Consider the following 70,267-nt stretch of genomic DNA (forward strand, 5'->3'; position numbering starts at 1 on the left):
CAATTGCAAATGACAACGCTAGCTTCTTCGTCTCTTTTGTAGAGAGGCCATGATTCAAAAGGCAGCATTCTTTTAAATACGAAACAAGCTGGCCTTCTTGTTTGGAAGTGAATATTTTAAGGTGATGATCTTGTCTCTTGATAGATGTGGCTGCCATGACACTCGCATAAGTATGCTGGGCATGGAGACTCCTGCTACCTTCGACACTGGCTACCTGGGGGGTCGACACTGGCTACCCCGACACTGGCTACCCGACACTGGCTACCCATAAGGCCGACACTGGGTACCCCGACACTGGCTACCCGACACCGGCTACCTATAGAGGGTGACACCGGCTACCTATAGTTGGCGACACTAACTACCTCTTTTTTGCTACCCTGTTACATTTAACGTAAGCAAGAATCCCATGGCCTTTTGTTTCTTGCCTGCAATTACATTCCTATATCCAACATGATGACCATGCGCCATTGGGGTCCGGAAACTTCTCAGTTGCTCCCCCCGCCATAACAATCCAGTAACCACTCTTATGATCCAACCGCCGTGTATGATCAACCCACAAACGGCCACTGTGGGATTTTGTATGATCCTTCGACCGCTGGGTTCGCGGAACCCCTCAGTTGATCTACCCGCCACTGTGTTCGGGTGCGAATTCATGTTGTTATCCTGATGTAGTATAATTTTATTTAACTGCTTTCAATTTCTTTGCTCAAAGGTTTTTTACTTTGAATACCTTTTTTGAAATTCAATTTAATTTCGCTTGCCTTTACGTTTGATTACATTCGCGTATATTTGCCAAACATTCGAAAAGCAATCATTTTTTTATACAAGCCGAGGGCTTAGAATCGACGGAGGGTGGGGGGTCTTTTCATTGGACTATTTAGTTAATGCAAGTAAACGAATGTTTCTTACATTGAGTTGGACAGGTGGCCATTATAGGTAATTTTGAAGGGGTAAAAAAAGAAAAGAAAGGTAGCCAGTGTCGCCAACTATAGGTAGCAGGTGTCACCCTCTATAGGTAGCCGGTGTCGGGTAGCCAGTGTCGGGGTAGCCAGTGTCGGTCTTATGGGTAGCCAGTGTCGGGTAGCCAGTGTCGGGGTAGCCAGTGTCGACCCCCCAGGTAGCTAGTGTCGAAGGTAGCAGGTGTCGATTTCCCGTATGCTGTGATTTGTAAAAAGCCACAGTAGATTTCTTGACATTGTAAAGTTCAGAAGCTTTTCTAATTGCACAACGTCCACTAAGAACATCAGTGACAGCACATCGGAGTGATTCTTCAGATGGTTTTGGATTAATAGATTTTCTCAAATAATTTCTTGGCATTTTGCTAAAAAACAGAGAAAGAACTTTAGTAAGTTATCGTTAAATAAATATTGTTAATCAGACATAGCCAGTTTTGGTTTGTATAGCAATATGATTAACACAACTTATCGCATAAGATTGGTAGGCTACATTCTAGACATCAACATATGTTATACAAATCAAAACCTGGGGAAAAATAAAAACATACTTATGATCGTTATTCTAAACGTTGCTGACCATAAATAATGGAGTTATCGGAATAGGTGTTAGTCTCACACACGAAAAACTCAGCTGTGGCAGAATTGAAATACTTTCCAGAACAATCGTCAAATAACCAATATGTTAATTCTCCTAATTTAGAGAAAGATATAATTTAGAAACTATCAATAACTTTATTGGAATTAATATTATTACCTGTGACAAAATCAATTGTGTAAAAAGGAATTTCACCAAGGAACAAATTTTGATCAATGACATGTGAAGCCATTTGCCCGTTTGACTAAACTGCAAAAACTTTAGGAAGGAAGGAACAATCGATTATATATCGATACACAATACACCAATAATTCCCTCATCTAAGTATGGCTCCTCCCAAATTTGTCCAACTTTCCCCCTTCATTTAAATCGATAAAATGTCATAGCTATTAAATTGAAATTTAAAATTATTTGTACAAAGTCGAATAGTGTATTGGATGAAGTAATTCATTTACTTGTCAAAATTATTATAAATTAATCGTATCGATATCTATTTAGCTTTGTCCAGCTTTCAACCCTGCTTGTACAGTTTTACCCCCGCTTTTCTACTTTTTTTTTTTATTGGTGTGTTTTTTTTAATTCAGCTGTTCATAAAGTTACAGTCGTAGAGCTTTGAAAAAAATTGAAAATGACTACAGTATAATGAACTTCAAGAAAATATATATTTTTTTATTTCATGTTCATAACTTTTACCGTTAATGGGAAAAAATTAAAAAATGTCCAACATAACCCCGGTCTCCCCTAAAGGAAAAGGTTTACATAGCCCGTCCAATCCAATTCGAAACTTGATCGGGGAAATGTCCAGCCAGCGTCAAGACGATTGGGCCCACGCCGTCAGCAAATCCCTACCTAGGACACCTGTAAGCCATACTCGCCTTTATCCCGAATTAAACGCTGACGTGGAAGACGTCGAACTTCGCACCGAAGAGGCACCTGAGCAGTCGGGTCCGGGTCTAACGGTGCGGAAAAAATCGCAACATCCGAGTAAAGGGCCAGCCGCCGACCCGAGTCAGTGAACGTAATTTAAACAAAGCTTTCCAGCCCCTTGTGCCAGAAACGATTAAACCTGTCGAGTCCACTCTGATTAACGACATCTATCTCAAACTCGAAAGCGATCCCGAGTCAGCAGATGAGAACGACGATTTCAGCAGCGTGAAGTCTCATAACGATTTAGAAGTCGAGCAAGACCTTGAACGCACCAGAGAACGTGTCGAGGAAGATTTAAGAGGGAAAGAGAAAGTAGAAACGCCGGCCGACGACCAGTCACTTCCACCCCTCAAATATTCTTCGACGCCTATTAGCAGATATCAGAATTTTTATACAGACCAATCACAACAAACGACAGAGAAACTAGCTCCTACTAATCAAGTAGGAACACAGACGATCTCCCCTTCAACCCGATTGGTGGAAACGCAGACGCCTCACCCGTGCACTCGACAAGTAAAAACTCAAACGACCCTTCCCCCCTTCGAAAAACCCCAGCCGTCCTCGTCAAAACAAATAGAAACAAAGTTCACACCGTACAAAAGCGTAGATTTCAAATTGACCCCTTCTCAGAAAACGATCGACACGAACCCACCTAGACCAACGATGGCGCATCCAAACCCATATGAGACTTTGTACAAATGTCTACGGGAGACAGGGGCGTCAAGAGAAGATGCCGCAGCAGGAGCGAAAGCCGCCTTGGCGTTGACAAAAACAGCTTGTGGCGCGAGCGAGTTCCGCGCGGTAGATATAGTCGAAAAAGAGGTCAACTGCTCCACTGCTACGAACCAGAGCTATTACAATAGTCAAAAGTTATTGCAGAACCAGCAACAACAAACGATAGCGTTATTAGCTTAGGTACCCGCTTTCAATGGAATGGGGTCAACCAAATTTGAGGACTGGATACAACATTTTGAAAGGGTAGCCGACACCGCTGATTTTGAAGAAGGGAGAAAAATAAAACTTTTAGGCTCAAAGCTTTTTGGGTCTGCAGGGGACTGTATTACAACCTTCCAGCTAAATTATCCAAGGGAAGCAAAATCATTCGTTAAGGTTAAACAGAATCTCCATGAACGCTTCCACGGAGGGGATAACAGAAAAATGTACTTTACAGAGTTTAAAAATTGCATCCGTAATTCTGGGGAATCTATCAGGGACTATGCTTGCCGGTTACAGAAGCTTTACTCGTTCGCCTACCCAACGGAAGTAGGAAAGACAATTGATGCAGATGTCCTCAAATTAAGAGAGACTATGTTAATGGATGGCTTTCTGGGAGGGTTAAAATCCAACCTACGCGAAAGAATGAGTTTTAAAGACTATAGGAACTTAAATGACCTGGTAAAAGCAACAGAGAAATGTGCAGCTATCTTAAATGAAGGCAAACTAGAGAAACGGAGCTTCGAATTTGTCAACGCCGTTTCGGCAAATGCTAATGCCCAGGAGTTGAGGGAAACAAAAAACGAGATCTTAGAACTAAAATCAGTCATTGAGCAGCTTTAGCAGAAAATGAGAGCCACCCAACTTACAGATAAGAGTCACGAGTCAATCAATGCCGTCGCCACGGGCCATAACGCACAATTAGCGGAAAGCAAACAGGAAATAGAGGAATTGAAAAACCTTTTGAAAGCTAGTAATAAGAGTTAGAGCGATATGATGAAACAGTCCAGAGACTCAGAGAAAATGATGAGAAATCTGCAGCTCCAGGTCCGCTGTATGAGCCAAGCGATCCCCCAGGCTCAACCAATGAGACAGTATCAACAAAATCCCAGTGGCCTGATTACAGACAATAGTACTCGGTTTCCACATCAACCGCCAGTACATCGTAATCCACCACCATTTTACAAGGATAATCACAATAATCCGGTTAATGGACCCCCTCACAGAGGAGAGCGGTATTGTGCTTATTGCGCAAATAACGGCAGGAACCCAACAACTCACAACACTGACAAGTGTGGGTGGGGACCAAACGGGCCAACCTGCTTCAAATGCCATCAAGGTGGGCACATTGCGCGTGATTGCCCATCCGCACCACTTCGTTCCGACGCCCGATATGCGTCGCCAGCTCAGAATCCTGGTCAGCTCAACCCCTGGAATCAGGAAAACTAGAAACCACCAATTGTAACGTGGGGCAAAACGGTGGGCCTTGTCCTAAACCCCGGCAGATTATTAATCAAGTAATAGAAACCAGAAAAAATAAAATACCACGGCTTCCCATCCAAGTTGGAAATGAGAAATTCAAGGGCCTTTTAGATAGTGGGGCGGGTAGAAGTTTAATTAAGACAGAAGTTTTTAACAGATTGAAGGAAGGTGTAATGAAGTTTAATGCTGACGTTCCGGTCGATTTATACGGTGTAGAGAACACCAGACTAGTTACAAGAGGGCTAGTGACCCTACAAGTTCAAGTTTTAGGCGATAATCTTCTGCAGGATTTTATCGTCGTTGATAGCATCAGCGAGGAGTGTATCTTAGGTTTAGATGCATTGCACGAGCACAAGTTCATCATTGATGGTAGCGAAAGGAGAATTTACCGAGTCAAACAAACCTTGAAACCAGACTCCTCGCCCACCATCGTAGCAAGAGAGAAGATCACGATCAAGCCCTTTAGTGCCACTGTCGTTGAATCGGAAGGGAATGGGGCTAAGCTACCTCCCAATCTTGCGTTTTTTTTTTCACAGAGGACCGGGACTGAACAGCGGAGTACGAGTTGATCCTTTCATCAATAAGAGTAGTGAGGAAGCCGTTTTTACAATAACGTTAGTTAATGAAACGAATAAACCAATCTCCCTGCCAAGGTATGAAATAATCGGAACGTTAGGATTTTGCCGGATAGAAAAAGATAATATCAATTCTTGTGCTGAGCGCGAGCTGTCGTCCAGTGCTGTAGATTTTGCCAACAATTTGCCACCTGATATGTCAGGAGTAGATAGAACCAACATTACAAATTTTTTAATCGATAGAAAATCAATATTTGCATCCACTACAGGAGAATTAGGGAAAACGGGGCTAGTAAAGCATCACATTAATACGGAAGGACAAGGACCCATTAGATTACGCCCCTATCGGATACACCAAAACGTTAAACCAGAGCTTGACAGTATTTTGCAGGAATTATTAGTTAACAAGATAATAATGCCGTCCGTATCTTCATGGGCGGCCCCCGTAGTATTAGTAAAAAAGAAAAACGGAGGAATCCGACTCTGTATTGATTATAGAAAACTCAATGGTATAACAAAAAATAATTCCTTTCCCTTGCCTAGAATAGACGATGTTCTAGACTTACTCCACGGGCAAAAGTATTTCACTACCTTAGATTTAGCTTCAGGCTATTGGCAGATAGAAATGGACGACAGCTCCAAAGAAAAGACAGCGTTCATAGTGGATAACAATCTGTACGAATGGAATAGGTTGTCGTTCGGGTTGACTAATACGCCTGGCACATTTCAACGGTTAATGAATTATGTTTTACGTTCCGTCATCGGGAAAATATGTTTAGTTTATCTCGATGACATTATAGTCTTCTCAAAATCGAAAGAAGAACATTTAGTAAATTTAGGATGCATCTTCAACCTTTTAGAAGAAGCCGATTTAAAACTCGGCCTCTCAAAATGCAAATTCATGTGTGAATCAGTGCAATATCTAGGGCATGTGATTTCAGCCAGTGGAATCGCCCCGGACCCAGAGAAAATTACACTGTTGAAAAATTATAAAAGGCCGACAACCATTGTAGAAATTAAATCGTTCTTAGGGCTCGCATCCTACTATCGGCGTTTTATCAAAAATTTCGCGGATATCGCGCATCCGTTAATAGAATGGACTAAAAAGAAAAAGGACAGGGATAATCACAACAAGAAAGTTAAGAAAATTGTAAGAGAACAAAATGCTGGGGACGCCACCTTCACATGGGAAGAGGCCGAACAAAAGGCTTTCGAAACGTTGCGCAAATGTCTCATTACGCCACCTGTCGTCGCCTTCCCTGATTTCGATAAAGAGTTCCTTATTTTCACCGACGCTAGTAACTATGGAATCGGCGCGGTGCTCAGTAAAATTCAGGATGGGAAGGAAGTCGTGATTGCGTATTCGAGTAGACACTTGAATGCGGCGGAACGGAACTACTCAGCTATAGAGCGCGAAGCTTTAGCCATCGTTTATGGAATAAAAAGATACCGTCACTATTTACAGGACGACAAATTTGAAATCATTAGCGATCATAGACTTTTTCCAGTGGTTGGAAACCCACAAGGATGAGAAAAGCAGACTAGGTAGATGGGCGATTGAATTGTCGGCAGTCAAGTATAAAATTACTCACAAACCAGGAAAGGAGCACGCAAATGCAAACTTCTTCTCTCGTATTCGTGTTGTAACTGTCGAGGAACGAACGGATTTTACTGACAATATAATCGAGGAGCAACGAAAAGATGAAACTTGTTCAAAAATCATTCGTTATCTCAACGAAGGTACATTGTCCGAATACATTGTCCGAATTGGAAAACCCAGACTGGATAAAGGAGATCGAACTGTTCCACATTAAACAAGGGGTTTTGAGGAGGGATTTTCTCCCACCATCGAAAAAAAGGAGGCAATTCATTCAAGAGCAAACGGTCGTGCCGTATTCATTGAGGAAAAGTATTATTAAAGAATATCACGCTTCGCTATTAGCAGGGCACCTCGCCTTTTTACGAACGTATCTCCTCTGATAAATACTATTGACCCCACATGTTGCGTGATATTAAGGATTATTGTAAGTCATGTGAAGCTTTTGCGTTACAAAGACGGGTAGTAACGAGAGCGTTCTTACACCCGTTAGAGATCGCGACGGCTCCATTCGAAGTTATCGGCATGGATTTTCTAGGGCCGATTAAACCCGAATCCTCTAAAGGAAATAAATATGTACTCGTCATGACTGATGCTTTCTCTAAATGGACCGAGGTCGTAGCCTTGCCCGATCAAACGGAAGAAACGACCTGCCGGGCGCTGATGGACAAAATCGTTTTATATCATGGGCCCCCAAAAATTATCATAACAGATAGGGGGACGAATTTCACATCTCAATTATTCAACAGTTTATGTCAAGAGCTCAGGACTAAACATAAGACAACGACGGCGTATCATCCTCAATCGAATGGGATGACAGAACGCTTTAATAAAACAGTGGTGGACATGGTGCGAAAATATATTGCTAACGGCTTCGAGCAATGGGAAGAAGTCCTCGGCCCAATGGCCTCGGCATATAGAAACTCAGTACACTCTTCCACGATAGAGAGTCCGTATTTTTTAATTACAGCGAGGGACCCAAACATGGTTGTCGACAGGTTTTTAAGACCGGAACCGGAGTTAATCACCCCTCGTGATTACAAAAGCCAAACGATGCAACGGCTAAGAGAAGGTTTTGCGCTAGCCAGAGAAAACCTATTGGAAGCTAGAAGGCACCAGAAGATCCAGTATGATAAGAGAGCCAAGGAAGAGAACTTTGAAGTAGGTGATCGCGTCTTCCTGGACGTAAGGGTCACTCAATTAGGAACGAGCAAAAAATTAAACCCTCGATATCAAGGCCCCTTTCGAGTTTCAAAAGTCTTCCCTAACCATACGGTGGAAATCCGTACGTACAATGGAAATGGTATCCAGCTTACGCACGTCAACCGCCTGAAGGCGTTGACAGAGTGCATGATTTGGAGAGATGAGGAATGCGTCGATTTCGACGATTTACGAGAGTCTAAGCTAAGAGCCACCAGGCTAAGAGAAGACGACTCCGATAACGAAGAGGATCTTGCCGACGTAGAAGCAGGAGGTGAAGTCAATACCCCGGATCACGAAGGTGACAGGGAACTGATTGATTTGGACGCTGTCGCGCCGAATGACGTCAGAGACGCCCACTTAATTGATTTCGACCCTCTCATCCACTTGAACCAGACGCAGCTACTCAACTTCAACTGCCTAGTTGTTCAAGATAAACTGTGTATGGAGCGCAGGTTGAGGTAGCACGTTGCGCACCTTTTAATGTATCCTTCGGGGCCAAGCGGACGAAATGTGGAAATCAGCCCCGTTTTATGAACTTCACAATAGCCCATAACGGATGGCAACTTGTTCCATATCACCCATGTTATTGGCCTGAACCTAACTACGTCAACTTTAATGGGAAAACTCACATATACGCGGATGGTGGGTGGGTTCCGGTAATCCCAACAGTTCCAACAAACGGCAGACGCCTGGTCGGATTGGCAACGTATGAAGCTGATAATTCTCTACAAAACTTTTTGCAAATGAATCCCGCGATGCAAAACGGGCCGTTGAGTCACGCGTCGGTGATGGCCGACATCTTGGCTTCTATTCATGAGCATTACGCAGAAGATAACTCACGTCAATTACTGACATCAAACGTACTCATTCATCACGGCGACGCACCGAACATTGATTTCGTCGCTAAGATCGGTGGATGGGTAAAGAATTTCGGAGCAGTCTCGGGATTTGGTGCGTTGTCAGTATTGGCCGTGAGATTTTGCGGAATCGGTTCGCTACTACTCAAGGCTTTCCCCCTCCTTTCCAAAATCCCCCAAATGACTTGTTTCAAAAAGCCTCCATTGGCCATCACCGCTGCAGATCTACCCATGTCCATCGGCGTACAACCAACAGCAGTGACCAACCCATCCCAATCCACCGCATCCGCATCGGCAGCAGTTCCGCCACGCCGTACGCCACCGCGCCAAACACGACCGCCACACACGACTCAGGAAGGCGAGGCCTTCTTACCACGTAGACTACGATCACAGCCACGAAGAGTCGAATAAAATTGCCATAGTGTCGTTTTTCATCACTAGTACATTTCCTTTTCCCTTATAATTTTGCCACAGTGTTTCCTTTTTCTCAGTTCTTAACGTCGTCCTCTTATACTATCATTTCCTTTAGTAGTCGCCATAGTGTCGTTTCCTTTTTTTCCCCATTGCTGTTTCATTTCCCTCCACTTATTCTATGTATAATTTTGTCACAGTGTCCCTTATTAATTCTTATCGTAATGCTTTTCCCTCTCGCCCTTCCAGCAGTAATCATCGCTCTGTTCTTTTCCGTTTTTTTCTTTCCTTTTTTATCACGTTACCATTGGTTGTGCTATTCATTTTTTCACATAATTCTTTTCTATGTGCGCGTTCGCTCTCTCTACTTCCGTATCCATAAAATTGCCGCAGTTACTTCGCTGTTACTTCCATTTTGCATTCTTATAGTGCCTCCTCCTGTTCTATCTTGCTCATCCGTCGCATTCCCTTGCTATTCGCATTCAGAATCTGAGAGTGATTGTTGCGGGGCGCAAAAATTGAGGAGGGGGGGTGATGTAAAGAATCGAGATCTTTGACAACAGAGAAACTATGTCTTTCGACTTTCTAAAAAGTCACCCCTCTGGCGCCCCAAGCAAAACGGGGAGTTGACCGTTGCGGAAAAAGCCCCCTTGTTCTCGAACAAAGAAGAAGGTCAAGTTGACCGTTGGAAAGGACGCTACCACGACCCCACGTCAACCAAGGAAAAAATGCTTCCTCAAGACCTAATAAATAGAACTAGATTTAGCTCGCCCCTTCAGTCTTCTGTTAACTTTCTCGCTAGTTATTCCGATCTGTCCCGGCCTGTTCCAGCCTTACAAATACAATGCGGTAAAGTCAAAGATTCTTTATTACTTTAAATTCTTGTGATAGTTTGCACGCTCCACGCGCGTGTACACCATTACATAAACGAAGATTATGTACAGTGTGGAAATGAATAAATTCTGTACACTAAATGTTTTTCTTTGCTCAACAGGTTTCATGCAAAGTCTCTACAATCAAATGCAGCTTTAACGCTGATATTTCGCTAGTAATAATCGATATCGTAAGGTCTTCAAGTTAAGTTTAAAAATCCCACCTAATTTCTCATATGGCCCATCCTCAACACTGATTGGGTGCCGCATTTTCAGTATATTCGGCCTCAAAAATGCAATAATAAATATAAACAAAGACTCCTTCATATGCAGAATGATATAAGCTTTATGAATAACCCAAAATTTTGAGCAATTTGTGAATAAAAAGGCCGAACAAACGTCGTAAAGTTTTTCGCTTTTTGGTGCCTCCCCCTCCCCCAGAATTTGGATTAAGCTTTCAAGACAAATTCCGGGTTAAATAAACCTCTAAAATTAAAAATAATTACAGAAATGGACAAAGCTCATCCAGCTCTATCGATTTCTGGGAAATTTTACATGAAAATTATCAAGTGAAATGTATCAAATAGAGACATTTAGAATTCTCATCTGTTTAGTCGACTACGGCTGGTGTAGGACTAGGTCAAAAAACCCGAAAAACAAAAAGTGTAAATTTGTTTTATTGGTAGATATTTTTTTTTCAAATTTTTTATTTAAAACTGTGCATATTGTCACACAAGTTGTATTTAAACGAGCACAACGAATACAACAAGTGATGACTTAATTCTAAACAATGGTTTAACTCGAACAAAAAGGGATAACCATTACCAAAAGTTGGAGAAGCGTCTGAAGAACTCTTGGGAAACCAGGGAACTCCTCTTACGGAGCCCAGCTCCGGGAGCTTACCCTATGGAGACTCCTCTAACGCAGATTCGGGGCAGCATTTTATACCGTCGCGCGAATTACTCCCCTTCCGGACTGCGTATCTACGTATCTTTCTTAGAGCGGACTTCTCCGATAATTTCTTCACCACGATCGCAGCGTTGTCCATGGAGCGGATGACTCATCTCTGCGAAGAGATAACCAATCTCCCTTTTCACCCGCGACAGGTCTCCCTTCCTCAAGACAGGCGACCCGACTGTACTAATCTTCTGCGATCCACGAAGGTTGATGAGACTAAAGAAAATCAGCTTGCGTCCTCTTGGCAAATAAGGGACTTTTACTCCGTCGTTTTTATTCCTTCCGGTTGAGCTTACTTGTTTAAATGTTTCTTGTATTTTCCGGATAGTCTTAAGGATTTTTTTTTTTACTGCTTCCTTCGACCACGGAAGAGGCGCTGCAATCGCATATCTTACGGCCGTTTGAGATTTACCATCCACTCGTTCGGGAGCCTTGCACAATTGAACCAGCTCCTGGCGGCGTCATCAAAATACTTTTCAAAATTATTTTTTTTCCAATATCACCCCATCTGTTGTGGGTAGAATGTTCTTCAAAGCGCTCCATCCATTGGTGCGCATATTATTCCGAACTTTTTTGGAAGATTGGCGAGCTAATAAATTTTCTGACAACTTCCATAGCTTGTCTTTGCGGCTGCTCAATATGCCTTGATGGCAATACAAATTTTTGTCCACCGACTGGAACAACTGGACTCGTCGCCGCTCTCAAATCGACCTCGGTTTTTGGATCCGAGTCTAAGCCTCTTGCAGTCTCGACTGATTCACCCTGACTGTCAGCTTTTTCGGTCAAATGGTCCTTTGGAATAGGACCTTCAAAATTTAGGGCTTCACCAACAAAGGAATTTCCACTCTCCAACGATGAGGCTGGGGTAGGTGAAGTTTCTACCGGAACGCATGACAGTTCTCGAAGCGGATGTAATCGTCGGCTGGGGTCTCTTGGGCAACTAGGTAGCCGTGGGTTTGTCCTCTTCGGCATCGGCTAACAATGACTGCAGCACGACTTCGTTTACTCTCAGGCAACGAGCTGCGTCTTCAAAAATTGCCACACGGCAGCACAAATTCGTTACTTACTGGTAACGAGCTGCGTCTCAAAAATTAAAACTCTGTAGCACTAATTCGTCACTTACGGGTAACGAGCTGCGTCTCCACCAATTGTCACACCGGTTGTATTTAAACAAGCACAAACGAATACAACAAGTGATGACTTAAATTCTAAACAAAGGTTTAACTCGAACAAAAAGGGATAACCATTACCAAAAATTGGAGAAGCGTCTGAAGACCTCTAGGGAAACCAGGGAACTCCTCTTACGTAGCCCAGCTCCGAGAGCTCTTCCGATGAAGACTCCTCTAACGCAGATTTGGGGCAGCGTTTTATACCGTCGCGCGAATTACTCCCCTTCCGGACTGCGTATCTGCGTATCTTTCTTAGAGCGGACTTCTCCCGATAATTTCTTCTCCACGATCGCAGCGTTGTCCAAGGAGCGGATGACTCATCTCTGCGAAGAGATAACCAATCTCAATTTTCACCCGTGACAATATTTACGATCACGGAATACAATACTGTACATATTTTTAACAATTTTACATTTGTCATTCTTTTTTTTAATTTTCGCCAATTATAAAAAAGTAAATGAATAATACACAAATTTCCGTCGACGGACCTATGTCCGTTCAAAATTGCCGCCTGATAGAAAACTGCACAAGACTAGGTCGGAAATTGATCCTTTCTCTGCCGATAGATCATCCGATCTTTTGACTGGTGGAGATCGGACCATAGTCCGTTCTCGGATGGAGTTTGTGTTGACAGTATCCTCCAGAAAAAAGAACCCCCTCAGTCACAAAACCAATAGTTTTAAATCTCTACTGCTCGATGGCATCTTTTGTTTAGAGGTTGAAAGCACAACCACGTGATTTTTTTGTATGATTTGTTGCAACATGGTCTCCACGAGTCAACTCGACCGTTCGGGTCAGTGCATTGGATTTTGTTCTTTTAGTCGGATTTCACAAATCTAAAACATTTTAATAAATTTGAAATCCAAATCAAATCATCTCGTAAAAATAATCTAAAATTTCAAATCAAATCCAAATCAAATCCAAATCCATCCCAAATGATTTTTGTCAAATCCATATCATTCAAATCCAAATTTAATAAAAAATTTGTTCAAAATAATTTTCAAAAATGCCCCACTCACCCCAATGGATTTTCGGGGGGGACGTGAGCCCTTATTAGAGCTAATCTATTTTATTTTTATTTAATAATGGTTTGTGAGTGGCTTTTTCGCTCATAGAGTGGGGTCAATCCGCGCGGATTTGACAAATCCGATGCGCGACCAAAACTCGGATTTCGTTGAAATTTGGTAAGTGAATCAATAAATATGTTTAAAATTTATTGGCCAAAGGATTTTTTTTTTGCGCAATTAGGGAAAAAGTTACAGCAAAATGAAAATCAGATTTTTTCATTTTGCCGTAACTTAGGATTTTTTCCGCGTTTTCATTTTTATTTATTTAAGACTAGTTTTTATTTCTCTATTGATTTTTGAATAAGTACGTCTTATTCAGTTTTTCACGCTCTTTTTAATGGTATTTTTTTGTTTCAAAATTTTTTAATTTAATTACGTCTTTTAACTTTTAAATGTTCCTTTTTGACCAATCCGCCAAGACCGCCTGGGGTAGTCAAGGTCAAAAAGGGGAGACAGGGTAAAGAGATGAGTGAAAATGGCCGCCGAAGCCAATATTTTACATCAAAATAGGGAGATTTCAAACAATTAAATCGGCACTATGGAGAATTTAACCCTAGCGAAAAAAATAGAGCATATACTATGATATGTCCTCTTTTTTTTAGTGCAAAAATTACAAATAAATCTCAGAAGCGAATCTGTTCAGGTCTACTTTTGTAAGACACACTCTGAACATTTAAAAGTTAAATGACGTAATTAAATTTAAAAATTTTGAAACAAAAAAATACCATTAAAAAGAGCGTGAAAAACTGAATAAGACGTACTTATTCAAAAATCAATAAAGAAATAAAAACTAGTCTTAAATAAATAAAAATGAAAACGCAAAAAAATCCTAAGTTACGGCAAAATGAAAAAATCTTATTTTCATTTTGCTGTAACTTTTTCCCTAATTGCGCAAAAAAAAAATCCTTTGGCCAATAAATTTTAAACATATTTATTGATTCACTTACCAAATTTCAACGAAATCCGAGTTTTGGTCGCGCATCGAATTTGTCAAATCCGCGCGGATTGACCCAGTGTAGGAAACGAATTTCTTGCAGCAAACGAAACTCTTCTGCTAAAAGAGACGAGCCACTTAATAACAATAAATAAATAAAAATAAACTAGATAGAATTAGGGCTAGAAAAAAAATTGTGAAATGAAGAAATGAATAGGGTACCCACTGTTAGGAAGAAAATCGGGGAAGTCTAAATTATAGTTATGATAACTTATTTTTTAACGTCAAGAAATGGGTTTCTTCATAAGACGCTGCAGGCACAGCAGACCAACTTGGACACAATTGAGATTTTCAACTAGATATGTAAAATTTTTTAATTTTGGACTTATAGTTTTCCCGTATGTAATTATTTAAATTTTAAACACACATCGGTTAGTTCGGTGCGGTTTAGTGTTTAGTGCGACCCGAAAAAATATTCGAAATTCCGATTGGCGAATACGAATCAACCTATTCTCAGTTAGCGACGCTAACCACTGCTGCCGCGGCAACACGTACTAACTAAGTAGTACGTGTATCCCGGTATTTAGCCTATTTCTCCCTATGCTTATACACTGTGTACGGAATACCACCTTCGTTTGTTTTGTTTTTTGCGCTCAGAATTGTTTCCATCCGTCGTCTGCCATATTCAGAATTTTGACGGTATAAATTTAAAATTTTTTTTTGTGGATTAAATTGTTTTAATGGAAGAAGAAAGAAGAAAAATCTACAATGCTAGAAGAAGGGGAAAATATCGTAAAAGTGGAAAACGTAAAAGATACGTTTTCACAGCGACAATTTCCAACGATTCTAGTGAAATAAAAAAAAAGGGTTGAAAAAAAAATGCCACTGGGAAAAATGAAAAATAATATTAAGGACAAAGGAAGCTTGAATGGTAATATAATTTTTTTATTTGAATTATACAAGCTTTACTTTACTGTTGCTTGTCACTAGTTACATGGCAAGTGAAGTCCTACTGGAAAATATGGTGACAGGCAATCAAAGCAATTTCTACACTTCAAAAGGAGCAGATCCAATACCAAACCAACATTACATTTATTTACTTAAATTAGTTTTTTAGTAACTGCCTTCTCCACTGAAGTTTCGAATACTTTCATTCAGGACTTGGTGGCTTAATACAAGAATTCCACGAAGCAGAAATCCTTGGATATATGGTAGAAGAAAACAGCAGACCAGAGGGGGTTAGTTGCCTATCTGAATGGAAACAAGGAAAGGCATTTGAAAAAACACAACAAAAAACAACAACAAAAGGCACTATAGCTCCCACATTGTGGGACCCACAAGTACCGAATGTCCTGATTTCGATTGCTGCACTATTTGCTGTAGCTCTGTAAGCAACTATGCTGTTTGTTGTAGCACATGCAAAAGGAAATTGTGTGTTTCATGTCACAAAAAATTTCATTTATCACGTCCTTTCATCAACGCACATTTTACATAAAGGATACAGTTTCATCCAGTAAGCCGTTGCCTACCAACTTTGTTGACTGTGACACCCGTGAAATTACTGTTCAAAGTAATCATTCACATTTTTAAGTTATAAATAATCTTTTCGTTACAAGTTTATTGAATTTTCAGGAATACCAGTGGCATGTCAGGTCACTTCCTCCTGCCCGTTATGTTGTAAGTCCGGGACGTTACTTCTGAATGCGAGCGGCAAAGACAAGTATGTCGTAACTTTGCAGGGTAATTATTTTTTTGTATTGCCAATAACTTTTCAATTTTCTAAATCTTTTCTAAATCTTTTGCAGGTCAAAAGTCATGCCCAACTGTAACGCCTTTGACAATATTGGATTCGTCAAAATGACAAACATACAGTTTGGATGTTTTTTTAAGTCCAGGAATAACTGATTGCCACTTTACGCACTTATTCTCAACTTTAAAAACAGAGATTTTTTTTTCTCGTCTCCATTTACCAATCCACAAACTACACAATACTGTTTCTTCACACTTTTCAACGGTTTCGTTTTTGACATTTTGAATTTAAAGCTCTTTTCCAGCTGCCCATCAGCTCCCTTAAGATTTTTCCTTAACTATTGTGCTACCCTCTGTTGTGCTAGCGAGAAACTAAAAAACTGAAATTGCTTAAAATCCCTCAAAAACTACGACCAAGCCTTATGGGCAAAGTCTACGCAATGAACGAACCATCCCCTCTATGACCATGGTACTACCTAGTTAGTACGTGTTGCCGCGGCAGTAGTGGTTAGCGTCGCTAACAGAGAATAGGTTGATACGAATAGATAGGACTCGGCCCCGGTTCTCGAAAACCCGGGTTACCCGCGGATTGTCATCAAAAATAGTCGCCCATGGGCGATCCGGGTAGCCTATTTGCCAAAGTGGGTAGGCTGGGCGGATTTGATGGGCAAACTGGGTATATACATTAGAAAAACTACCCTTTTTCAAAATTCCCAAAATTTTACAACACACCCGCCGGGTGTGTTGTGGCGGTGTGTTGTAAAACATTTGGGATAATGTAAATAACTTTTCTGCTGTGTTATTCTCATATAATCTAATAAATACAAAGTAAACTAGGTTATATGGGCTAAAAAACTAGAGTATTTGGGAATTTTAATGTTATTTCGTTTATATGCAGCATTAATTTTAAGATGACGCGTACCGCCATAAGCGCCGTGTTAAACACGGCGAAAAAATTTCGACGCGGAAACCGATTTGAGTAACTCCTAAATTAACAAAAAAATTGTAAATCTACATAAAAAACATTGAAATTTGAAACACACGTTTATTAACATATAAAGTTTGATTACATGTACTCAAAACAATAAAATATTTACAATTAGACCCCCATTTCCGATTTTCAAATTTTCAATTGCAAATTTATATGTGATCCCACAGTACGATTTTGTATGGGTTTTTTACAATTCCTTAAAAAGTAAGTATAAATAGTGCTAAAAAAAAATTTCAAATTAGGCTACTAATTGTCCTAGGTATAAGAGCTAAAATGACCATACTAATAACCCTATAAGCTTTGATGTAATGTGATTGTTGACCTGCGCCATCTATTACCTATAACAGTTGGAAGGCATATGTGCATATCAAAATTTTGTCAAAAAACTAAATTTTTCGGCGTAAATCTTTTTTTACGGTAGAGTTCTTCTATTTTACCTATTTCCGTTAGGATCATAATTGCCTCCGTATGACAATTTCAATATATTAAGTATAACTATTGCGAATTTCTAATTATGATATACTCTTGTATATTTTTACATATTTTTTTGTATTTTTGTATTTTTGCTTAAAAATATTGGGGTGTACGAATATTTTTTCGAGTTGACAACCCCCACTTTAGGTTGCAATTTGCTGGAATAGTAAGCAACTAAGCATAACGATAATGATGATTCATTTTATTTTATTATCATCTATTTTTATTATTATAATTATTTTTACATTCCAAGGCAAAAGAAGAAGCTTAAGTGACTGCGAGAAGCTCTGAAAACCTTCAAAACGAATGCCACCTTCGCATCGGAATACGACCAGGTTGTATATTGTAAATTTATTTCTTTTCCTGTTCATTCTGAAAACAATCCAAGGATGTCAGAAGGAAAGCGACTAGCTTATTCGGAGCAATTCGTAGTTTCCGCTCCCGATGAACGAGTACCTTCCTTCTCAATTGCATCACAGGCTGTGCACTGGGCCACCCTTTTTTGTTTTGTTTTTCGTTTAAAAAAGGATTTCTTTGTTGTTTGTTCCCGCTGAAGGACGAGGGGGTTGCATCTTTAAGAACTAAAGGAATTTTGTTAATAGTACCATGAGTGCTAATAATGGCTGCAACGGGAAACATTGTTTCTTTGTTAGTTGGAGGTCTAGAAGTCGCCTACGGCTGTTCACGTGACGGCTTTCTGAACTAAACAAACTTCCCCAATGAGAGTTTTTCATTGACTTCCTCTACTTCAAAACCAGAAAAACTGAAGAAACAAAGCGAGAGAAAATAATTTAAACAACTACGTACATCCTCTCAAAGCAAAAGATGAGAAATATAATTTTTTCTACAAATTCTATTATTTATTAAATTCTTTCAAAACCAGAAAAACTGAAGAAACAAAGCGAGAGAAAATAATTTAAACAACTACATACATCCTCTCGAAGCAAAAGATGAGAAATATAATTTTTTCTACCATGAAATGCTGGAATATGGGCAAGAAAAGGGAAAACCTAGAACAGATGTCGGAAACTGAAAAATAGGTAGCCAGACCAAGAGAATCACGAGAGTACCAGACATAGGCCCACATTTTTGCCGAGAAAGGGGAGAGGGTGTCTAGTAAAAGCTTTGGGATGATAGGAATATCTCGCACAATTCTCCGACCATATGGTCGCTCAACATCCGTTGCTGAAGTCTTGTCAATAACCGCATCCCGATCCCGAAGTCTTGTCAATCACGTAAATTCAAACGGAATGGTACATGTAAGCAAAAACAGTAAAGCACGAGCGCACCAAAGAATATATTTTGGGAAAAAAGACGTGGTGAATGTTTAAAGAAAAGGTGTGAATGATCATGGTCCATATACTGTTCAAGTAATAATACCCTCTCGAGAAAGAATTCTTTACAGACATGGAATATGACATAGTAGTCGGCATGGAGTCTCTTTCGGGATTCTCGAAAACTAATATGTTTTACTTTTTGAACCCGAAAGGAGGGAGGTGGAACATTGTCAACTACCTAAGCCACTGTAGACAAAGTGGTAAGTTAGAAAGTTACGTCTAAAATTGTGCCCCCACCTCAACCGAAAAACAATTGCGGGTATTGAAAGAGAAATAGTTTCACATTCTGCCACTAGATGAGTTCGCTTGCCGTTAAACACGAGTCGACAAGAAAAAGAAAGTTCCTTCCTCTTTGGGTTCCATTCCTCCGTGTGACTACACTCAGCTTCAGGCAAGAGCTCTGTTCTGTCTTAGTCTCCTTCTCATCTCATCTCGTGCTTGTGTGTTTGTGTGTGTTTTTGAGTTTGGTAAGTTCTCCCTTTAGAACTGAACATAGAAATCTCGTCATCTCTCTCTCACTCACTCACCAGTCACTCACTCTCACCAGGGTTTCTCGTTTAAATTGAGCCTTGCTTTGCATTGTTCTCCTTCACGTTGTTACACGATTGTTTTTCATTTTCTGGTCGGTTACATTTGCAACAACCACATTCACAAAAAGGCGGTTCTTTTTTTATTTTACACGAAAGCTCAAATCACGGTTACGACTACCAGAATTTTCATGGGTGGGCTGGTTACTCTAGCGTTGCAGAAAGGTGTTGATTATTGCGGTTTCTCCATAGAAGAAAATTTCCATCAGACGCGTAGGTTTAACGAGCGAAAAAAAAAAAAAAATACTGCAATATCCGTGTGGTGTATTGATCCATGACGTCACGAACGGGACAGCGATGGCAGTCCCGGCAGCCCGGAGAGTGTGCGTCTGACTAACGATTGGCGCTTTTATTATCCTTACAGACTCGAGACGACCAACCAGAAAACGACGCAATGGCGGCCAGGGCTCAATCCACAACGCCCGTTCGCAAAGTTCCTATCCATTTGCAGGTAACAAAGTCTTAATTTCAAATATTCCATAAAATTAGAACCAGATGTTAACTTAACTCAAATAACGCTTTCCCCGAAAAAAAAACAAAGAAGAAGAAAAAAGAGAAGAAAAAAAAAATGAAGAAATGATAAGAGAAAAAATATTTATAAATAAATATTCAAGTATGTATATTATTTGGGAGTGCGCCGTGCGCATGCTCTTGTAACGGGAGTAAAATTGGGGTTTGACAACCCGTTTAGAGTATCTGCCCTCATGCTCTATGACTATGTAGATGTAATGAGGTTGCCAAACCTGTTTGACGCTCTACTGCTGGAATCCTAGTTTCTTTTCTGCCCCAAGCTATTTTGAAATTCAATTTCTGTTTGAACGTGGTTTTTGTACACATTTCGGGAAAAGAGAAATGGTGTTTTTGACTGAAAGACTACAAAAAAAACCTGCGTGGTGTTAATAGGGGGAGGAATCGTGACTCTGCATTTTCTATTGCCCTTTTTTTCTGTGGTTTAGAGTTGAACGTTGGGAGAAATTTCTTTTAAAAATATTTTTCTCGTAGACCACTGATTCGCTTAATTCGTTTCACCTCCCTCGTAGAAACCTAACTATCGTCTCCCCTACAGAATAAAGGAAATTCAATACTCTCCGAGGGTGGTCTATTTCGAAAATATACATTTCTTTTTGCCATGAAATAGGATATGTTAAAATTTTTGTAAAACTATTTTCAAAAACAAATTGATTGATTTTTTTTCAAATTATTATTGATTTTTTGCAGAGCGCCCAGAATAGACTTTTGATTAAGAACGGCAAAGTCGTCAATGGTGATGGCATCCAAGATGCAGATGTTTATATCGAGGAGGGTATCATTAAGTGAGTTGAGCGTCAAATGGCTTTAGCTGACATTTACGTTTTTAATGTTATCTTTTATGACTTCCCTAGGCAAGTTGGAAACAATTTAATTGTTCCTGGCGGAAGTAGACTGATTGATGCCAGGGGAAAGTATGTCATTCCAGGTTCGTTAAGGTGTCATGCATCAGCTTCGCTCTTTCAAATGTTGGTAGACTTTCTCGTTTTAAAAACTATTTGTTCTTTTCTCTTTGCCTTTTTAGGAGGCATTGACACCCACACGCATCTCCAGTTACCCTTTATGGGAACGACGACGGCAGACGATTTTTACACTGGTACGTCGATCGATTGATGGGCTTTAAATCACCATTTTCATTTTAAATTTTTGTGTCGTAGGCACGCGAGCTGCCCTGGCTGGAGGAACCACCACCATAAGTATTTTTCATTTAGAGCCCTTAATTTCTAGGGAAATATCATTTAACTTTTGCTTGCCATTGTAGTTGACTTTGTAATCCCAAGCAAGGGACAATCGCTGATCGAAGCCTACAAGCAATGGCGTGAGCGGGCCGACGAAAAAGTAGCCTGTGACTATGCATTGCACGTGGCAGTCACCTGGTGGTCACCGGAAGTGCAACAAGAGATGGAAGAGCTTTGCCGAGATCATGGCATTAACTCCTTTAAAATGTTTATGGCCTACAAAGATCTGTGGCAGTTGGACGATACAGAGTTATTTGAAGCCTTCGAGAGATGCAAGCAATTAGGAGCCGTTGCGCAGGTGCATGCCGAAAACGGCGATATCATCAAAGAGGTGAGGAGCACCCGGAACGACTCTTATGTCTCCACCTGCTCAGTTTTTCTTATCTCATTTATCACGTGCATCTCAACAGAATTGCAAGAAATTATTGGCCGCTGGTGTCACTGGACCCGAGGGTCATGAAATGTCTCGACCGGAAGAAGTGGAAGCCGAAGCTGTAAACCGCGCCTGCGTTTTAGCCAACCAGGTTCCATTTTATCTATTTATTTTATTTTTTTTTATTTTTTTTTTTCATCTTTTTTGGATAAATTACCGTACACGTTTAAGTCAGTAGATACGTTGCAACTTACAAGTGTATTTGATATTTTATGTCGTCGCAAACATATTATCAGTTAGCTCTAATCCGGCATCAGCCGGGCCGTCCAACCGTGACTCCCATTCAACCGTACGCGCCGAATTCGCATTTTCCCATTCAGACGGAAAAGGGCCGGCTCAATTTTTATTTGATGCGGTTAAAGTTTCCCCACATACCTATTGAATCCAGCAAAAGGTTCAAAAGTATGCGTAAAAGGGCTAGATTATTTTGATATTTTATTTATTGATTGATTTTAATTATTATTTACTTATTTTTTGTGAGAACCGATAATTGTGTTTGACGTTAGATTTTTTGGGTTTTTTTTTTTGCTATTGCATATACCCGCAGTTCAACCAAAATCTTTTGGCTAATTGTAAACGATTATAATTTAATTTTAAGTAGTGAAGAGTTTTAGACTATTATTTTTTCCTCGTTTGTTATTTACTTGATTAGAATTTTCTCTTTTGTTCTATTTGTCTGTTGTTTATGGAACCAGAATGACAAGTTTCATTTAGTTACCTATTTTTTTTCTCTTTTTTTAAACTTTACTTTGCATGTTTATTTTTATATTTATGTTTTCATTTGTTTGTTCGCTTATGCTAGGTAAATTGTCCGCTGTATATTGTGCACGTGATGTCGAAAAGCGCTGGTGAGGTCGTAGCTGAAAAGCGACGCCAGGGCATTGTTGTGTACGGAGAGCCGATCGCGGCTTCTCTGGCCACAGATGGAAAGCACTATTGGAATTCCTGCTGGCGCCATGCAGCGGCTCACGTAATGGGTCCTCCGCTTCGGCCAGACTCTACCACACCCGATTATTTGATGGATCTATTGGCTAAGTAAATTACCCCATCATAAAAACGTCCGCTCTGCACATGATGAATTCGGGCCGCTTACCAATGTTGAATGGGTTTCTGGACGGACGGTTCGGTAGGAATCCTTCAACGGATTCTGCTAACTGGCTGAACTGTGTTGTGTGAATAGGTGAACTGTCCTCTATACATCGTGAAAATGACCGGCGCGGGTAGTGCCCGCTTGCTGGCAGACAAGCGAGGCCAAGGGCTGATCGTCTACGGCGAAGTGACGGCTGCTGCTTTAGCGACGGCGGCTCAATGCGACATGGGCTCGTGGAGTCACGGGGCAGCCTATTTAACCAGCCCACCGCTCCGTCCCGACCCTGAAACTCCCCAAATATTAATGGATTTACTTTCAAGGTGGAAATTTGTGAAAATCCGATTGGTGGTGGTGGGGGGGGTACTGGCAGCAGGGCTTGCAAAGCACTTGGAAGGGTTGAAATGGAAATGGTACTTGTCGGGAAATTTGAACGATTGATTTGATTGTTGATTCTAGTGATGATTTGCAATTGACTGGAACGGACCACTGCACTTTCTCGTCTGCTCAAAAGGAAATGGGCAAAGGTGATTTTACTAAGATTCCAAATGGCGTTAACGGCGTTGAAGAAAGGATGTCGCTGATCTGGGAGAAGGGCGTCGTTTCCGGCAAAATGGACCCAACTCGCTTCGTGGCAGTCACATCGATGAATGCGGCAAAGATTTTTAACATGTACCCTAAAAAGGGATGCATTGCAGTTGGATCAGATGCTGATATCGTCATTTGGGATCCAAAACTGGAGCATACCATATCGGCAGCAACTCATCACTCGGCGGTGGATTTCAACATTTTTGAGGTTCATTTACTATTTTCATTCCTAATGAAATTAGCAGATTTACTAACAATTAATTTGTTCAACAACATTATTAGGGAATAACCTGCCGAGGTGGGCCTGAATACGTGATTGCCAATGGTCGTGTGACTGTTGACGAGGGCCAGGTGAAGGCTGTTCAAGGTTACGGATCTTTCATTCCTACTTCACCATTCGCGCCATTTGTTTATGATGCTGTCACTGAGCGTGAAAAGGTATCATTTTATTTTTATAACATTTTTCTTCTACTAAGTTAGTAACTTTGAATTTCCTAACAGGTTCACCAGTTGATCAAAGTGGAACGGGAAGGCCGTATTGTAGCCGTGCGTAACACTATGGTTCCCGTCGTCCCACAAGCTACTAGCAACGGCGAGGCCTTAGAACTCAACTTGTCATCGGTCAACGGTGGAGAAGAGGTTGTCGCTGCAGCCGATCACCATTTCGCTTCTCATCAGCATTTCACTCGTCCGCCGACTAGCTCCGGCGGCCGAAATATGCAGGACACCACCTTCTCTCTCAGCTCTGAATATCCAAGTAAACTATGAACTTTTTTTCCCATTTCATCTGTACAGTGCAAAGTAGAGAACAAAAAGAAATACTGATGCTGACACCAATTCAGATCCGGCGGACGAATCGGACAACAAACGCTCGACAATTAGAGTCAAAGCACCACCGGGGGGCCATTCTACCGGCCTGTGGTAGTCGCTCTAATACACGATAACTTCACAGCCATACAGGTTCATCATTATAGATGAAAATCGAATAGCCTGTCTTGTCTGCTTGGCTTCTGTTTCGTTGCAATGTACTGTCCGAGTTAACGTCTCACATTGGCGGCAACCTAGTTATGTTTTTTACCTAGTTTTGACATATAGAAATTGCCGCGGCTTTTTCCTTTGTGTAACGTCCCAATTATTGCCACTTTTATTTTAAAAGTATAGTCCATTTTGGTAAACCGTAACAAAAGCGGCTGTAATGGAAATAGTTGTATGGAAGATATCAGCCGCACCGATTCTTACTTGTTAAAACTAGGTACCTAGTAATGCCACCAACCTCACCTGTTCGTAACTAGTATCAATCGTTTTTATTGATTTGTGTGTCTGTTTGTTTGTTTATTTGTTTTTTTTTTGTCTTGCATACTTCCACGAGAGAATTTTCAACATCATTCGTTAACAGTTCGGCTTAAAGCCATGTCTTACGTTAGACAATTAAATTTTCCTAACTTTCTCTTTTAATTGTGATTACCAGGCATGGCTGACGTGGAAGAAGAAGCAAAGGGCAAAAAAAATTCGATCCAAGTAAAAAACCCGCCAGGCGGCAAGTCTTCAGGACCTTTTTGGTAGATAATCTCTAGTGGAATTTTACATGCAGCTTCGACCGATTATGATTCCCTTTTAAGCATTTAATCAATTTTAAGGGTTTTTTTTTTTTCTTTTGTTTTATTACCTTTACCTTTTTTTTCTTTGTTTTCTATATATATACTTTTTCTTTTACCGTTGTCATCTGCCTGTTTCCCAATACTCTCAGACCTTCGTTAACTTACATCACTTGCATTGTACGGCTGTTTTGTTCGATCCATGTTGATCTTTTATGGAATATGAATCCTATTGAAAGCTGAATTTGCTTGTTTTCTAGTATTTCATGGTAACCTACGTGAACCGCACAAGACGTGTTTTTTTTTCTTTTCTTTTCTATGCCTACTCTGTTAGCCTAGAGGCCTATTGTTCACTGAATCGTGGTCTGATTTTCTTTGCGCGGTAACCTTTTTTGCGTGTGCTACACCCTAAAAAAAAGATAACACAAGCAACGTCGTTCAGGATTTCACCCTTTCTCGAATCTATCTCCTCTTTTTTGTGTATGAGCACGTTTTGCTAAGTTTCGTTGAATAAAAAAGTAATTGGTTGTATCAAATTTTTTAAAAATTCATTCATCAAACAAAGGCAAGTTAGTGAATCCTTCGGCAAGTTCTGCTTCTGTAAACTTGATTTCGTCCTTTTCCTCGTTCTCTGAATCACTGGGGTTGTAAAAATCCTGCGGGATATACATTTTTGATGCTAAAAGTTCACGGTCTTCGGCTTTTAGTACAGACTCAACCGAATTTTTACGGAAGGCCATACAATGAGCATGTTGCAGCTTTTCGTACTTGATGCGCTTAAATCCGATGGCACTAAGAGCTTCTCGCCAACTCCTCATAACTTTTGAGTTTGAGTGAGCTGCTTTAGAATCAGGAGTGATGATTATGAGTATTCCTTCTCTTAGCAAAAGCAGGTGGGCTTTCTCACAGCAAGTCCATCGTTGACTTGGAGAGGGAAAATATTCCAGCAAAAAGGAAAAAACTAGAGCAATAACAATATATTACTATACAGCTCCAAATCACATGCAGGAAACCTACATGCAAAGTATACCTATGCAATGGAATTGGTTGGTTGCCAAACTCAATACACTTTGGCCATCAATCACTGTTGTTTTTCCAAGAGGGATGTTAAGAAAGTCACACTGGTAAACCGATTCAAGGGCTGGACACAGATCTATTGACAGAACATCAAGCTCTTCATATTCTCCAAATGGGTTGTAGCAGCTTCCCACATCTAATACTGCTACTTTTGACTCATTCAATATCAATTTAGGCCTTTTGTGAGGCAATATAAACATAGAATTTAATTTTTTACAATATTGAACTTTATCAAGAATTTACCACTCAGTATCTGAATTGGATTTCTGTCTGTGCTGTTGCAAACCACCAGAAAAGAAGTAATATTGGAGAAAAGACCAAGTCCAGTTGATTCTTGATGTGGCTGGATTAGAAACTCGAAGTTGTTCCCAATGTTCAGTTGCAAGTTTATGCATGCTGCTTGCATATTTCTTTAGCAATATTATTTTTTTAAAAATTAACCAAAATAAGTACGATTTTGCACGAAGCACTTGAAAGTTTACGCAAATTTTATTCTTAACATAGAAACGTAATTGTACCTTTAAACATGGCACATTTCTACAATGATTAATCCAGACAGATTCCAAGTCCCCAGTTTTATACAATTCTTGGCGCAATCGCCTGTGCACATTTTTAACAATATCAGCCAGATTTTTTCCATCATTTGACATGCCGACAAAATTCAGTTTCGTAACGTTTACCAAGGCCTACTTAATGCTTAAGGCCTGTAAACTCGAATACCTCCTATGGCGATGACGCGTTACCTGGCAACCAGAGTCATAGAACCCTGGTTGGTTCACGCTGAGAGGAATCCCTATACCGCATTTCGTCGGTCTGTATGTCTCAACAGGGTTTCCACAATTTCGCTACGTTAGCGAATGAAAATAATTTAAATTACAAATTTGATTAGCTAGTGGTTATGTAGGACAATTTTGATTAGCTAATCGGTTCGCTAATGAACGGGCATTAGCGAAGGCCGAAGAGGTTCGCTACTAAAAGCCGTCTGCCCAGTCTGAATAGTGAATAGCGAACTAACTCGATACTAGCTAATCGGCCGGGCAGCCAACTTCTCACAATAGCGAAGTAGTTCGCTAATCACCGCGCCAAGTAGTCAACTGACTCGCGCCATCATGCGGCCATTAGCGAAGTAGTTCGCTACTGGAGATCATCCTACATTTTGAATAGCGAATCACTTCGCTATTATAAGCCTCCTACATTTTCTATTAGCGAACTAGTTCGCTAATGGAGATTATCCTACGTTTTATATAGCGTCCCATATAGCACATTTCTGCCGTCGGATGTCCGAATCATGGCCGAATATCCGTTAGATATCTATGTACTCAATGGGTAGTTCCAGGGATGTCCGTCGGCTAGTCACCTTGGAAGTGGAATGGATGTGCGAAAATTATATTCTACGGACCTCCTTCCAACAGCCAAAAAGATTTTCAATTGTTTCATTTAAGGATCGGCCTCGAGCCAATCGGGGCGTTTTTTTGCAAATCGGGTTTCTCATTTCGGGCCAAGGAGGCGTGGCTCAGGGTGGAAAATTCTTCTCCCCGAATTCAATTGGGGTTTGCAATCAATTGGATTGCAATCAATCGATTCATCAATGCAAAAAACATTATCGATTGACCCGATCTATCCGATAACAACCCCGATAATAGCTCGTTCTACCCGCTTGCCCCGATTTTTACTCTGAAACCGAAAGAACGGCATTTTTTTTTTATTGCTTCGGGGCAACGGGTTAACCTCAAATTTTTCCCAGCACCGCCCCGGTTGAAAAAGTGGCACCTCATTTCAACCCCGAATGCACTTTATCGGTGCGGGGCGGTTAACTCGATTAGAACTAATTGGGGCCGATCACTAAGTTTCATTATTAATTGTCAAAATTTCTTGAGAGGGGGAAAACTTAACCGTGTTCAAATTTTTCCCTTGAACGTATTTTTATTTGAAGTCCAGCATTTAAAATGAAAAATTTAAAAAATAAAGGAGTAATGATCTATTTGCCGGATGGTTTATTTTAAAATTTATTACAAAAAATGAATAAAATATATGAAAGTCGTGAGTTTGTTTGCACAAGCTTTCCGTTTAGCTTACGGGAACCAAGCCATTGAAAATTAACTCACAGAAAATAAATATTATTCGGCATCTAATAATATTAAAAGCAAGTATACTTATGATAGGATTATAATTTCAAATAATAAAAAACTACTTTAATCTTAATAAATCATGCTGAAGTTTAAAATTCAAAAAATATTTAGCATAAATTGTTTAATTTCAATTTATACACCTCTGGTTTAACCTAAGTTCGACATCATCTTGACTTCTTAAAAATCCTGTATGTGATTTGTTATCGAAAAAGCTCAAGTGTTTTACAACAATTCGATTGTATTGTTCGAAAATGATACATAATCTATCTGTAGATTGGCACAGTGGAATAAGATTCGACTGTGATGCGGGAGACCCGAGTTCGAATCCTGGTATAGCCTAATGCTTTTTCATGAATAGATGTCCAATACATGTCATATTTATAGCCAAATGAAAGCCCGTTCGGATATCCTTAGAATGTCTGACGGCGCTGTTGAGGGCGGTCAAAACCAAAAAAAAAATACATCCGTACGACATTTAAATCGGATATCGGGCTGTCCGGAGGATATCAAAAAGATGTACTCAACATCCGACCCCGACATCTGTCGGACATCCGACGGACTGCCTTGTGTTATGTGGGATACAATGCATACGAGGTCGGCATAGAAATGAATTTCATGTGGAAGTTTGAATTTTTTCCAGATGCGAACGTTGTGTGCATTCATTTCGGTTCCCACATAACACAAGGCAGTCCGTCGGATGTCCGACAGATGTCGGGGTCGGATGTTGAGTACATCTTCATCTTTGATATCCTCCGCACCCCTGATATCCGATTTGGATGTCCTATGAACGTAATTTTTTTTGGTTTTGACTGCCCTCAACAGCGCCTTTGGACATTCTAAGGATATCCGAATGGGCTTTCATTTGGCTATAAACATGACATGTATTGGACCTCTAATATAGAAAAAACATTAGGCTATATCAGGATTCGAACTCGGGTCTCACGCACCACAGTTGAATATTATTCCACTGTGCCAGTCTATAGATATTTTATATATCATTTTCGAACAATACAATCGAATTGTTGTAAAACACTTGAGCTTTTTCGATAACAAATCACATACAGGATTTTTAAGAAGTCAAGATGATGTCGAACTTAGGTTAAACCAGAAGTGTATAAATTGAAATTAAACAATTTCGGCTAAATTTTTTTTGAATTTTAAACTTCAGCAGGATTTATTAAGTTTAAAGTAGTTTTGTATTATTTGAAATTAAAATCCTATCATAAGTATACTTGCTTTGAATATTATTAGATGCCGAATAATATTTATTTTATGTAAATTAATCTCCAATAGCTTGGTTCCCGTAAGCTTAATGGAAAGACTGTGCAAACAAACTCACGACTTACATATATTTTATTCATTTTTTGTAATAAATTTAAAAATAAACCATCCGGCAAATAAATAATTACTCCTTTTTTTTCAATTTTTCGTATTAAATGTTGGACTTAAAATTAAAATATGTTCAAGGGTAAAATTTGAACACGGTTAAATTTCCCCTTTTGGAAACAAAGAAATTTTGACAATAGACCAGTTTCGGATGCTGCGTTGCAAAATTTTAAAAAATCCAGGGGGGTTTCGATTGCAGGGGGAGATAGGAAAAAAGGGTTTTTTTGATTTATTTACCCTAGTAATACTTTTCCAATTCAGGAAATGTTCTAGAATACTAAACTTTAAGACATTCTGCGTCTTCTCCAGTCTTTATAAATAAATAAGGCACAAGAGTTTTTTCGATAACAAATCACATACAGGATTTTTAAGAAGTCAAGATGATGTCGAACTTAGGTTAAACTAGAAATGTATAAATTGCATTTGAACAATTAATCAAAAATATTTTTTTAATTTTAAACTTTAGCATGAGTTAGTAAGTTTAAAGTAGTTTTTTATTATTTGAAATTAAAATCCTATCATAAGTATACTTGCTTCGAATATTATTAAATGCCGAATAATATATATTTTCTGTAAGTTAATTTCCAATGGCTTGGTTCCCGTAAGCTAAACGGCAAGCCTGTGCAAACAAACTCACGAATTACATATATTTTATTCATTTTTTGTAATAAATTAAAAAATAAACCACCCGGCAAATAGATAACTACTCCTTTATTTTTTTTTTTTTCGTATTGAATGCTGGACTTAAAGTAAAAATACGTTCAAGGGAAAAATTTGAACACACACACATTTTCCCCTTTGGGAAACAAAGAAATTTTGACAATTTATAATGAAACTTAGTGATCGGCCCCAATTAGCTCTAATTGAGTTAACCATCCCGCACCGATCAAGTGCATTCGGGGCTGAATTGAGGTGCCACTTTTTTAACCGGGGCGGTGCGGGAGAAAATTTGAGGCCAACAAGCCACTAACAATTTGATAACTAACAGCTAGCATACTGATAAAATACTTTTGTGTTTCCATATGCTACCCGATTACCCGACCCGATAATGACAATAACGAGTAATGGAAAGATTCGATTTTGTATTGCAAAAATAGTTCTACTTAGCCGGGGGGTAGGGGAGTCTACCGATGATACAGTATACACTTTTCCAGACATTTAATACCTAGGGCAAAAAAAAGTGTCTGGACTGACATTACCCAACCCCCCTTATGATGATTTTGCGCCAAAACCGCCCTACCTCTCCTTAAAAAGGTAAACTATTCATATTTTCTACCCACAGATGGCTTTTTCCAAACAAATCGGTGTTCACCTTTTTGTGCAGGATAGTGTACATGTAATTGCTTGAAATGTGAATAGTGAAATAGTTGTAATAGTAGTAGTTGAGGGCGTTGAAAAATGTACGCCGACATTGCGGTTGACGTCGGCCATGTTGGCAAAGACGTGTAGATAAATTGCAGAATGCAGCGTTGGGATTGGCTACGGTGAAAAATCACGTGACCGGCCTGCAACCAATGGCAGCGTGCGCCTACATGAAATTTCTCGGACAAACAAACAGACAGATACACAAACAAATCCCGCCCACAAATACCCCTTTCGCTTTTATAAAGGTAGGAGGAAGATTACTCCTTAGAAGACGATAATAGTGAGTTGTTTGATCTGGATACCGAATTGTTAGAGAAAAAAAAGATCTAATCGGGGTAGCAAGTAGAATATTATTTATCAAATACAGTGTACTTTGCTTAACTTTATTGTCATCTTTAGGTGAATAGCGCTCCCATAGGCCCGTCCAAGAAATACGTTCCTATTTCCACCGTCCTTAGTAGAGCAATTTTGATTGTACTAGAAAACCGGTTTTCCTTGGCTCCGTTACAAAATTTTTTTGCGGTGCCCACACACGGTGGGCAGAAACATGCGGTTACTTTGTTTTCTGGTGAAAATGGAGAACCGCACCAAACTTGCACCTGTGCATCCACCGTCACTTGTTCTCATATAATGGCTGCCACGATGTCAATCGGGTATGTTCCGAGAGCATCAAACAAAAGAGGAAATGGAACCACGAGGAGAAAGAATGAGAAGTATTCTCGGTCTGGAGTTAAAGGGAAACAAGCATCCGGCAAAACAAAGAATAAGCAGGCCAATGGCTACAAGCAGTTTCAGAGGAAAAACAAAAAGGTAGTAATGTTGAATATGAAATGTTGGAAATAACAATACTACATATTGTTAATTATATTCATTAGGGGAAAACACACATTGAAGATGATATCTTTTCATGCAACTTTTTGGCAAAAGAGACAGAAATAGATCGGATAGAATCTGAACATTTAAAGAAGCATGAAAAACATGAAAACAATAAAAAAAAAGAGTCGGAAAGCGAAAACCAAGTGCGTTAGATCCTCTTTCTGTAAAAAACAATAAACACAAATCTTTTTTGCTGGAAAAGAAGATAAACGATGCTTCCGACGCCAAAATTGCTTCTGACGAAAAGAAAAAGAATCTCTCAGACTGGTACGAATCTTCAGATATCGATTTCAATACAAGCTTTGGACCTGAAAAAATTGCGCGCAGGGAGAAAGAAAGGGAAGCAGCACGCGCTAAATGGAATTATGATAAAATATTAAGATTTGAACATTTCTTTCCGGATTTACATCAACCAGAAAACAAACAACGCTATCCAAACTGGTACGGCAGCACCGATTAAGCAGCGGCCAAGGAGACGTGCTTGGAGGGAGCGGGAACTGATTAAGGATGAAGTTAACAAGATGCTTAAACAGGGAGTTATAGAGCCTGTTCAAAGCCCGTGGTCATCGCCTATTGTCCTGGTGAAGAAAAAGGACGGAAAGTGGCGATTCTGTATTGACTACAGACGGCTGAACGAAGTGCCAACAAAGGATGTTTACCCACTCCCGCGCATAGACGATGCACTATCCAAGCTGGAGGGAGCGGCTCTGTTTGGTGTTGTAGACCTTCAGAGTGGATACTGGCAGGTGCCAGTTGCGGAAGCGGATAGCCCAAAGACAGCTTTCGTCACACCAGATGGCCTCTACCAGTTCCGCGTGATGCCGTATGGATTATGCTCAGCTCCAAGCACATTCCAGCGGCTTATGGACATGGTATTGGCAGGATTGAAGTGGACCGATTGCCTGCCCGGGAAGAAAATCTAGCTAGAAATTAGCTAATATAGGCTACTGCTCCTTGGCTAGTTTTTCCGGGTCTTGCTTACAAAAATCAGCTAGTTTGTGTCTAAAACAGACTAGTAAAGCGCCGCTGTATCTAGCTACCTGAAAACCGCTAGCGCAGACTAGTTGTGGCTAGTAATATTTTTGCTATTTTTAGCCAGTTTTTTCAAGGTTAAATTTTCCCTATATAAAAACCCGTATCCGCTGCCTATATTAATAATAATATAGGCATTTAAATGAATACATAATATGAATTTGACCCATATGATTCTTGTTTAAAAGCATTTATTGTAGAAACATTAGGACTCATACATACGTATTTGATAAAAAAATAGCTCGGGAATTTACAAGACAAGTGAAGTTTTACCTCTTCAGATGAAAGTGCAACTTGTACTGTATCTCCATTGTTGAGAGGACGCTTTTCAGCAGTTTTATCTGACTGAAAGTTCAGACTGCATCTTGCTTTTGGGTAAGAGTCATTAACCAAACTGGACTTCGGTTCCTTGATGATTTCATCCCTCTTCTTACCAGCACTATGTTTGTCATCTTTAAAGGAAAGAAAGAGGGTTAAATAAAGCACACCAGCAGTGAAAAAATTTAAGGGAATTCTACCAGAGTAAAATAGAACTATAGCTGGACGGTAATCACACACGACTGGCTTGTCATACTTGTCCAAGTTCCAACTAGAGGTGCTGTCCTGGGGCCATCTAGATATAAATCAGAAATTTAGATTATGTTAACCCACACAACTCAAATAAAATAATTTGACTAACCTGATAATGACTTGAGTTTTTTTCTTTATCCATGAGTCTAACAAAACCAAGCGGTCTTCAGGATCCTCTATCAGCTTTGGCTTCTACAAGCTGTTGATCAAAGAAATGCCAATACGTTTGGAAGTACCAGAACTATATTCAGTGAGGATATAAACTTGAGATTCGTTAGTTCTTGTGGCCATTGTACTGTTGATTAAGTCCAACAGTCCGTCTTTATTTTAGTCATTTTTGTGTCGCCCTACTCAGTGTCATATATTAAAAACATAACTTAATCTGATTGAATATTATTATGCTAGGTATTTTTAGGTGCCACAACTCTGAGATGTTAATAAAAACCCGAAGAAATATGCCAGTATTTAAAAATTCCGCGTAATCGGGGAGCTTCACGAAAGTAAAAGCAGATGACAGATATTTTTTGTTGGAAATTGCTCAGAATAATAAACAGGAGTCCTTATCACACATAATTTTTTTTTCGTACGTGATTAGCAATCGTTTATCATATTACTTTATCTTCTTAATTCAACTAAATTGAATATTTACCGTTCGCTCGGCCGGCTTGGGTACTATTAAACACATATCTTCCAGGAAGATGACAAGATGTTTCTGCAGCGTCTTACAGAAACAATAAAAAGCCGAATAACTACCACCACTGCATTGAAAGATCGAGTTAAAAACATTACGCAGTTTACTCTATCAATCGGCCAGTCCAGACTTATTCCATCACCATCACCAGATTTATTCCGTCAAATTATATAATAAATGAGGCTATTAAACTTAGCTGAACACAACATTTTATAGCTTGTTCTACATAGCCAATAATGAACTAGTAAATGTTTGCTAGTATTAGTTGTTTTTTTTTAACGGATCAGTCTAGTCGTTTACAGCCTGTCGAATCCATGCTACTGACCAGTAAGCAGATCGATTGCTTTCGGAGAATGACTGTGTCCTGTAGGAATGCAGCATAAAACTGATTAGCTAGGCTTAATCAGGCTAAGACTAGCAAGGGCAAGCTGGTCGTAAAAAGAAACAGCTAAATTTTCTTCCCGGGTGGTCTACATGGATGATGTAGTCATCTTTGGGAGGGATGCGGAAGAGCATTTGAAAAGACTAAGAAAAGTCTTGTCGTGCTTCCGGAAGGCAAATTTTCAGCTGAAGATGGAAAAATGTGTAAAAACGAGCGTGTGAGGATGTTGGGCCACGTGGTAAGCAAAGCCGGAATAGAGCCTCATCCGAATCACTGTAAGGCTATCGAGATGTTTCCTGGGCCGAACCTGAATGCCAATGAAAAGGAAAAAAGGAAGAGGGTGAAGAGCTTGTAGGCCTTTGCTCATTTTACCGCAAGTTTGTTCCAAATTTCGCCCAGGTGGCGTATCCGCTCACGGCAATGGAGGAGAAGGGTGTTATTCGTTGGGGGGAGCTTGAACGGAACAGTTTCGCCAAGTTGAAAGCTGCGCTGGTGAAGGCAGCAAAGCTTGCTCATCCGGACTATTCCAAGAATTTCGAAGTGCATCATGACGCCTGTGATTACGGTAAAGGGGCGGCGCTGATGCAAGAAAGAAACGGGAACCCCATGCCAATTTGTTTCGTCAGTAGAGTGTTGAACAAGTCGGAGAGAAATTACACAATAACGGATAAAGAGTGCCTTGCATTGTGTGGGCTGTAAAGAAGTTTCGGCCGTTGCAAGAGTACGACATTGCCATCTGCTACAAGAAAGGGAATTTACACGAAGACGTGGATGCCTATGCCCTATCGCGTTACCCTATACAAGAAGGGGGTAAGGGGACACAAGCGGTGGCCATCCCAGTCGCTGCCATAGGCCTGGATACGCGGTCTTGGGCTAAGGGTCAAGACCGGGTGAAGAAGTGGCGATGGATCAAGCAGGTAATAAGCAAGAACGGCACCACGCATAATGGGAATTTCATGATGAAGGAGGGCCTACTGTACCGGAGGACAATCAGGTTCGGTCAAGAATTTGACCACCAATGTGTGCCACCAGATCGGCAGCTGTTCGTTGAGTTCAACGTAGACGAGGCTCGGAAATGCACTCTGTACATGGGCAGTGTGTTCCTGTTCCTAAAACCTATTGACCGGAAAGGAAGAATGAAGAGCTGTGCGGCAGCAGTCTTTCTGCAGGAGCAGGAAGGAATCCAAAGGAACTGTCGCTTAGACAGTAAAAAGTGGACTGGCATTGACTTGTTTTACATTGGTGGAAGAAGATGGGGTTACGCGGGCAAGGACAACGTAACCATAGTGCTCCAGTGTCCTGGGAAAAGAATTGGGGGAATAAGCTTGCCGCAAGTGTTGCCAGCGGCGGGAGTAATAAAAATTCCAAGATTGTGTTCAGCGACATCAGACGATTGGGTTCTACAAGCAAGCTTTAGGCAAATGCTACCCGTGAATGTGACAAATGTCATCGATGAAGAAGCCGCGAGTATGCTGAGTGGCGCCGGGGGCGTCGGTGGTGGAACAATCACCGCTGGCAAAGAGCCCCATCGTGGAATAAGCACCCGCTGCCCTTCGTTAGCCGTCCGGGATAGACCTAGCGGGGACGAACGCCCATTTAAAGGCGGTGGAACGCCTACAATGCCAATGGGAGGAAGAAGGGAATGCCAAGAGGTATCCGTTCGAATGGTTAATCGGATGCCTGCTCCCGGTGCCGCTGCTGGTTTACCTCTGGTTCGAGTACCGGAGGCTGAGTGGCCATGTAGACACCCTACTGTTGGTTCGTCTGAGGGAGATGCGGGAGCCAGGGGAGGAGGATCAACGCCAGCCCGGCCCGAATGCAGTGGCGTAAATGTCTCAGTTAAATTTCAGTTAGGTAGTAACCCCATGTTAAAGTAGTAAGCAGGGCCCTTTATGTTTTGGCCGCTTAGAATTTATTAATTAAAAATGGGCACTCTGTATGTCATTCCCTAAGAACCCATGTCAGTAGGTAGGAGGGGGGATGTAGCGCAAATGTACTTTGTCGCTCAGCCCCGGATGCTGAGTGGCCTAAGTGTGCAATGGTCAATGAACTTTGCCGCTCTGGCCGGATGTCAGAGGCCTTAAAAGCCCGTCTATGGCCGGCCAGAAAGCAGTCCAGTGTAGTGATTCTGTGTAGCTGTAGTGTTGTTAGTTCTGTCGTGTCCTGCTGTGTATTGTGTAACCTGCCTACGAGTAATACACCAAGTGAATCTGCTACAGTATACATATTGTATAAAGTATAAACATAAATATATGTGTCTGTATATAAATGTATAGTATGTATAATATATGTAAAACTAGTAACTTTGGGCCCGTCCAGGGCCGGGAGATAGGTGGCGCTAGCGTATTTTTTACGCCCTTTTCGCCATTTAATTCTGCCAAACTGTTAACGTTAAATTTTTGCCCGTCAACTCTTAAAGCTTTCTGCGTTCCCATTTTTTGCCCGCCGACCCGTTCACTGTCTCTACCCGCCAAGATGTCCGCCTAGTTTCCCGTCCTCTCCCTCATAGTCTGCACGTCAACCTATTTTGCCTGCCAAAACGACCGCTGTAGGTGCCCGTCGTCCCAATGGGTGGCCCTGCCCGTTTAAACCCTCACAGTCTCAGCCCGTCAAATCGCTACCTGTATCTGCCCGTCTAATCCCTCACAGTCTCTGCCCATCGGCCCAATCTCTGTCCACTAAAACGCCCACTGTAGTGGACCGTCTGCCCTGTCCTTGCCCCTGCCCGCCCTCTCCATCACAGTTTCTGCTCGTCAACCCACTCGCTGCCCACAAAAATCCCGCTGTAGTTGCCCGTCAGCTCCCTAACAGTCTCTGGCCGTCAAGCTCCTCTCTGCCCGTCAACCAACAATGGATCCGCAAAAACGCCCAGTATAGTGACCTGTCAATCCTTTTGTTGCCTCTGTTCATTTTTCCCTTCTGAGTATCTGCCCGTCGACCCACTTACTGCCCGCCAAATTCCCCGCTGTAGTTGCCCGTCAATCCACTCTTTGCTTCTGCCCGTCGATCTACTTGCTGCCTTTGCCCGTCACATCACTCACAGCCTCTGTCCGTCAACACCCTCTCTGCCCGTCGACACACTCTTTGTCCGCCAAAACGCCCGCTGTAGTTGCCCGTCGACCCTATCGTTGCCTTGCCCGTGCGCCCCCTCATAATCTGTGCCCGTCAACCCAATCTCTGTACCTGCCCGTCGACTCACTCACAGTCTCTGCCCGTCGACTCACTCACAGTCTCTGCCCGTGTAGGGGGCCCCTACAGTAACCACTGTAGGGGGCCCGTCTACCATATAGTTGCCTCTGTTTACCATCCTCCTCACAGTCTCTGCCCGTCAACCCACTTACTGCCCACCAAAATGTCCGTTTTAGTTGGCCGTCAACCTATTTATGGCCCCTGTCCGTCGGCTCACATGCTGTCTTGTCCACCCGTCCTCTCGTCCGATTTCGTCCACCTTTTACGCATCTAGTCTTCCAAAAGCCTCATCCCGCCATTTACCTTAGCCAGTAGCCGGCGGCAACTTACAGCCAATCACAGGATGCGCACATTGCAAAGGACCCAAAACTCCTCCCTCATTTTTCCTTAGATTTTTATAGAGTATAGATATATAATAATATATATTTTTTCCCGCTTCATTTAAAGAGGTAACAAAAGTCATCGGACAACGCCCAGGATCTCGATGTGCCACTTTAACAGAATCTGTTATGAAATGGTAAAAAAAATTTTTTTAAATTTAATTTTATCATAAGAAGAATGAAATTAATCTGTTTTGATTGTTGCTGTAATGTATAACATCAACTAAAAGAATGTCTGAGAATTTGTTGTTATACATTACGGAAACAATCAAAACAGATTAAATACTTTCTTCTTATGATAAAAAAATGAATTATTTTTTATTTTATTTTTTTTATACAAAAAATCTAACTGTGTTTAAAGAAAAAAATCTGAGCACTTGATATTGATCCCAGCACCCCTGGTGGCGCAAGCACAAATCATAATTTTCTGTGTAAAACATTTTAGTGTAACAACTTTGGGGTATAGGGAAGGATTTTTTTAGTTCAAATAATTCAAAAACATGCACTATATTCTAATACAGTAAAGAAAAACGCGTCGTTTGGCATAAAAAAATGAATTTAAGGATGTTTTGAAGTATTTTTTTTATATTTTGGAAACGCCGGTATTAACATGGCGTTTATGGGGAGAAAAGTGGTGTACCTAATCATGTGAACGATACTTTAGCGCCCTGGGTGTAACTTCTACAATTTTTTCATGTTACGATAACTTTTAAAGCACTTTCTCTTCTGATAGAGGAAAAAAGAAAAAAAAAATAGTCCTTATCAGTAAAAAGATATTACGGTTTTCCTAAGACCCGTAGCGCCATAAGAATGCACTAAAAAAACGAGGGTGTAACTAATCGTTTGGTGGGTACTGTATATAAGTAATATATATAATGTATATATATAATGTATACATCAGGCACGCAATGTATGAAAGATATAAACAATATAAATAATACTCAATATATAATGTATACATATTGTCGCGGTTATTTGAGGCCCCATGGACTAGTTGTCACGTCCGGCGCTTCTGTATCGGCTATTGACCGCAACTCTACCCGAGATGTCCGGCAGTCTTGTCAGCAGATATTTCTCCCGGTAGCTGCTGTCTACGTTAGTACATAAATACTTGTGTGTCCCTTGCTGTGCCCCAGTCTACTTATATCTGTTGTAGTGTTATGTACGTTTACGGTGAATAAACGTGTCTTAATCGCTACTTGAGTCTCAGCGTTATTCCTCGGCGCGACATGGTGGAGATGCAGAACTTGTGGTAAGTCTTTGCGCTGTTTCATTCTATTGTGCTCTAGTTGTGCGGAGGCGGAGGCTGTCAGGGGCTTCCGAGAGTCGTCGACCCAACTGGCCTATGCGCCTTAAACTGTTGGGGTACGAAGCCACAGCACCGGCCGTGTGACAGGCGATTAGGATGTGATAGCGCGGGGACGGCCATAAGAATTTCTGGGGAGGTAGGTGGGACCTAGTGGTGATTAAGGGGGCGTAGAGGCGGACAGTGGTGCGCTGCAAGGCGGTAGATCACCGCCGGTAACGATTGAAAAATCGGGAGTTTAGACGAAGAGTCGTTCGTCGGGAGGCGGTAGGTTACCGTTGTGAGCGATCGGAAGATCGGATTTAGACGAAGAGTCGTTCGTCGGGAGGCGGTAGGTTACCGTTGTGAGCGATCTGAGGATCGGGTTTTAGACGAAGAGTCGTTAGTCGGGAGGCGGTAGGTTACCGTTGTGAGCGATCGGAAGATCGGATTTAGACGAAGAGTCGTTCGTCGGGAGGCGGTAGGTTACCGTTGTGAGCGATCTGAGGATCGGGTTTTAGACGAAGAGTCGTTCGTCGGGAGGCGGTAGGTTACCGTTGTGAGCGATCGGAAGATCGGATTTAGACGAAGAGTCGTTCGTCGGGAGGCGGTAGGTTACCGTTCTGAGCGATCTGAGGATCGGGTTTTAGACGAAGAGTCGTTCGTCGGGAGGCGGTAGGTTACCGTTGTGAGCGATCGGAAGATCGGATTTAGACGAAGAGTCGTTCGTCGGGAGGCGGTAGGTTACCGTTGTGAGCGATCGGAAGATCGGATTTAGACGAAGAGTCATTCGTCGGGAGGCGGTAGGTTACCGTTGTGGGCGATCTGAGGATCGGGCTTTAGACAAATAGTCAGAAGGCAGTAGATGAGTGGGGGTGCTGGTAGAGCCAGGGGAAGACAACGCCCTCGCGACGAGTTTGGGCGATTTGCGCCAAGGGTTGATCAAGCAATTGTAGGTGGTATCGTCGAAACCCTCAACCCGAGTAACCTTGTGCGAAGGAACGGGAGTCGAGTGGACGACTGTGTAGGTGAGCCAGGAGGATTATCCGGGTGGGAAGACCGTACACGGGTAATAACGAGAGAATGCTGGGAGTTATGGGAAGGGAGGAAAAACCCACGTATGACCCATCGCAGCAAGATGCAACGGTAGAAACGAGGTTGGAAAAGATCGAGAGAATGTTGGAAGAATTAATGTAGAGAAGAAAAAGAGCGGCGTGAAAGCAGCCGGAGACAGAGAAGGAGAAGCAGAGGGGAGGACTTGGCCAAGCTGAAGACCCAATTGGTAGAGAAGAGCGACACTGCATGGAAATTCTTCGATGGCGGGAGCGGTTGACTTGCTGAAAGTGGAAAAATCCCCCAACTTATGTTATTTTGTGAACTCATGTACTGTTTTTTTTTTTCTCTCTCTCTCTCGGTTGATGTTTGGCAAGGTATTGTCTTTGTAGAGTGTAGAGGGGTCAAATGTTCCCCATGGTATGTTGAGTTTTTGGGATATAGAGTTTTATAGGAAAGTAATAGCGGTCGGGACGACTCGCTATCTAGGGAGGGAGATGTCGCGGTTATATGAGGCCCCATGGACTAGTTGTCACGTTCGGCGCTTCTGTATCGGCTATTGACCGCAACTCTACCCGAGATATCCGGCAGTCTTGTCAGCAGATATTTCTCCCGGTAGCTGCTGTCTACGTTAGTGCATAAATACTTGTGTGTGTCCCTTGCTGTGCCCCAGTCTACTTATATCTGTTGTAGTGTTATGTACGTTTACGGTGAATAAACGTGTCTTAATCGCTACTTGAGTCTCAGCGTTATTCCTCGGCGCGACAATATTTTCTTACCTTGTTTGAATAGTACCCTTGTTTGTTGGTTTTCATAATAGAAATCCTTCTTTTCAGTTCATCTAATTTCGTACCTTTTCTACTACTCCATCTTCATCACTTTCTTCATCTTCATCGCTTCTTTCATCTTCAGTTTCATTTTCGTCATCTGTGTCACTCTCTTCGTTGGCACTTTCCGGATATTCAGCCTCGTCTCTCTCATTTTCAGTACGATCCTTTTCTTTTAGTTGTTGTTTAAGAGCGGCATTTTCTCTTTTCAATTCGTCAAGTTCCTAAAGAAATTATTTATGATTGCTATGTATGTATGTAAAGAAGAATTTTGATACCATATTTACTACCTTTTCGAGAATCGCTATTCTATTTCGATCAGACTCCTTCGATATTGCGTCTTCGATCACCAATTTATCCTATTTAATTTTATATTTAGTAATGCACTACGTATTTGAACATATCAACTATATGAATAATGATGCTTACACTTTCGTCGTCGTCAACGAAAACGTCCTCGCCATCCAGGGACACAAAACCAAAGAAATTACCCTGGAAAGAAATAGAGAATTTTTCGGATGTATCATAATAATTTATAGTGTAATTATTAAAATATATATTACATCATCCAGGGAAGTGGGAGAATAGTTACTTTCCTGCATCATTTATCCTGGAAGTATAGAAAATATTTTGTAGATCAGTTAATATATATAAAATGTAAATTTGTAAATATCTAGATTTACTGTTTCATTTTGTCCTTTTTTCCTAGAAAGGGATTTCCCCTTTTTTGATTGGTTGGTTTTCGTCAGTCTCTTGTCCACCATACGTTCCTATTAATGTTGAAATAAATTTATAAATACACATAGACTATACATTCTGGAAATACAGGAACGGTGTAAGTTGGATGTTGAATCCAAACCTAAAAAACCTTTATAACTGTGGCCTATTCTGGAATCAACTTTTAAGTGTTCAATTATCCTAATAAAAAATTATCATTCTGGACCGGTCTTGATTTCATTTTCCTAAATTAGAACGTTCCAGCATGATAGATTGATTTATGTTGGTTTATAGATTATATTATTTGGTATATTGGTTTATGTATGAACGCTTGGAAGTTGACTCATAAAGGCAGAATTCTAAATGCTACAAAGTTCTGGTTCAACATCCAATTTAGACCGTTCCTGTTATATGATTTTTAAAATGTTATTTTATACCAAAGTATATGTTACATTCACAATAAAATACATGCAAATTAGTAAACGTACATAAAATACTTACATTTTGTCCTTCCTCTGACAGAACAACTGTTCTAGTTCTAAGTTTTCTCTCCATAATTCACAATATTTTGAAATGGTACCACGTGCGTTTCAATTCAAATATAATAATTAAATAAAAATATCATATCAAAGAGCTTTTAAAAATTAGGGCCATTGGGAAGAAATTCGAGCAGAAACATCTTGGGTATATAGTGGTGCCTCTGGTGGTGAATTTTAGGTTACCGACACGATTTAGGGGAAATCGTGTATTTGACACGGTTGTAAGCCCCTCCTTTATGGGGCGGAGTCTAGCAAATACACGGTTAGAGTACACGCTTTAGGGTGATGCGATACACGGTGATGCGTACACGATTTAGGGTGGCCCCTATCGTTTGCTTTATTTTGTACTGTCAAAGAAGGCCCCGAAATTACTCCCAAAAGATTCCCCTGCTGCACCTTCTAATAGCAATTAGAAAACAACGAAACTATTAGAATCGGAAAGGAAGAAAAGGGAAATGTTAAACAGGAGAAATTTAAATAGAAATTTAAAAAGGGCTCAACAACCTGGAGCTGGATTGGGAGGAAGGGCATTTGGTCTTTTGAACAAAAGGGATGGAATTTTGTCAAAAAGGAATCTTCAGTAAAAATACCTGCTAGAACACCTAATCGGAAGTCTGTTACTTCTGTTTTGGATAAAAGTGAAAATCAGTTCCAATCTAACGGAACTGAAATGGGGGACCAAGCTGATCTTGTTGGTGACTCGAGTTTGGCAGAAGGAGAGGAAGCAATCAAAGCTTTCAGTAAGTACATGATTTATAAAACAGTGTTATTGTTTTAATCATTTTGCACACTAGTTAATAAAATCTATCTAGGGGTAGATATTATTCAGAAAAGAATGAGAAAGCTTTGTAAGGAAAACGTCATTGCAAAGCAGCTTCTACAAGGCCAGGCTGAAGTAAAAAAGAAAAACCATGAAAAGTGGTCAGAACGTCAGAAGAGCATTGACAATGCATGGGATGCGAAGAAACAAGATTTGATGGCTGAATGTAATGAGAAAGCTTTGTGATGAAAACGTCATTGCAAAGCAGCTTCTACAAGGCCAGGCTGAAGTAAAAAAGAAAAACCATGAAAAGTGGTCAGAACGTCAGAAGAGCATTGACAATGCATGGATGCGAAAAAAGAAATTTGATGGCTGCATTTATTATTCATGAAGCTCCAGTAGAATCACAACGCTGTCATTAATGTTGAAAGGCAGTCGCGAATTGCATACGATGTTCAACATGTAAGGAAGTATTGTGCCCTAGTTGTGATTTAAACCATCACATAACCAGGTCTTTTCACAATCGTCAATGCATGAAACTGGACTCGTGTCTACCACTAAAACCAACTCAGTTTTTGGATGCTGACGGGGAAATATTAGAAAAACGTACAGCCTACAATTTATTTGCCAAGGCTTATTTGAACATTTAAATAGTTTTCTGTATTTTTAGATGTTCCTGTTCCGTTGTTCTGTCCGGAGGAATGCTCGAACTGTGGAGATAACAGGACCCTAAAATGCCAGGCTGGTACTAAGTCGATTGCGGTTATCACTCGTGATGGTATTGATTGATTCATTGGTGTACCTTTCTTTTTATTTATTTAATTGTATATCTACGTAGGCCGATTTGATCTATCAGACTCTTTAATTCAATGTGCAGTATGTCTTCACACAACAGAAGCAAGTGCTGAACTTTATCTTTAATCCGGATTTTAGCCCGGCTGTCCAACTTCTATAACTTATTTGTACTCGGAAGATGTACTCGAATTTTGGATCCATCTGAAGCATCAACTACCAAGGTCTTCAGAACGAAAATATTTAAAAATTCTTGAAGAGTTATCGAGGACAAGGGGCAGAGTAAGTTGAAAACTAAAATCGATGTTTCTTACAAAAAACATTATGTATCTGTATTTTTACAGTTCGATGTTATCAGTCGTGTGCATTTTGCCCGAGCTTCAAGAGAGTACGAGTACATGATGCATAGAATTGACACAGAAGTTTTGTCTCTTTACATAATGATTGGTAAAGCGTGTGGCATCAAACCAAAAGCCCTGCACGTTGACGGTAATTTCAAACTTTATCGTTAGCTGTTATCCCACATCAAGTAAGTTTACACACCTCACAACATTCCTGATGTCAATAGGAATCTAAAAGTTATATTTATAATCTCTGAAACATAAAAACAAAGCCCGAACGAAGGACCCAAAGTTATCGACTTTTGGTTTCATTTCCCCTTCCACCAATAACGTCTCAAATTAAAAAAATTATTTTCGGACAAACTATAAGTCCAAAATTCATAACTTTTGCAGGAATGAACTGTCCTCATCAAGGGCTATCGATTTCTGTAAAATTTGTAGCAAAAATTTTGCAAACAAAAAAGTTTGGTACAAATAGTTGTTTTAAGATTTTGCGATCTGGTGATATACTCGACCTAATCGACAAAACGGAAAAAAATCTTTCGTTCCGAAACTTTTTTTTACGAAATTTTTGCTACAAATTATACAGAAATCGGTAGCCTCTTCTGATTGATTATAAAATACTCTAAGTAAGCTACCAGAACCAAAAAATGTGGCGTTCTTTATTTAGTAGAATTATTTATTTATTTATTTATTTTAAAAATGATTTTATTGGGAACCCTTTCCTACCCCTTGTAGTTTACTCCCTATGCATTTTGAGAGCGAAAATCTTACCTTCGCTTTCAATCCCTAGTGGTGCTAGTGTGCTGTTAGGTGACAAAAGAAAACACACATAAATCAATGTTGGGATTCTAATAGCCAAAAAGAATTAAGATAAAGCCATTAAAGAATTAAAAATATATTGATTTTTTGTTGATTGATTGAACCCATTCTTCTACTTATACTCAAACATAATGGTAGGTTGTTTCATGACTTTTAAATTACTTCTACATTACTTTTTTGATAGCTACTCTTATCAATTCTAGGATTAGGTGTCTTTTCTACATCTACGTGTTGCAATTGTGTTGGCATTTCAATGCCCCAAAAAAAGGTCAACTTCGCTGACCAAACATCCGATCTGGCAACGTCTGGATGGGAGTTTGGGAAATCGGTAACGAAGGGCGGAGCTACGGACGACCTGCGCGCAGACGATCGACTAGTTGCCTAGAAGACACACGTGTCCGGCTCCCAAACTTACGTCTCGCCATTAGTTCCGTTTTTTCTTTCGTTTCTCGTTTTAACTCACGTGCAATTGAGTTTGTGTCTCGATACTGGCAGGCAACCAGTATCTAATTTTCCCTTTTGACTTGTAGACTGTGGCCCTAAATTCCCTTACTATTTTCCAAGACCTGAGGAGCACGATTGGCAAACGTGCTCATAGCAGGTTGGGCTGTTGTCTCGTTTATCGCAACCTATCCTGAGGAACACGATTGGCAAACGTGTTCATGGCAGGTGACGCTGTCGTCTCGTTGTCGCAAAGTAATCTTAAGGAATAAGATTGGCGAACTTATTCATAGCAAAACTTTGAACATTGCCACATCTGAAACTTAATCTCGTAACCATATTTGCTGAAACCCTGAGGAACACGATTGGCAAACGTGTTCATAGCAGGTCACGCTGTTGTCTCGTCTATCGCAAAGTTATCTTGAGGAGTAAGATTGGCACCTTACTCATAGCAAGACTTTGAACATCCGAACATCTTTGCATGTATGAGATTTGGCCCCCATTTTGGTTTGTGTAATTGGAAGTTTGAGCATCTAAGCCTGTATGAGATTTGGCCCCCATTTTGGTTTCTGTAATTGGAAGCTTGAGGAACACGTATGGAAACGTGTTCATCGCAAGTCTCTCCAGCCCTAACGCTAGATTGTTTATGAACAAAATACAAAGTGTAATAATACTTCCGCCTTTTCGTTTGTAAGGCTGCGTAAGGCAACAAATTGGCTTTACAATCTTACGGGGTCGTTTTTGTGGGGTAATGTCCGTTTATCCGCTACAATATAATAGATGAGTTAAAACGTTATGCGAGCGGGTACATCAACTCTAGCTGACCTATATTTCAAGTGTTTTAACATCGAACTGCTTTGTTGTTGTCCAAAACTTTAAAGCAGCAAATTTTTAGTCAAAAACCATCCACTGCGCTAACGAATATGAACCACCATCTGCACAAACACGAAAGGATTGCAGATTTTTTTAAAATACAACGATGTTTTTAATACAACCAACCTAATAAGTTTATGATAAGTGTCACACATGTATCATTGGCAGTGATGCTCAGACTTTATACCTTCTTTTATGAAGTCGCCTATTTTTCATACTTTGATGGTCTCTAATAAAATAAAAAACTGTTTCCCTGAGCCACCAACGTTGCCCTCAAGTTTGGAGGCTGTGTTGAAGACGACGGCTTAGACGAACACTCCAGTCCTAGACATAAAAACCGGTATTAGGTTAAACTGGATTCAGATAAAAGAAATTTACTTTTATCGGGAAACTTCAAAAGTTTCTTATGAACAACTCTTCATTGATGTTTTAATATTCCATTTTAGAAACACCATACTAAACAATTCTGCGGTAAATTGTTTTACGATAAACATTGAACCAGGCAACAATTTGGGAAATAGTAAAACCATCATCTAGAACATAACTTGTGCAATCATGGTTCAAAATTAGATTGACAATCTGACATGTTGTACTTACCAACTAAACTTTGAATGTGTTTTGGTTCACTTGAACTTAACAAGGTACTTCCTACGTCGGAAAAGGAATATTACGATTCAGCACTATCATGACGAATCACGTTCAGATCTGTGGTGAACGAAAGAGTGGGGCCAGTGTAGATCGTGTACGCATCGTCGTGTACGTGTACTGGGTACATCGTGTATTATACCGTGTATTTTCCAAACTACGCCCCCTAGTGGGAGGGGCATAGCAGGCTTGTACATGGTTTATTACTAGCAGACGACGGCGGAAATTGGGTAAATCGTGTACGGAGTCTTCCGTGTACGTGTATTGGTTTGGTTTGGTTGTCAATTTGAAATAAAAACGACATGATAGTTTAAAATAAATAGAAAAACCAGCAAATCCGGCCTTTTTCTATTTATAATTAAAAAATCAACGATGGCTTACCCGTTGCGTTGTATAATTTACGTAATAAGTATGCGGATACAGATATCCGCAATGGAAGGACGGCGAAATCGAAAGGATTGCCATCCGAATAAGCAAATATATATCTAACAAATTGTTTCAACGAAACATCGTTGACAAAAGTTTCTTGCATATTGTCGCGGGTGAAGAAGAGGAAATGTTTATCTCTTCACAGAGATGATTCACCCGCTCATTGAACTACGCTGCGTCCGTGGAAATGAATCATTGCAGATAATCAGCGCTAGAAGTAGATACGGAGACATGCGCTCCGGAAGGGCGTAATTCGCATAGCAGTATAAATACAAGTGTAAAATTCGGTAAAAGACGAGTTCCCTGGTTTCCCTAGAAGTCTTCAGACGCTTCTCCAACTTTTGGTAATGGTTATCCCCTTTTTGTTCGGGTAAAACCATTGTTTAGATTGAAGTCATCACTTGTTGTATTCGTTTGTGCTTGTTTAAATACAAGCGGTGTGGCTATTGGTGAAGACGCAGCTCGTTTCCCGTAAGTGACGAATTAGTGCTGCAGAATTTTATATTTTGAGACGCAGCTTGTTACTAGTAAGTAACGAATTTGTGCTGCGGCGTGGCAATTGTTGGAGACGCAGTTCGTTGCTTGAGAGTAAACGAAGTCGTGCTGCAGTCATTGTTAGCCGATGCCGAAGAGGACAAACCTTGAGAAAATCAAGCTTCAAAGACAAGCTATGGCACCTGCCAGAAAATTTATTAGCCCGCCTACCTTTCGAGGTAGTCCGGATGAAGATGCCCGCCAATGGACAATTTTCTCTCATAATGGATGGAGTGACGCCAAAAAAACGTAATAATTTCAATATGTACTTGGACGATACTGCAAGAAACTGGCTCCTGTGTGCAAGAATCCACACCTGCAGTTACCGGTCTTCGTTCGATGTTTTTAAAAGAGTTTCAACCGGACATCTATGGTCTTTCTCAAGAGACAAGACTTAAGCAGAACACAAGGAATGGAGGAGCCAACTGTTAGGTACTATTATGAAATCCTCAACCTTTGCAGACTGGTCGACTCGAATATGTCGGAAGCACACTTATTGAAGCATCTTATTTGAGGCCTTCTATCTGCTATTCTTAGAAAAATTTATCCGTGGAAACCTAAAACATGTGAAGAGTTTTTAACAGTGGCAAAAGCTTATACGGAAGCGTCGCTCATGTCAGAAGCAAGAGGATGGAAGGATGCGGCAATGGAACCACGGAAACCTCATGAGCAGACACCAAACCTTTCCGTCGTCTATCCAGACCAGCAAGCAAAATTTATGAAGTCAATGCGGGAGTTATTCCAAGACACCTGTGAGAAATTAATGGCGAGGGAGAAGAACGAGCAAGAGAAAGCAAAAGGGCCCTACAATCCAATAGGACGTTCTACTGACGGGAAACCATTTTGTTTCCATTGCAAGAGACCCGGACAAATCGCTCGGTACTGTTTCAAGAATCCAGAATCTCCAAATTATAAAACTCCGACACGGGATACAGCGCGAGCTACGACGTCAACGACGAAAGCAGCAGTAAATCTGGCGACCCAAGCTCCTAACGTACAGGAAGGAAAAAACATGTTAAACTTCGATGAAACCAACTTGATTAAAGAACCTGTGTTTTGCGGTGAGGTGAATGCAACGGCAGTGATTGATACTGGTGCAACAGTGACAGTGATCTCTCCTGAATTATCGAAGAAAACACAATTCGTTCAGCAGCCATGGGATGGTTCCGGAATTATTCTCGCGAACGGTTCACCAGTCGTGGCCGAAGGAGCAGCCGAAATCCTGGTGACGCACAAAAACAGATCTGTGAAAGGAAAAGCAATCTTCATGGCATTGTCAGGAATGAAACTTTTAATGGAAAATGATTTTCTCAAACAATTTGGATCTATACGGATTAATTACCAGGCGGAGAAACCTCTTCTCACTATGGGTGATTTACCGCTTGCGGTAATTTCCCTAAATGCGAAGGAAGAATCAGAAGATACCGTGTTAGTATCCAACGAGCGTCAGGAAATTCCAGCGTATTCAATTAAACCGGTTTCAGCGAAAGTTTCTAGTAAACTGGAAGGCGCTTGTGTCCTGAAACAATCAGTTTCACTGATGGCCACGACAAGTCTGTCTATGGTTCACGCCCTCGTGCAGAAGGAACTAGAAAACATATCTGTAGCAAATCTGTCTCCAAAATCATTGTGGCTGAAGAAAGGTGTAACATTGGGGACCATTGGGAAGAATTCCAAGAAGTGGGAAAACACAGAAGAATCTGGTGAAGCTTCAGGAACGGATGCTGCGATTGAGGGATAGGATCAAAAATTAAAAAAATTATTGGATAATTTGAAAAGCAGAATTGGAGAAAACCTACACGAAGATAAAAAAAGTGAGGTGTTGAAAATTCTCAGAAGTTCCATCAGCTGTTTTGCATTTCGTGAAGATGATTTGGGGCACTGAGCGTTGGTGGAGCACGACATTAACATTGGAGTTAACCCTCAAATTCACCAGCTCCCTTATAAGAGTGCCTGGAAGGAACGAGCTGTGATCCAAGAATAGGTGGAAGGAATGTTACGTCAGGGAATAATTGAACACTCGGACAGCCCTTGGTCTTCGCCTGTGGTCCTAGTAAAGAAGAAAGGTGGAACTTGGCGTTTTTGTGTTGATTATCGCAAACTTAATGCAGTGACCGTAAAGGATTCCTACCCGCTGCCTCGTGTGGCCGATACATTAAGCCGCCTGGAGGGGGCAACAATCTTCTCCAACATGGATCTCCAATCCGGATATCACCAGGTGCCAGTCACCAGAAAGGATCGTCTGAAAACAGAAATCGTAACTGCGGATGGATTATATCAGTTCCGCGCTCCTCCATTTGGTTTAACTAATGCCCCGGGCACATTTCGGCGAGCAATAGATATTATTTTAGCCGGACTTCGATGGACAACGTGCCTGGTGTACCTAGATGACGTCATCGTCTACTAATAACTCGGCAACGTTCGAACAACATTTCGAACGACTCCAATCAGTTCTGGATTGCCTTGCAAAAGCCAACCTGAAACTAAAATGGTCAAAGTGTTCATTTGCTAAGAATACATAAAAAGTATTAGGTCACGTCGTTACCAAGGAAGGTATTGATTCGGATCCTGAAAAACTAGAGGCGGTGGAAAATTTTCCATCTCCAGCAGTAGGCCATTCAACTGCAAATAAAGTCAAACGGGTACAAAGCTTCCTGGGATGGTGCTCCTATTACCGGCGTCACATACAGAATTTTGCAGCCATCGCACCAGTGTTTTGGATCTTTTTTTTTTGGGGACTGAAGATCGGATACCGATAGGTGATCAACTACAAACCTAAAGATCAGATCAGATAGTCGAAATAAATGCTGAAAAAAAAGATAGAAGATACTATCTACAAAAATACCGATCAGATATTTTTTTTTCACATTTTTTCTCCCTGAAGATCAGATAAGATAAGATAAAATACTTGCACGTCCTCTGCCACCAATCATGTTAATATCCTTGAAAATATTGTATATTCCTCACAAGCCGCAATACAATACAACCAAGGGCATCAACAAATACATACCGTCACCAGATGTGACTTAAACAGTCATAAATGCAGTAATGAAATGAAGTTCCTGGATGAAAAGAGGAATAGATATAGCAAATAAATAATAAGCATACTACAGAGCGAAAAATACCTGTTTGAACAGACAAATGCTTTTCCTAGACAGGATACTTGAACAATTAGGCTGCGAATGCCCAACAAATCCTGAAACCAACAGAGTAGTAAAACATGAGCATTAAGCAACCACCTTCATGAACAGTTATGAAAGTTGGAGACGAAAATCAAATAGAAATTACCCAAGATCACAGAAAAGAAATTACTAGTAGGGGAGAGTGTGGTCAATTGAGACACATTTTGGTTTTTTGTATCTCTTCAAAACAAAACTGAAAAATTTAACATAAAAACTATATAGGATTGTAGCCTACTATCTCAACTACTAAACGGTATTTTTTTAATGAGAAAAAATTTAGTTTAATTGTAGTAAATTGTAAAAAACTAAGGTAATTTTTTGTGTTTCAATTGCCATGGTAGCAGAACAATTGAAGCGGTGTGTTGACGCAATTGCAACGTGGGATTTTCCATAAGGAAGTTTCTTTATACAGCAAGTGACTGACGCGTACCTGTTTACGAGTAATACTGTTTTACGAGTGCACCTTACTATTTTAAGAGAGAAATTGTGGCTGGCGGCCATGTTTATCTCGAAACAAACATGGCTTCCAGCCGCAAAAGATAATCTTAAAACACCAATGTGCGTTCGTAAAACAATGGGGGTACTTGTCAGTCATTTGCTTTATACCCACATTAAATCAAAATCGCGATATCTCAAAAGCCACAACTGCTAGTGTGATCAAATTTTACAATTAGGTACGTTGCGATTTACAGATTTTTAAAATATGCTTATGGTATATCGAACTTAAGTTTAAAATATTTAAATAACTAAATTTTAAAAAATTCCATTAAGCTACATGCTTTTTCAAATAAATCTTAAACAGCTAATGCAAGTATTATAGTTGTCTTAAAATGATGATTTACATTTGTTGAAAGGAAATTCATGAAATACTTGCAAACAAAAAAATGCATCCACTCACGGACAGAGAATATTAACAATGTGTTTCAATTGCCCCACAATAGGGTCGTCGTTACATTTAATTATTTAGAATTATTTAAGAATACAGGAAAAAAAAATGACATTAAGTTATCGAAAAATGAATTGCAAACCGTTTCAAACTAATTTTGTTATTGAAGCATACTATTTTAGGGTTCAAAACAAAAAAATTAAAAAAGCAAAATTAATAGACGAAGTACAAAAAATTGTTTTTTTGGAGATAACTTGAAAAGTTTTAAATAAAAAAACTCACAAATTTTTCTAAACTTGTAAATCCCGTCATTCTATTAACCCTAATTTTTTCAAGAAAATTCTTCTGATACGGTGCGAGAAACAATTTTTGTTTCGATTGTCCTGTGTCTCAATTGACCCCACTCTCCTCTAGAAGGATGGCGGATCACAGAAACGTTTTTAAGCGGCACATTAATTTGCTACAATAGCAGACGACTCCTTAGTCACAGATACAGGCATTACCAGATTTCAATAAATTCTATCTGTGGTGGCGCTGTCGTCATTTTAAAATTATCTGATCTTTTTCCCGATATTGATCTATATTCTCTAGTGCCGAAAATCAAAGATACTTTTTAATGCGTTTTTTTCTGGTCGATCAAGATACTGAAAAAGGTATAAAAATATATGATTTTATCTGATCTGATCGGATCTTTTCAGAAAGATCCAAAACACTGCATCGCACGTCCACTCACATCGCTGACAAAGAAAGATTCATTCATTTGGGGAACGGATCAAGTTAGTAGCAGTGTTTACTATCTTTTTTTAAGTCCAAAAAGATAAGATAAGATAAATCACCCTCAAGCGAGAAGAAAGATAATATATTGTAACGAGCCACTTTTCATTTCCATTATCCTTGCACGGGAGTTTGAGTGGCACATACTATATGTCACTCAGCTAAGCCCCTCCCACTTCACCTTGTTACGGTCAACGTACGTCACGGTTGATGTGTGTTACGACTGGCGTGCGTCACGGTCGACGTGAGCACCAGTGGATGTTGCATCCGGAGGTTGCACCACAGGCGTATGTCACTACAGGCGGATGTTACTACCGGTGGATGTTACTCCAGGCGGATGCCCCTACCGGTGGATGCTTCATCCGGTAAAAGCTGCCTTCTAGGAGTATATAAACTCGTTGCAGTTTCTTGTATTTCCAGAGTTGTTTTTGTACTCTCAGTAAAACGCTGTACTGTGCACCGAGGACAAAATACAATATTAAAAGCAGATCTTACATTTGGAGGTCCCAACGAGACTGAAAAGGCTTAAGACTGAAAAATGAGTAAAAAAGATCTGTTAGATATTGTATTAAGTTTGGAAAAGTGCATGTGCTAGTGAGGCTACAAGGTGCGTCAGAACCTACAACATCAGAGGTAAGCGAATGAATAGCATTTTTTAAAAACTCACCAGAGACTGCTCTCAACACTAATCCACTTTACCCCGACTTAACTCACCAGCACCTACCCTCCCTGTATCCTAACCTAGATACCCTTGACACCCAAGACCCTGAGTCCGAAACACAACAAATTAGAGAACAGTTAATCGCACATTGGAAAGAGCTCGTAGAACTTGAGTACGAACATTTTAACGAAAAAAGTAAACCTCACCAAACCATCTCAACAACACTTGACTTAAAGAAAATAGAGGAAAAACAACAAGAGATCCACAGAAAAACTAACAACACACTTCAACTTTATACGCTCTCTATATTAAAGAAAACTTTGGAGACCCCAGACAATATCACACCTAACATAGTAACTCAGACAGCTAATACCCTTAAAACTGAAATAGCACGGCGTTGTGGAGAATAAAGTAAAGTAGATGATCTTTTACAACAAGTAAAATTTATTCATGGTAAAGAAAAAGAATTTCTATCTGGTACAATTACTATACTAAAAAAAAACTAATCCAAAAGATTAGTGAAAAAAAATTATTAGCAGAATTAAAATTGGAAAATTCTAATTTGAATAAACAGCTTGACAATATCAAAAAGAAAGCTAAAAGTTCCAAATACACATTAAGTAGCTCCCTTGAACAATTACAAGAAAACAATAACACCCTCACAAAATCGGTTGAGAAAGCCCACACCCGAATTAAAGAATTAGAGAATAATCAAGAAAGTACTACCGCACAAACTTACCTTAAAAGTTTACTGAAGAAACAAGAAGACGTTATCGCAGACATTGAAAAAGAGAGCCAGGAGACAATTAACCAGCTTGAGAAAGAAAAAAAATTACTGGTTGAAAAACTAGACGCCACCAAGAAAGAGGTTAGAAACACTTCAGAAAGGATCCAGCAGTTAGAAAACGAGATAAGAGAAACGAAAAAAGCCTTTAACGAGTCCCAGACAGAAAAAAAATCTTTGCGAAAAAACCTGACAGACATAACCGTGAAGACATTAAAAAAAAACTAATAGAGGCAATTCACATCGCGGTTTCGCGTGTCAATTGTTTCGATGTCCGCCATTTTCTCTGGTTGTTTATGTCATGTTTTGCGTTGTCTGTATTGGCTGAAAGTAAAATTTCCCAATACAAAGTGGATTTTTTGAATCAGTGTTTATTTTTTTTTAATTTTTTTTTGTGTCAGGTAATTGCTACGTATCTTGGTTAGTATGTGTAGCAATTTCTGTTTCCAGATCACATTTCTTAAATAAAAAAAAAATCTTTTCTGTAGGGCTGTCATGGATGACACAGTATATTTGAAATAGAAATTCTGGAGCCGTTATCTGATCAAGACTCTTCTGTTGCTAGTGACGGTCAAATTATAGAATTATTATTCAGCTTCAGTACACAGTGGAGGGAAAAGTTCTTCATGACCTTCAGTTAATGAAATATTAACCACTTCTTCATTAAGGTGCACATTTTCAATTGGCACTTGTTCGGGATCTTGTACCATTTCTTGAAATACTGCATGTAGTTAATAACAATTGTCATAACGTATGAATAAATTATACTTCATAATTTGTATTACCTCTTTGAACATTTAAAATTACTCTTCTTGACTCTCTATCCATGGCTGACTTAGCGTTAACATACACTTTGTCAAAATTCAGGGATGGGGCCCAGTCTGGGTGTGTTTCTCCAGTGTAGTAAAAAGGTTTTCCTGTGTGATTTCAAATAGAAGAATTAGATTCACACACTAACTATTAATAAATTTGTCGAGACTTACCTAGAACAAAATGTGCATTACAAACTCTAATGTTATTTGTAATTTTTTGGCCAACAAGATGAAGTCTTTTCAACCAGACTTCTCTTCTGCGTTTCACAACATCCAATTCCAGTTTCCCTTGATTTTTACGAATGCAAGGTATAGAAAAGAAACGCACACTTTTATCCCTGCCTGATCTTTTGCAACCCGGGGCACAACAATATAATGAAAACCCATGACAGCCCTACAGAAAAGATTTTTTTTTAAATACAAGAAATGTGATCTGAAAACAGAAATTGCTACACATACTAACCAAGATACGTAGCAATTAACTGACACACAAAAAAATAAAAAATAATTTAACACTGATTCACAAAATCCACTTTGTATTGGGAAATAACACTTTCAGCCAATACAGACAACGCAAAACATGACATAAACAACCAGAGAAAATGGCGGACATCGAAACAATTGACACGCGAAACCGCGATGTGAATTGCCTCTATAGAAGTCCAAGCATACACCACCAAGCAGCAAGATAAAATATCGTATCTGGAGAGTCGCATAGCAGAATATAAACAACGAGAATTTCATTTTCTGGAGGCTGAAGGAACAGACGATTCAACACGGGAAGAAACGGTTGGAGAAGTAACGGAACTAGTAAACCAGATTAACGACTTAACATCTCTAACGGGAATTGGAGAGAAATCCTTACATTTCGAACTAGAAGCGGAACAAGTTTCTGAACTACAACAAGTGATAGATACTCTAAAAAACCTAATAGAGTTGCAAAACAACGACATATATCATCTGCAAAAGGAAAACAGCCGCCTGTATCAAAATCTTAAGATGGGAATAACTCATGACGCCAGCAGTAAGACCGATGACGCCAACGCTAGGAAAGAAGCTTCGACAAGCGGCAAAACAACCACTGACGAACAAGCTATGGTGACTAGTCTAACTCAACCAATTGTTAAAGTTTAGGGAGAGCTTTTTTCCAGAGAAGAGAAAAAATCCATCCCACCTTTCAAAGGATAGAGCACGGATAAACTCATCATGGAATGGCTGAAAGGAGCGGAACACGTTGCCAGGAACAACGACTGTGATGACAACCAAAAATTACGGTTTTTCTCAGATCGGCTAAAAGGAGAAGCCCTTGAGTGGCACGGAGAATATAGTGAAGAGCAAGGAGAAGAACTTAACTATGGAGATTGGAGAGAAGCCATCATCGAAAGATTCCAGGTTTCGACTTAGCTACCCTCAAGAAAAAATTATTGAAACTTAAACAAAAACCAGAAGAGAATTGCCGAGCATTCGTGTCCAGATTAAATAGCCTATATGACAGCATCGAAGGGAAAGAAGACAAATTAGATCAAGATAAAACAACCATCGTGGAAGACCACTACTTACCCAGATAGGAATTGGTGTCCCGGGGTAGTTCCAAAGCCGTACCAATAGCACGACTGCGACGGGTTCATCCAAAAGATGTCTAAACCCGAGCCCTTGAAAAAATAATACTTTCCCGTTTACTCCTGTATATCATTGGTGCCCCGTTGATGTCCCTGGCCCGTCCCATTTATTTTCTTTTGGCTCTCGGTCAACACTTAGAAAATTTTTTGATCACATGTCTTTGTTTTAACGCGGCAAAATTTTCTTATTCCCTTTTATGACGGTGTTAACGTTCTACTCACTAGATGGCCAGTTCAATAAATTTTCTATGCAATTTTTTTAAATAATATATTTTGATTTTCTTTATTTAATGAAAATGATCCTTCAAGCTTTAGATTTCTTATTGTTTATTCATAAATAATGGAACAAACTCTTTTACTGGAGTGTTCAGTCAGTTTGGCAACGTTCACACTCACTCGGACTTGAAGAACGTCGTCTGTGTTCTGCCTCGTGTGAGAAAACTGGAAAAGACTATCTCTGTGTGTTGCTTCAGTTAATGGATTTTTTTCCTCAACAAGGTATTATTATTACTAAATATCCAAAGCTGTGTTTGTTGATTTAGCTTACAACATTATATTAGAAACAAATTGTGTCTGTATACATGAGTTGCGTGCGAGTAAAGCAATAACTTAGACTCCAATCTTCAGCGCTAGATGGCGGACGGATGTTTTTAAATTGTGGATGGATGTTTTGACGTTTTACAACTTCAATTTACGCCATAATACGGTATATTACGAAGTAATACGGCCATACGTTTTATTTTGTTCCAATTAATTTGTATTTCTATTTATGAACGGTTTTCGGTAGGGACTTGTAAGATTCAGTGTTGACAATAATGGCTGCCAGTGTTTCTTCAAGACAAAAACGCAGACGCATTCAGCAAATATTGGTTAACGGAAGTGCGTTTTACCAGGAAGATGCCGAGCAATATTCCTCTGCTAACCAAAGTGTGACTGGTGCCAGTGAATCAAACAGTGATCAAAGTGATATATTACATAACAACTCATTACAAGATTATTGCATTGCAGAAGTTGTCGACAGTGACATGAATCATAGTGATACAGAACCTGACAGTGACAGCGATGATGAAATTTATGTAGACTGTGAAGAAGAAACTGAAACGTGTTATGAAGTGGAGGAAGATGACACATTTTTCGACTGTGAGGAACACAATATTAACACATGTGAGTTTCGTGAAAGTCTTGCCTCTTGGGCTGTTCAGTGCCAGATTCCGCAATCGCATGTAGACAAATTACTTGTGCTCCTGAAATCATTCTCAGACTTTGACACATCCAACCTTCCTAAAAGTTGTCGAACACTTCTGAAAACTATTCGTCGCACTGCAACAAAAGTAGTTGGCCCAGGACACTACTATCACTGTGGTGTTGAAAAAGGAATCCTGTCAACTCTTCAAAGAATGCAAGTGAAACGCATTCCTTCTAAACGTATCAAATTGCTGATAAATGTTGACGGTGTGCCCATAGCTAAAAGTTCCGGTAGCCAATTTTGGCCGATTCTGGGTAGACTTAGTGGCTTTCCACATTCCAAACCTTTCTTGATAGGTATCTATCATGGGCCTTCCAAGCCATCTGATGCAAATGTTTTCCTTGCTGATTTCACAACAGAAATATTAGATTTGCTTGAAAAAGGCATATTGTATAACGGTGAGGTACTGACACTCGTTATATTTGGATTTGTTTGCGATGCGCCGGCAAGGGCTTTCATTGCTTACACAAAAACACACAGCGGTTATTTCAGTTGCTCAAAGTGTACAGAGGAAGGGGATTTTGAAGGTAGAATCGTATTTTTGAACGAGAAAGCCCCATTGCGTACCGATGCAACTTTTCGAAGTCAACGACAAGACGAGCATCACACAGGTCGGTCAATTTTAGAGCAGTTGCCAATTGATATGGTGGCCACCTTTCCCCTAGATTACATGCACCTTTGCTGTTTGGGGGTCATGCGTAAATTGTTGTGGCAATGGATAAAAGGTCCTCTTTCGTGTAGATTAAGCCAAACTCAGAAAAACACAATCTCGAGCTTTTTAATTTTTTTGGCAAGTTACATTCCTTCAGAATTCAGTCGTAAATCGCGGTCGTTAGCAGAATTAGCAAGGTGGAAAGCCACCGAACTAAGAGAATTTTTATTGTATACTGGTCCGATTGTATTGAAAAATGTGCTACCAAAACGCCTTTACGAACATTTCCTTCTTTTTCATGTTGCAGTCAAACTTTTGGTAGCACAACATTTCTGCAAAGAGTTTAACGACTACGCCAAACAGTTGCTTGTGTTGTTCGTGACGGAGGCAAAAGAAATTTACGGCAAAGAATTTCTCAGCTACAACGTTCATAATTTAATTCACTTGGCAGACGATGTACGTCACTTTGGCAATCTTGATTCTTTCAGCGCTTTTGCTTTCGAAAACTATCTGCAGGACATTAAACATCTTTTGCGAAAACATAATCAACCCTTAGCCCAAGTTATCCGAAGACTTGATGAGATCCAGTTAAATCTAGTACCACGGATAAATTGTGCTGTCTCACCTTTCGTATTGAAAAAGAAACACACTCAAGGGCCGATGATAAATGGCTGTCGTGGCGTTCAGTTCAAGTTTCTCCAATGTCACTCATGGACTTTTCGTACAGATAACGATGCAGATTGTTGCGCAATTCTTCAGGACCAAACGATTGTAAAATTGCCAATTTATTGAAGAGTGAAGAAGGAATTTTCTTGGTCGGGCATAGTTTTCTTCACAAAACTAGCCACTATTCTTCCCCCTTACCATCTTCCAGACTCGGAATAGTTTGTGCAAGACGACTTTCTCAATTACAACGTTGGCCTATAAAGTCCTTGAAATGCAAAGCAATGCTGCTGCCAACAGCAGTTCATAGTCTTTATGACTTCGCTGTTTTTCCATTGCATATGCAAAGCAACGCATAGCTTCAATCTTGCAAGTCGATGTAACTGAAGATTCCATTATTAACATCTCTCGGCTTTTGAAAGGTTATTTACGGCTGATTAAAGTTAATTGGCTTGCAAAAAGAGTATCTAATTTTTTTTCAGGATTTCCAAATTTTTTTCCATTAAAAGAAATGCAGCGATTATTTTTTTATTTCCTCTACGATGTTTCATTCTCGATTCTTCTTCAAGGGTATTTAAAAGTCAGTACATAACGTAATCCTAATATTTATATTTTTTGGGTTAATTCCAGGTGGTCTTTTAAGAAATCTGACAACTCCATTTTGTAGCGTCTGTCTTCTGCTCTGTTGTCTCATCAAGCGTCGTGTCTCGTGTGTCTCGTCTCGTGTGTCTCATGTGTCTCGTCTCGTGTGTCTCGTCTCGTGTGTCTCGTCTCGTGTGTCTCGTCTCGTGTGTCTCGTCTCGTGTGTCCTGGAATTTATTTGCTTTCAATAAAGGGATATTAACATATGCCAGAACGGGGTAAATCTTACAACAAAACGTATATAACTTTTAAAAATTTACGGTCTTCTTGTTCATTTGAGATTGTAAAACACTAAAACGTATGCGGTTTCCTTTCAAGATGTAGCTACAAATCAGCCTTTTCAATCTTCTAATTGCATTCTTTCGCAGGTGAAATGTTTCTTATAGTGGAGTATATCATAGGTGAACATGAGACCGAAGTAGAAGTTGTCCCCAGTTCATGGTACTCATCAGGTCAGTGTTGGTGGCCTCCAGGTGCATTTGCTCGTTCAACATTGGAAAAAAAAGTATCGAAGTCAGTGGATTGTGATAAAGCTACATGGGACTGTTATGATGCTCGCCTCATTGCTACTTTCAGTAAGTATTTCATGTACTATTCTACCGAGGTTAATTTTTAAAGTAATACCGATTTCTTTCTGCAGAAACGTATGCAGAAGCCAAGGCTAAGTTGCCTCTTGCTATTGCTGGAGAATCAGTAGCTCCCAGCTCGACTGACGTTGATGGACATAAAAAAGGAAAAGGAAAGCGAGAAAAACAGAAAACAAGAAGGTATCTAAGTGAAGATACGAGTGAATCTAGCGACGACGGAAATAGAAAGAACAAGGAGAACTCGTCAAGAAAGAAGAAGAAACGTAGTAAGCACTTTAATTTATTTTTCTCGAAGTTACTTTTTACAGAATTGATGTTTTTAGGTCCAGCAAGACCTTCCCAGAATGATGCTTCGGTATCAGCAAATTTATCAGACACACATATGACATTGCCACCTGTTCCGAACAGTCTCAACATCAACACGTTTTTTTCTTCTCAATCTTCAAATGAAGTTAGCCACACCAGGCCAAGAATCGAATCTACTGAGAACGGTAAGTACGAGTACAACAATTAGTGGAAAATTTTGAGTATAACATTTATCTTTTCTATCCATTTAGAAAGATCCAATTCCTTTGGTGACAGGAATGGTGTTACGGATGAGATTATGTCCTCTCCTGTTATACCACGACAGCAGCTAGCCGTAGCTAGAAAATCAAATCCATCACCATCAGCTCCCACCAGCCCGGAAGTGGATGCAAGTAAGATTTTCATGTAGTGTTGATTCCAGGGAATCTATTTTTTTATATGCGTTTTCTTTATCTTAGGAAAAATAGGTGTTATCTTGCAACGGGTGGAGGCGTTAGCTAGAGGCATTGAAGTTGTGAAGGCTAATCAGCGGGAGGTGCTAGACCTACTGACGTTGCTGTTGAAAAACAGTGCTCCACCCCAACCGGATTTACCTTCCATTACGGAATTGTTTCAGCTGCCTATGAAGACTTTACAGGATGCGAGGAACTTGACAAAGCTACTGAAAATTCAACATAATGCATCTAAAATGGTAAATTTCAAACATTCCTCTAATAAATAATGATCTAAATTTTATATTCATCTTGGTTATTGCAGAAGACGTTCGTCATTGGGATAGGAGGGACTACGAATTCCATGGTTGGAAGGGTCATGAAGTCAATCATGACCTACCGGTGTGGCAGTTGTTTCTGTTATCTAGGCCTAAATGAAGATAAAGTGGCTTTCAAGTCAACCACTATTTGTGAGATTGTAATTGGTGAGTGCTTAGTATTTAGAATACATTTTTATTTTAACATTTCTTCCGTCAATTTTTTAACGTTTTTCATACTTTTACCATTTCAGATGGAGTTCGTGAAGCACACAATTCTTTGACAAGAGATGCAGTTGAAGCGAAGATAAAGAACTGGCTACGTCATTGCCCAAGATATGCGTCGAAACAAACTGACGATGGAAGCCAGAGTGGAGAAGACGAGGAACAAGAAGAAACCTACTAAACTAAAGACTAATTTTTCATTGTCTCTGCGAAGTAATTTGACTATTTCATGTTTCTGTTGTATATGAAGAATTAAAATAAATTTGAGTTTGTTTCCAAAATATTACTGAGTCTCTTGATTTTATAATAAATTGAGCGTGGTTCATTCCTATTCAGCCATGTATGCATCCGCGATGAAATTAAAAAAGAACGAGGATATTATTCGTATAAAAGACGTTTAAAATGCATCTCAATGGTTCCATTTACATCTAAATCCCGTCCAAATCCCGTCCAAGGTCCATCCAATGGCACCGGATAGGAACCGCTATCGGATCTCGTCGAAGCGGACATTGGCCATACGTAAAAGACGTCCAAGGCATGTAAACTTGGGAATCTGCTATGTTCCAAGTACATCTCAGACGTCTCAAAGTGACGTGTTTGGGACGTCTTTGGGACTGCACTGTGCTATCTGGGTAGTAAAGTAAAGAAGATGAGAGATGGAACAAAAATCAGAATTCTTGTGCAAGGGATTCTACCGAAGATAAAAGCTGAACTGTATTTAAGAATGCCTGAAGATCCTAACGACTTTGATGCGCTTTGTAAAAATTGTTAATATCTGAACAAATTTTACAAATCAAGGAAAACAACGAAGAAAAAGAAATCACTGGAGTCATAGCAGGAATCACGCACCACGAACAACAACAAGACAAAGAACTATCTCAACAGAAGACTGAAATAGAACAATTAAGACAAAAAATTTTGGAATTGGAATGTGCTAATAAAAGTCGTGAACTATCCCAGGAAAATTCTGCGACAATAGCAGCAACGGACCGATACAAAACCCGAGGGCCAAATAGCAACGAACGGCAAGCCAGATCACCATACTCAAGAGTCCGATTCCAACAATGCCGAGACAGCAGCAGAGAATCAACTTATTCGCGTAGCCGAGAAGCTAGTTTCTCAAGGAGCAGAGACGGCAGCCCACACGGAGGAAATTACAACCACACATCAAATCTCCGAGAAGGCCCAACGTCAAGAGACGGTTTCACTACCTACCCAGACAGATCAAGACAGTATAGTGTAGGACCACAAAACCAGGGCCCGACCCACCATCAGGCGATCAGGCCTTACCACCAACCCAACGCAATTCCCATATATCAAAATCAACCACAACCATCCTGGCAAAATCAAGCAAACAACTTTCAACCAAGACCCCAGCAATCATCCAACAATCAAAGGACACCAGGAAATATTGAAAACATTTGCCACAAGTGCAACAAAAAAGGGCATATAGCAAGAGAATGCTGGACCAATATGGCACATATCAATCGTCCATTCTGTCGACCTATGTAACCAATTCACTTTCCACTTCCCAAAACCACACAAATAGCCCCACAATAGCAATACCCAAACTTATACGTATTCCCATTAAAATAGCCATGTAGTAACAAAAGCTTTAGTAGACACAGGAGCAGCTGCTAGCCTAATATCAGCTGACATATTGTATAGCTTAAATAACAAAAAACTGAAACAAACAAAAAATAACAATACCCCAATATTCCGAACAGTATCTGGACAACTACTCCAATCAGTAGGGCACTACGAATTTTCTATCACCATAAATAACAATCACACAATTAACCATTACTTTTATGTAATAAAAAATTTAAATGAGGATTATATCTTGGGATTAGATTTTCTTTCTAATAATAACGTAAAAATAAGTACTAGAGATAAGAATATATATTATGATCACTTAGGTGTAGAGCACATTTGGCAAAATAGCTTCCTTCCACTCTACAACATTACATTTTCTAAGGCAGGAATTAATATCCGATTAATACAAATTCCTAATAACAACGATTGCGAAGAGTTTTCACAAAAAGACTACAAAAACTTAAAAATGTTCGCACAATTGGACATTCATAGCTCAGCAGTAGCGGATCAAAGGCAACAGGGTAAGCCAGAAAATGAAATTTCACTTTTTCCCGAAGAGATAAAATCAAAAATCAAACTATTACTTGGAAAGCACGAGTTAATATTTGCAGACAAAGAATCCGACCTCAGTTTGGTTACACACGTAAAGCATTTCATAAATACCGGAGACAGTGCACCCACTAATCAAAGACTTCGGAGAACCCCGGAAGCGTTAAAAGAAACCGTAAAATCAAAAATAGAGATAATATTAAAAAACAAAATTATTAGAGACAGTCATAGTCCATTTTCTGTAGCTATTGTAATGGTACCAAAAAAGGATGGAGAGCTTCGACTTTGCATAGATTATAGACCACTTAATAAAATTACAATAAAAAACAGGTACCCTTTACCACGAATAGATGACACTGTAGATGCATTGTGCGGGTCTATGTATTTTTCAACATTGGACCTTTTGAGCGGTTACTGGCAAATAGAAATTGAAGAAAAAGATAAATATAAAACAACTTTTGTTTGTGAATTTGGACAGTACGAGTTCAACCGTATGCCATTTGGTTTAACAAATGCGCCAAGTACATTTCAACGTGCAATGAATACCATTCTTAAAACTGTACTGTACAAATTTGCATTAGTATACTTAGATGACATTATCGTTTTTAGTAGCTCGATAAAAGAGCATATAACACACTTAGAACAAGTATTCTGCCTTTTAAAAACTGAAAAGAACGAAATATGAGTTCTTCAAAAAGGAATTAGATTATTTAGGATACATTGAAACAATTGGGGTGATGATGTTTATTTAAATTTGACACCAATTACATTTCATGACACAGCGGCAAAAACAAAAGGGAAAAGGTAACAGACGGAGGGAGGAAGACTGACTCACTGACTGCCTCGCTGGTCGACTGGTGACTCCCTCCTGCTGGTGAAGTTTGTCCGTCTTTTATACGGCAACGCAGAGAGTCGAATTTAAAGTCAAACGAGGTCAGGCGTGTTCAAAAATATAAGGTCGGCGGAAGAAGGCTGACTTTACCGTTAGAGTAATAAAAGTAGAAAGTCGGTCATTCGGGGCAACAAGTTTGGGGTCAAAACAGGGCAATAAAAGCAACGCGTTAAATTTTACCGTTTGAATTTTGATTTGGTCGGCGGATCCTTACAACATAGTGTCGAGAAAAGGCATCACATCCAATTTAAAGAAATTAGAAGCAATTATGAAATACCCTTCTCCCAATAACACAAAAGAATTGAGTTCATTTTTGGGCCTGGCTAGTAACTATAGGAAATTTATCCGAGCTTTTGCTGATAAAGCTCACCCATTGACAGCTCTCAGGAGAAAGACAGTGGAATGGAAATGGGGAAGACAGCGGAATGGAAACGGGGGGAGGCAGAAAGGGACGCCTTTAATTGTATAAAAAATTGTCTCATCACTAGACCTATCCTAAGCTATCCCGATTTCAAGCGCGAATTTATCATCTATACGGATGCATCAGGATATGGCATTTTGGCACAAATACAATCTCCACCTAAATCAGCGGATTCAGCTGAGACTAACGATTCTGATCTCAGTGAATCAGGCGGCGTTGAAGTCGTCATTGCCTACACTTCCAAGCATCTAAATGACCGCGAAGCCAAGTGGTCGACAACAGAAAAGGAAGCGTACGCGATAGTTCATGCAATCGAAGTGTTTCGAACATACCTATACGGACGTAGATTCACAGTTTTTACAGATCACAGGCCTTTAGAATGGTTAATGAGTAAGACGGAACCAGCAGGAAGACTAGCTAGATGGGCACTTAAAATACAAGAGTATGACATCGTAATTGGATATCGACCAGGTAAATCTCACCAAAATGCAGATTCACTTAGTCGAATCCCAATAGTGCCTATAGCCACTGTAGCAACTAGAGCAAGGACAAAGGGTGAAATCAAAACTGTAGACAAAGAATTGGTTCGATTGCAGCATGAAGATAAATATTGCAAATACATTTTTAAAAACCTAATGAAAATGAAAAGCCAAGAAGGCATAATGAAAAGAAAGATAAATAATTACAAATTAAACGATAAAAGAGAATTAGTTGATAAATATGACAGATTACCCAGCCAAAAATCTGAGACAATTAATTGTACAAGTTTACAATGAATCGCATACTAGTATAATTAATGATATATTAGCCTGATTTTATCATACTAGTTTGTATTAAGTATGATCATAAAGTAACAATATGCAATTTAATACATGCTAATAAAACAGAAGCAATTAATTATGCTAGTTTTCAATAAATCGCATACTATCAAAATTAATTATTTGTTACTTTACAAACTGGTAATAAAATGTGATAAAAAAGTAATATTATGCAGTTTGATACAAGGCGGAGGCAATTATTGCTTAATGTATATATTATTAGAAGTCAATTATTATGAGTTATATTATAGTTTTCAATAGATCGTGTTTCACGCCGATGAAACAAAAGTTAACATAGTGCATAGATGTGATTAGTGCGTAAAATTTTGGAAAATTATTATATGACTGTTAAAAAGGATATAATTCTTTCGGGGTTAGCAACCCAGGAATAATGAGAAAAAGCAAAATTTTTACATTTTCCCAAATTTTTGGGGGTGTTTATACCATTCATTATATTATCAAATAATATCCCATAATTTTTTTGGACTTGTGAACGCCTGAACCGAATAAACGAGATTATACCCCGAATATTTTATGGACTTGGAAAGTTGGGAAGAACCAATTTTTCAGGGTATTTTTATTTTGTTTAGCCACTTCTATTCCAAGTATCCGCATAAATACGAAAGTTTAACTTTATAATGTCGATTTATCTGTTTCAAATTATTATGTTAATTCAATTAAGTTAAGTTATCATTATAAATTTCACAAAATCAATTTTTATGAATCGTTGATGTTCGAAAACCAAATTCTATCACGTAAAATCAAATGTTTCCAAATATTAAAAAAATCTCCAAAATTTTTCTATCACCTAAAGCACTTGAATCGAATTTGGATAGATATTTCTTGAGTCAATTACTATCGAAGGTGGCACAGTTGGTAGCACGTACGGCTACCGAAATATAGTTCCGTAGTTCGATACGCATTGAGTACAATTCTTCCATGTTTCAATTTATTATTTTACTTATGCTAGTATACCACAAGTGGGACACAATTCATTATTCTTTTTATCTAAAAATTATATTTTAGACTTTAGTATGATTCAATACATAATTTCTATCGTCCTAAAGTGTGCCAATATAAACACAATATTAAAACATGCATTTAATTGTGTCGGATTTTTGCCTGGGTAGTGGTACCACAGGATAAAATTAGAGAAATAATGGAAGATAATCATGATCACATGTTAGCAGGACATTTAGGAATAACAAAATCTTTAGCCAGAATCCAAAGACAATTTGTTTGGCCAAATATGCGATCGGATGTCACAGCAAACGTTAATAGTTGTTTGCTGTGTGCACGACGAAAAGCAGTTGGTACAAGTAAAGCCCCATTGCAGCCTTTGCCACCCGCCGACAGGGTTTGGGAAAGGATTGCCATGGATGTCGTTGGACCGATTCAAGAAAGTGTAAAGGGCTACAAATATATTTTAGTTTTGTCAGATTATGCCAGTCGATTCGTCCTTACATTTCCAATGAAAAATCAGACCGCCCAAACAATCGCAAGAATCTTAGTAAATAAAGTGATAACAAAATATGGAGCACCTAAAACTGTGCTAACCGACCAAGGAACGAATTTTCTCTCAAAAATGGTTAGTGAAATATGTAAATTATTTAAAATTAGGCAAATTAGAACAACAGCTTATCATCCACAAACTGATGGATTAGTAGAAAGGTTTAACAGGACGCTATGCGACATGCTTGCATGTTACGTGGTAGACGAACCAGAAGAGTGGGACAAATTTTTACCATTTGTCACCTTCGCATACAACACGTCCAAGCAGGCAACGCTTAAAGATAACCCGTTTTACCTTTTCTACGGAAGAGAACCAGTACTACCGAATGACATTAAAATTAATAGGCATTTTGAAACACATGAAAATGAAGGTGAAATGTATAACTATCAATGGAGATAAGCACAAGAACTAGCAAAAGAACATCTCGCAGAAGCTCAGACCAAACAGAAAAGATATTATGATGCGGGAACAAGAAGCATTAAATATAAAATCGGAGATTTATTATTACTAATAGCCCAAATATCCCCAGGAAAATTTATAAATAGGTGGAATGGGCCATTTCGAATAACAAAACCCTTTTCTGATATAACTTACGAAATTCAAAATATTGCTAGCGAAAAAGAAAAATCCGTTGAACATGCAAATCGTCTAAAATCCTATACCCCGAGGGAACCCATAGCTACTATAGAAAACGAAGAAAAAAGCACAGTAAAAGATACAAAAAATTTCAAAAATGTACCCAGGAAGATGGAACAAAATCTTGAACCTAAATCTACCTTAAAAAATTATAGGCACCATTTGTTAATTAAGCCTACCATAAATGAAAACCCAATCACCTCATTCCTCGACCCACGAATATCCTATGCTGAACCCCGAAAACTAAACCCCACAAGCCATCAGACAAACACGCATTATAATTTACGACAAAGGAATAGTACGCAAAAATTCTTAATGACGTTATTTCTATTTTATAACACATGGAAAAAATACCTCTATTCCTTTGCATTTTAACTACATTTCAATCTGCAAACACCATTTATTCTTCCGTTTGCGACTGTAAAAACGCAAAAGCAAGGGGAATACTTGATATAAACTCACCGTATTATTGCGACAAAGATAACTTAGAAATTAATCATCAGCGTAGATTCCCCACCAATTATACATTAATGACAAAACAAAAACCTATAAAAACATGGAAGGGTTGGACTGACGTAAAAAATGGGTTAAAACCAAGAAGATCACTAAATCATTTTGGATAGGATCATTCGATACAGTATTTTCCCAAAGAACCAAATTAATCACCCCATTAGAATGCTGGGATATGGTGAATGATAAAAAATGTGTAGGAAACAATATGCAATCTAGTCCTACCACAATTAGCTTTACAGCAACTCCAACAGGAGAAGGTGCTTGGTACGCGACTAGAGAGTACCACGTATTAAATGGCCTAGCGGAAGAAATAACATTAAGACAAGAATCCCCTAACAGTTTAATCGAAAGCCCTTTTGGATTTTTAAATGCAACTCAGCAGGATGGACAAATAGTTCAAAACCATAACACTATAGTTTGGGGAGACCGATCAACAAATGTTTCCAGTTCACAAATTATTTTAAAAGGTGAAGGATTTTTAGAATTAACAAACACTAACACAAGCCGCCTACTAGATAGTACCCGACAAATAGAAATAACATTCTTTAACAAACCCGATAGAGAAAACAAGGAATTAACTCAACCTGGATATAGGGTAGTAGGGATACCACTTACATTTCTCATTTTTCCACAAGAAGCAAGCACAAAGCTATACCACCTATACAAGTTAACTTTACCCTCCTGCCTAAACCAAAATAACATAGATACTTGGACATGCAATGAATATAGTCCTGATAAGAAATTCCAACCTTTTCAAAATCGCATGAGAAAATCAGTTACAAAAGAAGTAGAATTTTTACTAAACAGCCCAATCACAGATACAGAATCTGGGAAAAGACTCTATAGTATCTCTTATGCGTGGGGACCATTAAGACTTGGCCATCCTAAAATTATACAAACAATCGAATCAGGAAAATTGGTTGAAAAAGACACTATTGTCTACATTTTCTATAATTCGTCCAAACCCACTAACCAGTTGACAATACACCACCAATTTGATATTGTTGACCAACTCCCTCTCGGTACTGACCTAGAGTATATTGTCGACCAAACCATAAAAATCCAAAAAACTGACTCCTGTATCACAACAACTGAAACAAACCATATCATCGCTGAAAAGTGTTCAGAAAAAACAACGTGATGGATATTGGATATGTTAAATTCTCATATCCCAAGAAAAACATCTATGCCTCACTGTTAAAACGCAAAACGAGACCAAAATAAACCCACATAGCAACGGGTTATCTTTATGACATCCAAAGGATGTCCGGTTGTCTCGAGGGGGGATGTCCTAAGGATGTCTTTAAAATAATGTTTAAGACTCCTTCGTTTCGTCCAAATGTCCGGGACTAGTACTATCTTTAAGACGTCTATCAAGACAGTTTGAGGACAACTTTAAGTTGTCTTTTGGATGTATGAAAGACAACTTTAGATCGTCTTTTTGATTACTTAAAGATATTTTTTGGACATCTTAAAGATTTCCT

At 39.7% G+C, this 70,267-nt stretch overlaps 5 protein-coding genes, 3 long non-coding RNA genes and 2 pseudogenes across 12 annotated transcripts; 6 read left to right on the top strand and 4 right to left on the bottom strand.

Moving 5' to 3' along the window:
* The first annotated feature begins 3,141 nt into the window (after positions 1-3,141).
* Positions 3,142-4,641, top strand: LOC116916379 (annotated as a pseudogene).
* A 3,189-nt stretch (positions 4,642-7,830) lies between these two features.
* Positions 7,831-9,317, top strand: LOC123477127 (annotated as a pseudogene).
* A 5,699-nt stretch (positions 9,318-15,016) lies between these two features.
* Positions 15,017-16,250, top strand: LOC116931936. Its single transcript, XR_004399208.2, has 4 exons — positions 15,017-15,247; positions 15,307-15,886; positions 15,949-16,056; positions 16,122-16,250. It is a non-coding gene; the product is annotated as an uncharacterized LOC116931936 (long non-coding RNA).
* Positions 16,251-19,204: 2,954 nt separating this feature from the next.
* LOC116932780 (dihydropyrimidinase) lies at positions 19,205-25,454 on the top strand. 3 transcript variants are annotated; one of them, XM_032940611.2, is made up of 14 exons: positions 19,260-19,334; positions 19,819-19,905; positions 20,673-20,767; positions 20,837-20,910; positions 21,007-21,078; positions 21,140-21,178; positions 21,244-21,551; positions 21,631-21,744; positions 22,456-22,688; positions 23,200-23,536; positions 23,611-23,766; positions 23,830-24,085; positions 24,171-24,288; positions 24,797-25,454. In XM_032940611.2, the coding sequence occupies exons 2-13, from the start codon at positions 19,849-19,851 to the stop codon at positions 24,251-24,253; spliced, it is 1,824 nt and encodes a 607-aa protein (XP_032796502.2). In that variant the 5' UTR covers positions 19,260-19,334; positions 19,819-19,848; the 3' UTR covers positions 24,254-24,288; positions 24,797-25,454. The 3 variants fall into 3 exon arrangements, with proteins under 3 accessions (XP_032796501.2, XP_045035359.1, XP_032796502.2); XM_032940610.2 differs by lacking the exon at positions 24,171-24,288 and having other exon boundaries at positions 19,205-19,334; XM_045179424.1 differs by lacking the exons at positions 22,456-22,688; positions 24,171-24,288 and adding an exon at positions 22,834-23,063 and having other exon boundaries at positions 19,230-19,334.
* On the bottom strand, positions 24,968-26,979 carry LOC116932781 (S-adenosylmethionine sensor upstream of mTORC1). 3 transcript variants are annotated; one of them, XM_045179426.1, is made up of 5 exons: positions 26,519-26,977; positions 26,244-26,410; positions 25,954-26,177; positions 25,692-25,884; positions 24,968-25,579 (listed from the first exon to the last, which is right to left on the bottom strand). In XM_045179426.1, the coding sequence occupies exons 1-5, from the start codon at positions 26,648-26,650 to the stop codon at positions 25,420-25,422; spliced, it is 876 nt and encodes a 291-aa protein (XP_045035361.1). In that variant the 5' UTR covers positions 26,651-26,977; the 3' UTR covers positions 24,968-25,419. The 3 variants fall into 3 exon arrangements, with proteins under 3 accessions (XP_045035361.1, XP_045035360.1, XP_032796504.1); XM_045179425.1 differs by having other exon boundaries at positions 25,450-25,884; positions 26,519-26,975; XM_032940613.2 differs by having other exon boundaries at positions 25,450-25,884; positions 26,244-26,979.
* A 6,086-nt stretch (positions 26,980-33,065) lies between these two features.
* On the bottom strand, positions 33,066-33,657 carry LOC123476878. Its single transcript, XR_006651902.1, has 3 exons — positions 33,468-33,657; positions 33,307-33,401; positions 33,066-33,240 (listed from the first exon to the last, which is right to left on the bottom strand). It is a non-coding gene; the product is annotated as an uncharacterized LOC123476878 (long non-coding RNA).
* Positions 33,658-41,179: 7,522 nt separating this feature from the next.
* On the bottom strand, positions 41,180-41,770 carry LOC123477128 (serine/threonine-protein phosphatase 4 regulatory subunit 2-like). Its single transcript, XM_045180545.1, has 4 exons — positions 41,729-41,770; positions 41,595-41,657; positions 41,456-41,524; positions 41,180-41,389 (listed from the first exon to the last, which is right to left on the bottom strand). The coding sequence occupies exons 1-4, from the start codon at positions 41,768-41,770 to the stop codon at positions 41,180-41,182; spliced, it is 384 nt and encodes a 127-aa protein (XP_045036480.1).
* A 13,429-nt stretch (positions 41,771-55,199) lies between these two features.
* Positions 55,200-55,670, bottom strand: LOC123476884. The gene is made up of 3 exons (XR_006651913.1): positions 55,621-55,670; positions 55,329-55,551; positions 55,200-55,262 (listed from the first exon to the last, which is right to left on the bottom strand). It is a non-coding gene; the product is annotated as an uncharacterized LOC123476884 (long non-coding RNA).
* A 1,481-nt stretch (positions 55,671-57,151) lies between these two features.
* LOC123477129 lies at positions 57,152-59,466 on the top strand. The gene is made up of 2 exons (XM_045180546.1): positions 57,152-57,274; positions 57,337-59,466. The coding sequence occupies exon 2, from the start codon at positions 57,592-57,594 to the stop codon at positions 59,464-59,466; it is 1,875 nt and encodes a 624-aa protein (XP_045036481.1). The 5' UTR covers positions 57,152-57,274; positions 57,337-57,591.
* A 9-nt stretch (positions 59,467-59,475) lies between these two features.
* Positions 59,476-62,126, top strand: LOC116916602. Its single transcript, XM_032921860.2, has 10 exons — positions 59,476-59,759; positions 59,820-59,907; positions 59,968-60,197; positions 60,348-60,554; positions 60,620-60,832; positions 60,890-61,057; positions 61,124-61,264; positions 61,331-61,563; positions 61,629-61,788; positions 61,875-62,126. Exons 3-10 carry the CDS (start codon positions 60,185-60,187, stop codon positions 62,024-62,026), a joined length of 1,287 nt encoding a protein of 428 aa, XP_032777751.1. The 5' UTR covers positions 59,476-59,759; positions 59,820-59,907; positions 59,968-60,184; the 3' UTR covers positions 62,027-62,126.
* Positions 62,127-70,267: the final 8,141 nt, after the last annotated feature.

The sequence above is a fragment of the Daphnia magna genome, linkage group LG10 (genome assembly GCF_020631705.1).
Source record: "Daphnia magna isolate NIES linkage group LG10, ASM2063170v1.1, whole genome shotgun sequence".
NCBI lineage: Eukaryota > Metazoa > Arthropoda > Branchiopoda > Diplostraca > Daphniidae > Daphnia > Daphnia magna.

Coding starts and splice junctions, on each gene's coding strand:
- LOC116932780 (XM_032940610.2), top strand. CDS start 19,849: ATGGCGGCCAGGGCTCAATCCACAACGCCCGTTCGCAAAGTTCCTATC. Junction 21,079..21,139: donor GGCAGACGATTTTTACACTG/GTACGTCGATCG, acceptor TTTGTGTCGTAG/GCACGCGAGCTGCCCTGGCT. Junction 23,537..23,610: donor TGGATTTCAACATTTTTGAG/GTTCATTTACTA, acceptor CAACATTATTAG/GGAATAACCTGCCGAGGTGG.
- LOC116932781 (XM_032940613.2), bottom strand. CDS start 26,650: ATGTCAAATGATGGAAAAAATCTGGCTGATATTGTTAAAAATGTGCAC. Junction 26,178..26,243: donor TCCAATTCAGATACTGAGTG/GTAAATTCTTGA, acceptor GCCTCACAAAAG/GCCTAAATTGATATTGAATG. Junction 25,885..25,953: donor CAACCAATTCCATTGCATAG/GTATACTTTGCA, acceptor TTATTGCTCTAG/TTTTTTCCTTTTTGCTGGAA.
- LOC123477128 (XM_045180545.1), bottom strand. CDS start 41,770: ATGATGCAGGAAAGTAACTATTCTCCCACTTCCCTGGATGAT. Junction 41,658..41,728: donor CTCCCACTTCCCTGGATGAT/GTAATATATATT, acceptor ATTTCTTTCCAG/GGTAATTTCTTTGGTTTTGT. Junction 41,525..41,594: donor TCGTTGACGACGACGAAAGT/GTAAGCATCATT, acceptor AAAATTAAATAG/GATAAATTGGTGATCGAAGA.
- LOC123477129 (XM_045180546.1), top strand. CDS start 57,592: ATGGCTGCCAGTGTTTCTTCAAGACAAAAACGCAGACGCATTCAGCAA.
- LOC116916602 (XM_032921860.2), top strand. Junction 61,265..61,330: donor CAGCCCGGAAGTGGATGCAA/GTAAGATTTTCA, acceptor TCTTTATCTTAG/GAAAAATAGGTGTTATCTTG. Junction 61,789..61,874: donor TATTTGTGAGATTGTAATTG/GTGAGTGCTTAG, acceptor TTACCATTTCAG/ATGGAGTTCGTGAAGCACAC.